The sequence below is a fragment of the Hibiscus syriacus genome, unplaced genomic scaffold, assembly GCF_006381635.1.
Source record: "Hibiscus syriacus cultivar Baekdansim isolate YM2019G1 unplaced genomic scaffold, ASM638163v2 tig00116951_pilon, whole genome shotgun sequence".
Taxonomy (NCBI): Eukaryota; Viridiplantae; Streptophyta; class Magnoliopsida; order Malvales; family Malvaceae; genus Hibiscus; species Hibiscus syriacus.
The window spans coordinates 581,787-653,875 of NW_024063482.1; the positions used below are offsets into that span (position 1 = coordinate 581,787).

Genomic DNA, 72,089 nt, shown 5'->3' on the forward strand with positions numbered 1-72,089 from the left:
TCGATCGACAGTTGATCAGTCACGGTTTCATAGGGGCATTAATCGTCGGGGTAGGTGAGGTCAGGTGGAGCTTCGTAGATGGTAAAGGGCGGTGACCGACATGGGTTTAGACATTGAAATGAAGGTTTTCAAAGTTTGGGGGCTATTTTGAAATCTTTGTGTGTTTTTTAAAAATATATAATTTTAATTTTTAAATTTAAATAAAGTTTTTAAAATTACCAGAATGTGATACGTGTCACTTAACAGAAAAAATTAATTACGCTTACGATTTGGATACCTAAAGTAATAATATTTATAATATTAGATACTGAGATCATTTAAAATATATTGTAATCACCTATTCATGAAAAATGTTATAGTTTTAGCACTTATTTTATAATTAAGCCAATATTTTTTTATATATTTAAATCAACTCGTTTAAATTTTTAGTTGAAACAAAAACTTATCTGATCCAAATAAAAATAAGTAGCTTTAATTAATATATTAAAAATATAGATTTATTTTTTTAAACAAAATCAATTCAGAATATATTTTTAAAATTTTTGAATTAAATTTATGTGTCCGAGGTTGAACAAAGTCGGATTTCAATAAAGAAGCAGCAGAAATGATTTTCTGCCATTGAAAAAAATAAAATAAAAATCCTAACCTTATGTTCTTGGGGACAATTAATTGCAATAAAATAAGGGGTGTTTGGATTGGGGAATGTGGGATTCCCATGGGAATGGAATCCACATTCCCCCGTTTGGTTAGCCCGGGAATCCTATTCCCGGTAATGTAAGATTACCAATAGTGGATTTTTTGGGGTATATTACCGGGAATGTCATTACCTCCCTTTCCTTAGGTATTGTTGGATTACCGGCGTTTGGACTAAAATGCCCTTAAATTTTTATTTTTTTCAAAATATTTATTCTGTCATCGAATAATAAAAATTTTACGAATGTTAAATTACAAATTTATCCTTAAATTATTTTAGATTACAAAAAAAAATCTATAATTAAAATTTTATATAAAGTTCAGGGGTGTTTGGATTGGGGAATGTGGGATTCCCATGGGAATGGAATCCACATTCCCCGTTGGTTAGCCCGGGAATCCTATTCCCGGAATGTAAGATTACCAATAGTGGATTTTTTGGGGTATATACCGGGAATGTCATTACCTCCCTTTCCTTAGGTATTGTTGGATTACCGGCGTTTTGGACTAAAATGCCCTTAAATTTTTTTTTTTCAAAATATATTTATTCTGTCATCGAATAATAAAAATTTTACGAATGTTAAATTACAAATTTATCCTTAAATTATTTTAGATTTACAAAAAAAAATCTATAATTAAAATTTTATATAAAGTTCAAGGGTTTAAATAAAATTTTACCCTTTCATTAAACTTTTTTTATTTTTAATTTTGTAAAAAATATATAAATATTATGAATTTAATTTTTTTAAAGAAAATATATAAATATTTTCCAACTTGTAATATTACACAAATATATAATTAAGACAATTTGGTCAAATATACATTCCAATAATCTTTTATTCATTTAACCAAACACGGTAATCTTACATTCCTGCTAAGCCAACCAAACACAAAATACAACATTCCCAGTAATGCTATTCCTTGGTAATCTTACATTCCCACTGGTAATCTTATATTCCGTGAACCAAACGCACAAGGGTTTAAATAAATTTTACCCTTTCATTAAACTTTTTTTTATTTTTAATTTTGTAAAAAATATATAAATTATGAATTTAATTTTTTTAAAGAAATATATAAATATTTTCCAACTTGTAATATTACACAAATATATTAAGACAATTTGGTCAATATACATTCCAATAATCTTTTATTCATTTAACCAAACACGGTAATCTTACATTCCTGCTAAGCCAACCAAACACAAAATACAACATTCCCAGTAATGCTATTCCTTGGTAATCTTACATTCCCACTGGTAATCTTATATTCCGTGAACCAAACGCACCCTAAGGGTAGACTAGTACTCATAAAGGACACTTTTGCTTCTCTCCAGGGAAATAGATTTGATCGGCTGAGTTGCCTATTTTTTTTTAATCTTTATTATTTTTTTGAGCATTGATAACTGGTAAAATTTTGGGTAAACTCAAGTTCAGTACTAAAATTATTACTTTTGTTTCTGTTTTAGTATCCAAATTTTATTTTGTTTCAAAATCATACCTAATTTTAACTTATGTTTCAGTTTGATACCCGTTGTTAAAAGTTTAACGGTGATGTTGACATATCACTATAAGATATTGTCACATCATTATTAAAAAAATAAATAATATCACGTTAGCAGTTCTAATAAATTTTTAACATTATTAAAAAAATAGTATCATGTTAGCAGTTCTGATAAATTTTTTAACAGTAGAGTACCAAATTAAAATATAAATTAAACGTTATGTATGATTTAAAAAAAATAAAATTTAGATATCAAAATAGAAAAAAAGTAATAGTTTAAATTCTAAACGTGTAATTTATTCCTAAAATTTTTAGATAACGTGTTAAAAAAATCGGTTATACAAAGTGATTAAAAAATTATATTCTCAAATAGAGTTTTTGTTGTAATACCCATTAGAAGCCGCCTCGTTTATATGTTGTTTTCTTTATGTTTCATGCATGCACAATAACATTGATAGCTAGTGATATTTTAAAAGTCATCGAGTAATTAGGACATCTTTTAAAATTTATCTTATAATCCATAAATAATATAATAAATACTTTATTTGAAAAAAAATAATTTTTTTTTATCGCTCAAATTTTTTCTCTCAACATATTATTAGAATAATTTTGCCTTTGATAACCTTTATCGAGTTAAAACATAAATTAATGTGTTAAGACGTGAAAATTCAGCATAAATATATATGAGAGGAGATTCATTGTAAAATTAAAATAAGTATACACATTTTATATAATATTATATAAATTAATATTTAAATAATTTAATTGCATATTTTATCTACATGTATTACGTTGAATATATATATATATATATATATATTTAAAAAGACGTTTGGTTCATAAAAGAATCATTATAAAATAATTTTTTTTTTCATATTACTACGTCTTGATACACTCTCATCTCCGATGCAACTCCAGGTTACACTCTCATCGGAAACATGTTAAAAATATAGTTTGACATAATATATAAATTGTTTACAATCCCTTATAATGAGGCTAAGACTTTTGAAGGTACCAATCGTATTAATATTCAATTGCTTGTATTTATATATTCTCAAATTTGATATATTTTTATATAAGTGTTTTTAAAGAAAATAATCGAATAGCTTATAAATGTGAAACTTTGATCGTTAGAAAAATGTTTTGGTGATCGTATTAACAGAGGAAGAGGGTGAGAGTGACGAGAAAGAAGATGATGATGATAATGTTGAAGAGGGAGATAACGTCGAACAACCAATTTAGGAGAACAAACAATTTGAAACAAGAACAATATAAATTTGAATATATCTCATCATTTTCTTGCCAGACTTATATATAATCAGCGTCGGTAAACTTGCATAATATGATATATAAATATAAAATCAAATTTTACAAAAAAAAATATATATATAAATATTTTTCTATGTTTTTGTTTTATAGTCAGCCAAAGCATGCAAATTGCGTTAATCAAACGCACCGCCCAGAACCACACTTCTTCTATGTTTTTGTTTTCTCTTCGTCTTTTCATTTTCAGAAGATTCCTTTGTCATTTTCATTTTTTTAATTATAATTTTAGTAACTTATATTTTATAGGTTTCTCCAAACAATATAAAGTTTTTTTTATTCTTCTTAATTTATTTAATAATATATTTATGAAATATCCATTTTATATAATGTTCTCTTAATTTTCAGTAGGTCTGATCAGATACAAAAATGTGCTCTTGTTCATAAATTATTAGAGTGGAGTGCGTTTAAAATGGCTTCTCAAAGCAACCAAAACCCTCAAACTAGAGTTCCACTAGGAATCGAGGCATCCTTTACTATCATTACAATACCACTCTTTATGAAATATCCATATGTTTCCTTTGAAGCTTCTTGCACATTGTCGTTGTTAATGATCTGAAATTGCACCCACCATTCATCTCTTTTCCCAACGAGATGGGTTTAATTAATGGAGTAGAAAAAAAAACAGTAAGCTTCACATCATCGCCAATTCGAGCATTCTTGTCAATAATGGTTCCTTTGATGTACGAATTCTTTCCTATACCAATTGGAACGCTCCCCTTTTCAGCTAGAAACTTTCTGTCAGTCTCAGTCTGCAGGAAGAAGAAGACAATGACGATATTAATACAGATTATCACCAATGAAAAATGTGCAACTAAAAAACTTTGAGGGTATACTATAGTACCTCGTAATAATCTGCTCCCATCAGTAAGGTATCCTCTATGCTTGTACCCTCTGAAATGCAAGATCGAAGACCAACAACAGAGTGGTGAATTCTGCAGTTTTGCCATCGATCAACCCAAGTATTCAAATTTCCATTTTAATACATTGGCCAATTGAAAAAACTAAGCAGATTATCCCCAAGGAACAAATCTTAACAACACAGCCAATAACATTGTTTGAAACATCAGCATCCAACAATTTGGATGGAGGCAAATAACGAGGCTGTGTGTAGATGGGAGATGAACAATCATAGGAATTGGGAACATTACAAGTATCTAAGTTTTTCTATCTGTTGCGGAAGACGGCTATCGGATAGAGAAAAATCGCAACTGATAATTTGAGAAAATAAAAATTAAGATAAAAGAGACACAAAATTTACGTGAAAAAACCCCTAAATAATATAGGGTAAAAACCACGGGCAACGGTAGAAGAATTTCACTATGAGAAAATAAGAATTACAACTTCTCTCGATCTACCAAGGAGAAAACAATGATAATTCTCTCTTGATAAAAAGGAGAAAACATCTCTCAAGAAACTCTCTAAATTCTCTCTAGTATGGGAAGAAAGCTATAATGCTTTGGGATGGTTTTGAAGCTAAATGAGCTAGGGTATTTATAGTTGAAGCTTAAAAAATAATCTTATAAATACCCTAAATTGCAATGACTAAATTTTGTAATTTACCCATTTAATTTTCAACCATTTTTCACCTAATTTTGACATCGAAAAATTCGGTGCCTACCTCCCTTTTTTTTGACTAAATTAATGCCCTTTTTTGGTGCATTTCAACAATCTCCCACTTGAAGATTTGATCGGAACAATCATATCTTCACACTATTTTTTCTACCTTGTACCATCATGTTGCTTACATTTCTGACAGGCCACATGAGGATCGACACCAAGTATATTTATCGGTATTGATAGCATTTTTCATGAAATCTGTTATGTTGTCTTTGGTATGGATTTTCTGCATATCTACCGTCCCTTCTTCCACCTTTTCACGAATGAAATGGTACTGAACTCGTATGTGCTTTGTCATTGAATGGAATGTTGGATTCCTTGCTAAATGCAAGGCGCTTTGACTGTCACAAAATAAAGAGACATACTCTTGATTGTGCCCAAGCTCCTCCAATAGCATCTTCAACCAGATTGTTTCTTTACTGGCTTGTGTAGCTGCTACATATTTTGTCTCTGTTGTGGATGTAGCCACAACTTATTGCAATTTTGAAACCCATCTTACAGCTCCACCAATAACTTTGAACACATATCCTGTAGTAGATTTGCTTTTATCCAAATCCCCTGCATAGTCAGAATCGACATATCCATTGATAAGTAAGTTTGATCCTCCATAACATAATGCAATATTTGAGGTCCCTTTGATATATCTCAGGATCCTCTTTATTGTATTTCAATGCTCTTTGCCTGGATTCGCCATGTACTAACTAACCACTCCCACTGCTTGTGCAATGTCTGGTCTTGTGCATATCATAGCGAACATTAAACTTTCCACTGTTGCTGCACACGGTACTCGAGACATCTTCATCCTCTCTTCTTCACTGTTAGGACTCATATTGGAGGATAATTTGAAGTTAATAGGAAGAGGGGTAGAAATTGGCTTACAATATTGCATGTTGAATCGTGACAATATCTTCTTCAAATAATTCTTTTGTGAAAGCCAAATCTTCCTATTACTTCTGTCTCGGTGAATTTGCATCCCTAGAATCTTGTTTGGTGATCCCAAGTCCTTCATTTCAAATTCCCTAGCCAGTTGTGCCTTCAATTCTTCAATATGATCTTTGTTGGGTCCTGCAAACAACATGTCATCCACATACAACAACAATATAACAAAATCGTTATCATCAGACCTCTTGAAATAAGCACAAGGGTCTGCATTAAGTCTGTTGTATCCAAGGCACATAATGAAAGAATCAAATCTCTTATACCAACACCTCGGCGCCTGCTTTAGACCGTACAAAGATTTGTTCAATCTGCAAACCAAGTTCTTATTTTCTTTTTCATCAAAACCTTCAGGCTGGAGCATATAAATCTCTTCTTCAAGATTTCCATGAAGAAAAGTTGTTTTAACATCTAGCTGCTCTAGATGTAAGTTCAATGTAGCACACATTGCCAAAACTACTCGAACTATTGTTAGTCGAACCTCATGAGAAATTATTTCATTGAAATCAATACCTTCTTTTTGAGCATGTCCTTTGACCACTAGTCTTGCACGATACCTCTCAACTTGATGATCACCATTTCGCTTGATTTTGAAAACCCATTTGTTACCAATTGGATTCCTTCCTTGTGGTAGTGGCACAAGGTCCCATGTATTATTTTTATGAAGGGCTTCGATTTCTCCTTGCATCACCATAATCCATAGTGAAGCATCTGAGCTGTTTATTACCTCCTGGTATGTTGATGACTCACCGTCCTCTGTTAAAAGACAATATGCAATATTACCTTCTATAACATAATCCGAGTGTCAATTGGGACATCTTCTCACACAATCTGATTGACGAGTTGTTGGAGCTTTAGAAGTCTCTGGTTCTTGTTCATCATGTGCTGGTTCTGCTTCAGAAGAATCTCCTAGTTCAACCTCCTTTTCAACATGTATCTGTGTAGTCTCTAACTTTTCAACGCTATCATCGTCTTCTTTTCTTTGTAGTTTATCTTCTACAAAGATAACATCCCTGCTAATGATCACTTTGTGGGCAGTGGGATCGCACAAGCGATACCCTTTTACTCCATCAACATATCCCAAGAATTTGCATTTACTGGATTTTGGATCCAGCTTTGAGATTTCTTGGGAGTTGTACATCACGTACACAATACTTTCAAATACATGGAGGTTTGAATAATCAGCTAGTTTACCAGTCCACATCTCCATTGGTGTCTTCAACTCTATTACAGTTGATGGAGCTCAATTAACCAAAAATAACAGGCGGTATTGACTGCTTCTGCCCAGAATAATTTTTCTAGGCATGCATCCCTCAACATTGCTCTTGTTCTTTCTAACAAGGTTCTCTTCATCCACTCTGCCACTCCATTTTGTTGAGGAGTGTTTGCCACTGTGAACTGTCTTTTGATGCATTCTTTCCTGCAAAAGTCATCAAATTCTTCACTTGTATATTCTCCTCCATTATCTGTTCTGAAACACTTAATCTTATTTCCAGAATCAAGTTCCACCCGCGTTTTGAAGTTTTTGGGAGTTGTACATCACATACACAATACTTCCAAATACATGGAGGTTTGAATAATCAGCTGGTTTACCAGTCCACATCTTCATTGGTGTCTTTATCTCTATTGCAGTTGATGGAGCTCGATTCACCAAATAACAGGCGGTATTGACTGCTTCTGCCCAGAATGATTTTTCTAGGCCTGCATCCCTCAACATTGCTCTTTTTCTTTCTAACAAGGTTCTGTTCATCCGCTCTGCCACTCCATTTTGTTGAGGAGTGTTTGCCACTGTGAACTGTCTTTTGATGTCTTCTTTCATGCAAAAGTCATCAAATTCTTCACTTGTATATTCTCCTTCTATTATCTATTCTGAAACACTTGATCTTATTTCCATAATCAAGTTCCACCCGCGCTTTGAAGTTTTTGAAAGTGGAAAACACATCTGACTTCTTCTTAATAGGGTACACCCAACATCTCTTGGAGTAGTCATAAATAAATGAGACAAAGTATTTTGCTTCGCCTAGGGATGTAACTGGTTCTTGCCATACGTTAGAACGAACCAATTCTAGAACACTTTTTCCTCTAGAATTTAACGTGTTAAATTTCAACTGGTGCAGCTTACTTGTTATGCAATGCTCACACAAAGTAAGTGATACATTTGTTAAGCCTAGAAGTAGCTTTTGCTCCACAAGGACTTTCATTCCTTGTTCTGAAATGTGTCCAAGTTTCTGATTCCATAACATTGCAGAATCTGAACTACATGAGGCAACAGAGGCTTTTGTTTCTGACAAAGTCTCTCCCTTCAGCATGTACAAGTTTGCAACGATCGTTTTGCCTTTCAGCACCACAAGTGCTCCATGTAACACCTTCATGATTCCTTTACGTGTTTCAATCTTGCTTGCATTATTATCCAATAATCCGTAGGATGATACATTTTTCTTCAAGCCTTTCACGTGTCGTACATCTCGAACAACTTTAATTGTTCCATCATACATCTTCAATTTGATGGCTCCTACACCAATGATCTCTAAGGCATGATCATCACAACTATACACAGATCCTCCTGAGACAGGTTCATAATGATGGAACCATTCTCTTCTTGAGGTCATGTGATATGTTTCTCCCGAATCAATGAGCCATATATATGCATATCTCTTTCTACCTTCCACGGTGATTGACGCTTCACAACATAGAGCATCTCCATCATCTGAAGTGTTTGCGGTATTGCCTTATGGATTGGAGTTTTTATTTAGACTCCAATAATCCTTCTTCAAGTGACCCTTCTTTCCACAGTTGTAACACTTTAAATTCTTCTTGCTCCTCTACTTCGATTTACAATGTTTGTGACTGCTACTTTGGCCACGCTCTGTTGATCTCCCTCTCATCGTTGTCAACGCTTCTGTTTGTTGCAGATTTACTTGTCTGTCTTCCTTGTTCTTGCGCCGATTTTCTTCTTGGAGAACAACAATTGCAACGTCATCGAAGACTAGACTGGTGACATTACTGTTTGTCAAGTTGATGATGAGTTGATCATACGAATCAGGTAGACTTTGAAGTAGAAGTTCAACACATTCTTGTTCTCCTATTGTATATCTTAAGGATGTAAGCTGAGAAAATAACGTGTTCAGTGTATTTAAGTGCTCCGTCACTGAACTAGATTATGGCATACAGAGAGTGTATAATTTTCTCTTAAGGAAAATTTTATTATGCAACGATGTGGCCTCGTACAGTTTGGTGAGATGATCTCATATCTCCTTAGCTGTCTTTTTCTCCTCGATGCTTGACAATACTTCATCTGCTAATTGATAGGGAAGCGGTGGCGGGTTGATGAACGTTGCTCTTGTTGAAGAATCAAACCTAGAAAAGATTTAGACTTGATGAAGAACAATAAGGGATGAATGGGGAAGGTGGTGGCAATAGATAAGGTTCTTTAGGGTTTCTCTTTGGTGATGGAAACAAGATAAAAAATAAGATTAAAACAAGATAAATGAATTGCAAATAAAATAAGATAACCAAGAAATCAAAATATCTCCCTTATGAAGGTGAATGATAAAGATAATTGATGACGTGGATGGATATGTGGAAAATCGATGGATAATGTCCTATCGAGCCCTCCTAGTCGCAATGAAAAGGCAAACACGATAATATGGCTCTAACCAACCCTCCTAGTCGCGATGAAAAGGCAAATTGGAGTGTGAAGATTAATCTCCCTCACAAGAACTTGAAAGATCTTAAGGAGAAGAAGCTTCGAAGGCACAAGGCAATCAACACTTGCAAAAACAAACTCTCGTTGTATTATTAATCAAAGAAATCTTGAATTACAAAGTTTAATGAAGCCTCCTTTATATAGGGGCTGAGTTCTAAAGGTCCTAAATAACTAATGAATAAAATAATAATAAACTAAACATATATTAACTCTAATTCCTAATAAAATAATAATAACTAAAGATAATATTTTTAACCCAACTTTAATTCCTAATAAAATAATAAATCTAATCCTAAAAGATAATGCATCATCCTATATTAAGTTATATTACAAATAATCAATAAAAATATTGAAAATTCGTAATATTTACAAAATCCCGTATTAATCCCGTATAGGACTTTCTGCATGCACCATCTTCAGTAAAATAGCCATATCTTGAGTTCCCGATATTGGATTGATGTGATTAAAGAACCGTTGGAAAGATAAGAGACAGACGGTCGTATATTCAGAAGATATATTGACTAAATAAGATCAGGATCCCATTTAAAAAGTCGTGGTAAGTATGCTTCTGTTCTGATCTTCTTTTCCAATGCTTAGACGAGTGGATCATTTGGAAGAGTTATTACTTCTTCCTTTGATGTGAGCCTTGTGATGCATGTATCATCATCCTCCCTTTCTTCAAAAAGATTCAACCTCGAATCTGAAACATTAAAGGGAGCAACATTAGAATTGTTTAATGATTCATTCACATTATACTTACTGAATAGATATGCTTTGAATCTTCGAGACTTTGTTCTTTTAATAGGTTCGAGTAGAAACATTAGTCCAAAGAAGCATGTATTATGGACTCTGGTGCATGTCTCATTCCCCCACTCCTCAAAAGGATTCGTCCTCGAATCTAAAAATCCAAAAGAAAGAGAATTAGATATGTTGAAAGAAAAACTTGTGAAACATTTACCAAGATCAATGTGATGTGTCTTTATGTGTTTTAGTCGAGGTTTCTTCTTTGTATGAAATGTTTTCTTGTAGTCTTGAAATCCTCTTTTGCATACAAGTCTCGTAATCTGATGTTTAGGTTGAAATTCAACATGGTGTCGACCACTGTTGGCTTTCTGCATGATTGCTTCAGATAATTTATCCATGGTTTTATTCTTGTATGGCGAGAATGAGTGTTTAAAAACCATGTCAACTGGTTTGTTAAAGTAATCACTTAAGTCTTCTAATTGTGGTTCATGAATTAAGAATTCTCTGGAGGAGATTTGTGGACTGTAAAACTTGTTTAGTTTGCAAGGAAACCCATATAAAAGATAAAGCTCATTAGAAACACTTTTAAAAGTATGGGTAGAAATATCAAAAATATCCGAGTTATTGTGATATACATCTTTGATATGTTCAATTCTCGGAATAGTAGTATGCGTTTGATAGGTAAGAGTATACCTTCCGTGGTAGTGCATTGTCTACTATATTTTGCTTACCTCGGTCTGTTACGCACTTAAAGGAGTTGTGTTTAGTATGGATGACAACATCGCGAGCCTTACCTTGTAAAAAGGAGAAGAAGTACGTTACATTGTCATTAAAATGAGTAATAAAATGCTTACCTTTGGACTCCCGTAAATCGTGACTCTTCATTGATATGGCATAGTGATTAGGGCTTTCAAGTGGTAACCCGTCAGGAGGATCACCTAATATTATTCGACAACTCTTGGCATGAACTATAAAGCCTGTAGAGTTGTTCAAATCATGTTTCGTCATTAAGATGGCGTCACGACTAAGGCTTTCCTGGATGTAGCCTTTTTGTAACAAATCCAACTCTTTGGTTTCTTCGAGATTGTATGTTTGATGAGGTATGATGGAACATTGAATTAGATTGGTTTGGCGTTGTTTTCCTCTTTTCAGTGGTAGTTCGTTAGGTAGATCACCTAACACTTCTTGAAAATCCTGTAAAAGAGATGAAAACACACCAGGCAAATCCTTGTTAATGTTAGAAATCGAAATAATTGATTCCCTAAAGCGAACAAGGATGCAAGGTTGTTTGTAAAGAAGGTTCTCTCTCAATTCTTTTATGCTCACACATAGATTTTGAGTCACTCTTTTCTTCTTACATTTAGGTTCACTCACCTCCCATGGGTCATTATTCTTTTGGCTTTATAACTAGTGACCTCTTTTGCTTTTGCCTCTTTCTCAACTTTTTCTTTTTTGCTTTCCTACCTCTTCACAAATTATCATTTGATTTAGGGACTGGAAGTGTGTCATTCTTGCTGGTCTTCTTCTCCTTGTCAGGTTTGTCATCTCTTGGCTTTTTAGAGAAGATAGAGTAGAAGATGAGGAAGGATTTGAAGGATTATTGGTAAGGATGAGTACCTTGGTAATGTTCACTGAATCGAGATCTCTTGGATTTGTGCTTCGATTTGTCATTGCTTTCTTAGTGCATCTTCAAGGTTTTCGTACCCTTGTAGATCAAGAAGATCAATGATGTTTGAGTTTAAGCCGATGATGAATCATGACACGGTGACCTCTTCTTTTTCGGTTATGTTAGCCCTATTGAGTAAGGATTGTATCTCCTTATAGTACTCTTCAACTGAACTTCTACCTTGTCAAAGTCGGTCTAGTCATAGTTTAACTTCTCGTGTATAATGTGTCGATAGGAATCGCTTCCTCATGGTTTGTTTGAGGTCGGTCCAAGAAGTGATTGTTGGAATTTGGAAGTTCTGGATCTTTTTCCTTGTTTGCATCCACCAAGTTCGAGCATATCCTTCGAATTCTGTGGTGATGAGGTGAACTTGTTTAGCTTGGGGGCAGTCATGGTATGCGACACATGATATCAACTTTTCCTTCCCATTCAATGTACATATCTGGATCATTGTCTCCTTTGAAAGACGGTATCGTGAACTTTTGGTTTGCAATGAGTTCGGGTGCTTGAAAACGTGGTTGTTCTCGCCCGGGTACCAAAAGTTCAGCATTATTTGGTCTTGGATTTTGGTTTGGTAGATCCAGTTGTGGTTTTTGTCATTCTCTCACGATTTCATCAAATCTTTCAACTTGAGTCGTGAGTCGGGTAAGTGTGGCTAAGATAACCGTAAGTGTCTTGTTGTTATTGTCGCCCATCCTGAAATCATAACACTCAAAAGAAAATTTTAAAGTAAAATAAAAATAAAAGGAAGAAAATTCAACAAAGCAAGAAACCTCACAAGTCACTCCAAGAAAGTAACACAATGAGAGGAAAGTAAGCCGATATCTTACTCTTTAAAACTCACTTTACCAAGTAGTCTTCCACAGTTCGTATCGGAGTTTGATTACTAGCACAGGCGATAAGAAAAAACTTAAAAGTTGTAAGAGGCCAAACAAGGGTTAGACTCCAAGAGAACGAGAATGCAAAGATGGAAGAAGTATGAAAACTCTTTAGTCCTACTAACACAAGAAATATAATGTGTTAGATAATGCACAAGAACAATAAAAAGAAAAAACAAAAGAACTTAAAGCACTAAGAGAAAGAAAAAAAAGAACCAACCCAGAAACCTAGAAAACTCTGGATCAACTTGAGCAACGCTTTTGAGGGGGTTACCGGTGTCCAAAAATTTTGGGAAAATTCTTGAATGTCTTTCGATAAGTCAAGAAACCACCTGTAAAATTTCAGAACCAAATACCTTCAGTAGTATCCAGTGGACTCTGTTGAACGGTGAGTCCTCAAACAATCTGTTTTTCTTGATCGCTTTGTTCGAAGGTGTTCTTGATCTCCAAATATTCTGATTTTTTTGTGTAAATGATCCTCAATATATGAAGTTTCAATCTGGAAATTTTCACCAGAAAATTCCTCCTGTAGAATTTTCAAGAAATTCGACAAGATCCTAGACCGAATCTGCCGATGAAACTTGAAGAACGTATTTGAAGGCTCTAATGAACTCTGATTTGGGTGAATTTCGGACTAGAGATTTATATTAGGATGAATATGATATCTGGAGAAAATCAACCCTAAATACCTTTTTTTGCAATTTTTTTTTTTGAAATTTTGGCTTTTTTGTTTTTTGTTTTTCCTTTTTTTTGGTTTTTTTGAAAAAAATAGCAAACTAACAAGAATGATTTGAATCTAAATTAAAATTAAATAAAAATAACCTGAAACGATGAATCTTTTCTGGACTAGCTTCGTTGGGATACCTTGACGGTTTTGTGTGCAAGAACAAGCAAGATTGCTTGCTTCTTTCCAAGAATCAGCCCAAATCTGATACCAATTGATATGGAAGCGGTGGCGGGTTGATGAACGTCACTCTTGTTGAAGAATCAAACCTAGAAAAGATCTAGACTTGATGAAGAACAATAAGAGATGAATGGGGAAGGTGGGGGCAATAGATAGGGTTCTTTAGGGTTTCTTTTTGGTGCTTGAAACAAGATAAAAAATAAGATTAAAACAAGATAAATGAATTACAAATAAAATAAGATAACCAAGAAATCAAAAGATCTCCCTTATGAAGGTGAACGGTAAAGATGATTGATGACGTGGATGGATATGTGGAAAATCGATGGATAATGTCCTATCGAGCCCTCCTAGTCGCAATGAAAAGGCAAACACGATAATATGACTCTAATCAACCCCCTAGTCGCGATGAAAAGGCAAATGGAGTGTGAAGATTAATCTCCCTCACAAGACTGAAAGATCTCAAGGAGAAGAAGCTTCGAAGGCACAAGGCAATCAGCACTTGCAAAAACAACTCTCGTTGTATTATTAATCAAAGAAATCTTGAATTACAAAGTTTAATGAAAGCCTCCTTTATATAGGGGCTGAGTTCTAAGGTCCTAAATAACTAATGAATAAAATAATAATAAACAAACATATATTAACTCGAATTCCTAATAAAATAATAATAACTAAAGATAATATTTTTAACCCAACCTTAATTCCTAATAAAATAATAAATCTAATCCTAAAAGATAATGCATCATCCTATACTAAGTTATAATACAAATAATCAATAAAAATATTGAAAATTCGTAATATTTACAAAATCCCGTATTAATCCCGTATAAGACTTTCTGCATGCACCGTCTTCAGTAAAATAGCCATATCTTGAGTTCCCGATATCGGATTGATGCGATTCAAGAACCGTTGGAAAGATAAGAGACAGACGGTCGTATCTTCAGAATAAATATTGACTAAATAAGATCAGGATCCCATTCAAAAAGTCGTGGCAGGTATGCTTCTGTTCTGATCTTCTTTTCCAATGCTTGGACGAGTGGATCATTTGGAAGAGTTATTACTTCTTCCTTTGATGTGAGCCTTGTGATGCATGTATCATCATTGATAGGGAAGCGGTGGCGGATTGATGAACGTTGCTCTTGTTGAAGAATCAAACCTAGAAAAAGATCTAGACTCGATGAAGAACAATAAGGGATGAATGGTGAAGGTGGCGGTAATAACTAAGGTTCTTTAGGGTTTTTTTTTTTGCTGGAAACAAGATAAAAAAATAAGATTAAAACAAGATAAATAAAAGTTAAAAGAATTGAAAATAAAAAAAATAACCAAGAAATCAAAAGGTCTCCCTTATGAAAGTGAACGGTAAAGATGATTGATGGCGTGGATGGATATGTGGAAAATCGATAGATAATGTCCTATTGAGCCCTCCTAGTCGCAATGAAAAGGCAAACACGATAATATGGCTTTAACCAACCCTCCTAGTCGCAATAAAAAGGCAAATTGGAGTGTGAAGATTAATCTCCCTCACAAGAACTTGAAAGAACTCCAGGAGAAGAAGATTCGAAGGCACAAGGCAATCAGCACTTGCAAAAACAAACTCTCGTTGTATTATTGATCAAAGAAATATGATTTACAAAGTTCAATGAAGCCTCCTTTATATAGGGGCTGAATCCTAAAGGTTCTAAATAATTAGAGAATAAAATAATAATAAACTAAACATGTTTTAACTCTAATTCCTATAAAATAATAATAAAATATTGTTTTAACCCAACCTTAATTCCTAATAAAATAATAAATCTGATCCTAAAAGATAATTGATCATCCTATATTAAATTATATTACAAATAATCAATATAAATATTGAAAATTCGTAATATTTACAAAATCACGTATTAATCTCGTATAGGATTTCCTGCATGCACCGCCTTCAGTAAAATGGACATATCTTGAGTTCCCGATATCGGATGTATGCGATTCAAGAACCGTTGGAAAGATAAGAGACAGAAGGTTGTATCTCCAGAATACATGTTGACCGGATAACAACTGGATCCCCTTCAAAATGTTGTTGAAAATATGCTGCTATTAGACCCTTACGGATGAATGCTTGAACTGCGATTTGAAGCTTGTCTTTAAGAAGTTTGGTCCGGCCTCGTGTGATAGGGCCAAGTGGTATAGTAAATTCATCATCCTTAGCTTTAGGGTGTGTGGTGCATGTATCATCTCCCCCTCCCTTAAAAGGATTCGTCCATGAATCTGAAATTTCAAAAGGAGATAAGTCAGAAACATTAAAGGATGCACTCACGTTATACTCACCGGGAAGATCAATGCGGTAGGCATTGTTATTGATTCTTGCAAGGACTTGGAATGGGCCATCGCCTCGAGGGTCTAGCTTGGATTTCCTTTATGTCGGGAACCTTTCTTTTCTCATGTGAACCCATACCCAATCTCCTGGTTCAAAGGTGACATGTCGTCGACCCTTGTTAACTCGGTTTGCAATTGCCTCGTAGGTTTTCTCCATCTTGAGTTTAGCTTTGGCGTGAATGTATTTGACAAGGGAAGCCTTCTTTTCACCATCTAAACTGGCAATCTGATCTAAAGGTAAGGGAATAAGATCCAAAGTAGTTAATGGGTTAAAACAATAAACTATTTCGAATGGAGAATAACCTGTTGTGGAGTGAATGGCTCGATTATAAGCAAACTCAACAAAAAGTAAACATTCTTCTCAATTACGAGTATTCTTACCTACCACCGTTCTTAGCAAAGATCCTAGAATCCGATTTATTACTTTGGTTTATCCATCGGTTTGAGGATGACAAGAAGTGGAATAGAGAAGTTTTATGCCAATCTTACCCCATAATACCTTCCAAAAGTGGCTTATGAACTTAGTGTCACGATCAGACACAATGGTGCGAGGAATACCATGAAGGTGGACTATTTCTCAAAAGAATAAATCAGCAATGTGTGTGGCATCGTCCGTTTTATGGCAAGGAATAAAGTGTGCCATCTTTGAGAATCTGTCCACAACCACAACCACAACCACAGCCAAGTATAAAATCCATTGATAAATCGATCCAAGGAGAAGAAGAAATCGGTAAAGGCGGGTACAAACCATTAGGATTTACCTTTGACTTTGCTTGTTTGCACGTGATGCATGATGCACAAATCTTTTCCACTGTTTTACGCATGTGTAGCCAAAAGAAGTGTTCCATGACCATATCGAGTGTTTTGTGAACACCGAAGTGTCCCATGAGTCCTCTGGCATGTGACTCATGAACTAAGAACTCTCGCAAAGAGCCTTGTGGTATACATAACCTGTTCATGCGAAAAAGAAAGCCATCTACAAGATAAAACTTGTTAAAAACACCTTTTACACATTGTTTATAAATCTCAAAAAAGTCTGGATCGTTAGGATAAAGTTCTTTGATATGTGCAAAACCAAGAACAATAGCATGCATTTGAGTGATAAGTGTGTATCGTCGAGATAATGCATCAGCTACGATGTTATCTTTCCCTTGTTTGTATTTGATGATGTAAGGAAAAGATTCAATAAACTCAACCCATCGAGCATGTCTTTTGTTTAACTTACCTTGTCCATTTAACCATTTGAGTGATTCATGGTCCGTGTGAATAACAAACTCTTTAGGGAGAAGATAGTGTTGCCACACTTCGAGTGCTCGAACGAGTGCAAGAAGTTCCTTGTCGTAGATAGAGTAGTTCAATTGTGCACCTTTTAACCTTTCACTAAAGTAAGCGATAGGTTGTATTTCTTGCATGAGGACGACACCAATACCTATGCCTGAAGCATCACATTCTAGCTCAAAGGTGTTAGAAAAATTGGGAAGATGAAGAATAGGGGCATAACATAACTTATCTTTAAGAAGTTCAAAAGCTTTTTGTTGTAGTGGTCCCCATTTGAATTCAACTGACTTTTTGATGATCTCGGTTAATGGTGCAACAATGGTTGAGAAATCGTTGACAAAGCGATGGTAGAAACTTGCTAAACCATGAAAAGATCTTACCTCAGTGATGGAAATAGGCGTGGGCCATTCTTGAATTGCCTTGACCTTCTCTTTATCTACATGGATACCCTGTACACTAACTATAAAGCCTAAAAGCATAAGCTTATCACTTGCAAAACACACACTTATCCATGTAGCATATAAATTTCTCGTCGAAGAACTTCGAGAACCATTCGAACGTGAATAACATTAGAATCAAGAGAAGATGAGTATATAAGAATGTCATCAAAGTAAACGACAACAAATTTACCTATAAACTCCTTAAGAACGTGATTCATTAATCTCATGAAGGTGCTTGGAGCGTTTGTGAGTCCAAAGGGCATAACAAGCCATTCATACAAGCCGAACTTTGTCTTGAATGCTGTTTTCCATTCGCCACCTTCTTTCATTCGAATTGATGGTAACCACTCTTCAAGTCAATTTTGGTGAAGATACTGCACCATGTAGTTCATCCAACATATCATCTAGGCGTGGAATATGATGCCTATACTTGATTGTTATTCGATTGATAGGTCGGTAATCTACACACATTCTGAATGTGCTATCTTTCTTTGGAACTAGGATGACGGGAACCACACAAGGACTAAGACTCTCACGAATGTGTCTTTTTTGTAACAAAGAATCTATTTGTCGTTCCAATTCATTCGTTTCCTCAGGATTGCATCGGTAAGCGGGGCGGTTTGGTATGGTTGATCCAGGGATGAAGTCGGTTTGATGTTCGATTCCCTCTTGTAGGTGGTAAACCATCCGGTGGGTTTCTTAAGACATCTTGAAACTCTTGCAATAGAGAAGAAAATACACTAGGCAAATCTGTGATGTTAGTGATAGTTGATAAAATGGAGTCCTTGAAACGGACTAGAATGCACGGCCTATTTTGAAAAAGGGTCTCTCTCAAGTCTTTTGCACTCGCATAAATGTTTTGAGACACTCTTTTATTTTCACATCAAGGGTCACTCACCACTCGTGGGTCATTTTTTTGGCTTTTATCGATTTTGACCTCTTTTGCCTTTTGTTTTAAGTTCCCTGTCTCCTTGAGAATTCGTTGTTGATCTATGATAATCTCTTTGGGGGTAGAGGGTTAAGTCAGAATGGTTTACCTTTTATTGGAATTGTGTAAGTGTTCTTCCGGCCATAATATGTGACGTCATTGTCGTATTTCCAAGGACGTCCTAGGAGGATGTGGGATGCTTGCATCAGAATTACATCACACCATACGTCGTCACAATACTTTCTCATCTTGATATTAACGAGACATTGTTTAACCACCTTTATCTCGGCACTCTAATTAAGCCATTGTAAGCAATAAGGTTTCGGATGTCATTGGCAAGGAAGTTTGAGTGATTCAACAACGTTGGAGCTAATGACGTTGACACAACTACCATTGTCAATGATGATGGAGAATGGTTGTTCCTTGATTAGGCAGCGTGTTTGGAAGATGTTGGAACGTTGTATGTCAGATTCGTCGGATGCTTGGATGTTTAAGGTATGATGAATCACTAATTATTGTGCCATTGTACTCATCGCTTCCATAATCATCACTATCTTCTTTAGCTTCAGCATGTGTTGGAATGTCGGGGATGTCGTCATCGGAGTCAGAATTGTAAGATCCATCACCTAGTATGGTTAGGGTCCTCGTGTTTGGGCAATTGCGGCTAATATGGCCTCTTTCTAAGCATTTAAAACACTTGATGTCTCTTGCTCGGGTATCGTCTTTAGAGGCTGGAAGTGTGTCATTTTTTATTGGTCGTTGTTTCTCCTTGTCAGGTTTGTTATCTCTAGACTTTTTTTGAGAAGATGTAGTAGAAGATGTGGAAGGAATTGAAGGATTACCTTGGTGAGATAATGAAGTACCTTGGTATTGTTCTCTGAATCGGAATCTTTTTTGGAGTTGTGCTTCGATTGTCATTGCTTTCTTTAGTGTATCTTCAAAGTTTTCATACCCATAGAGATCAAGAAGATCAGTGATGTTTGGGTTTAAGCCGACAACGAATCTTGACATGGTGTCCTCTTCTTCTTCAGTTATGTTAGCCCTATTTAGTAAGGATTGCATCTCCTTGTAGTAATCTTCAACTGAACTTCTACCTTGTCGAAGTCGGTGTAGTCGTTGTTTAACTTCTCGTGTATAATGTGTCGGTAGGAATCGGTTCCTCATGACATGTTTGAGTTCAGTCCAAGAAGTGATTGGTTGAATTTGGAAGTTTTCAATCTTTTTCCTTGTTTGCATCCACCAAGTGTGAGCATATCCTTCGAATTCCAAAGTAATGAGGGGAACTTGTTCAGTTTGGGGGCAATCATGGTATGCGAACATGAGATCAACTTTTCCTTCCCAATCGTTGTACTTGTCCGGATTGTAGTCTCCTTTAAAAGACAGGATCGTGAACTTTGGTTTTGTAAAGAGTTCGGGTGTTTGAAAACGTGGTTGTGCTCGCCTGGGGGCCAAAAGTTCAGCATTGTTTGGCCTTGGATTCTGGTTTGGTAGATCCAGTTGTAGTTCTTGTCATTCTCTCAAGGCATTATTAAGTTGATCAAATTGAGTTGTGAGTCGTTCAAGTACGGCTAAGATAGCCGTAAGTGTCTCATTGTTATTGTCACCCATCCTGCAATTATAACACTGAAAAGAAGATTTTAAAGTAAAATAAAAATAAAAGGAAGTAAATTCAACAAAGCAAGAAACCTCACAAGTCACTCCAAGAAAGTAACACAACGAGAGGCAAGTAAGCCGATCTTGTACTCTTTAAAACTCACTTTACCAAGTAGTCTTCCACAGTTCGTATCGGAGTTTGATTACTAGCAAAGGCGATAAGAAATAACTTAAAAGTTCTAAGAGGCTAAACAAGGGTTAGACTCCAAGAGAACGAGAATGCAAAGAAGGAAGAAGTATGCAAACTCTTTAGTCCTACTAATACAAGAAAGATAATGTGTTAGATAATGCACAAGAACAATAAAAAGAAAAAACAAAAGAACTTAAAGCACTAAGAGTCAAAGAAAAAAAAGAACCAACCCAGAAACCTGGAAAACTCTGGATCAACTTGAGCAACGTTTTTGAGGGGGTTACCGGTGTCCAAAAATTTTGGGAAAATTCTTGAATGTCTTTCGATGCGTTAAGAAACCACCTGTAAAATTTCAGAACCAAATACCTTCAGTAGTATCCAGTGGACTCTGTTGAACGGTGAGTCCTCAAACAATCTATTTTTCTTGATCACTTTGTTCGAAGGTGTTCTTGATCTCCAAATATTCTGATTTTTTTGTGTAAATGATCTTCAATATATGAAGTTTCAATCTGGAAATTTTCACCACAAAATTCCTCCTGTAGAATTTTCAAGAAATTCGACAAGATCCTAGACCGAATCTGCCGATGAAACTTGAAGAACGTATTTGAAGGCTCTAATGAACTCTGATTTGGGTGAATTTTGGACTGGATATTTATATTATGATGAATATTATATCTGGAGAAAATAAGCCATAAATACCTTTGTTTGCAATTTTGGCCTTTTTTTTTGGTTTTTTTTTTGTTTTTTGTTTTTAAAAAAATAGCAAACTAACAAGAAGGATTTGAATCTAAATTAAAATTAAATAAAAAGAACCTGAAACGATGAATCTTCTCTGGACTAGCTCTGTTGGGGTACCTTGACGGTTTTGTGTGCAAGAACAAGCAAGATTGCTTGCTTATTTCCAAGAATCGGCCCAACTCTGATACCAATTGATAGGAAAGCGGTGGCGGATTGATGAACGTTGCTCTTGTTGAAGAATCAAACCTAGAAAAAGATCTAGTCTCGATGAAGAATAATGAGGGATGAATGGTGAAGGTGGCAGTAATAACTAAGGTTCTTTAGGGTTTTTTTTTGTGTGCTGGAAACAAGATAAAAAAAAATAAGATTAAAACAAGATAAATAAAAGATAAAAGAATTGAAAATAAAAAAAAAAACCAAGAAATCAAAAGATCTCCCTTATGAAAGTGAACGGTAAAGATGAATGATAGCGTGGATGGATATGTGGAAAATCGATGGATAATGTCCTATCGAGCCCTCCTAGTCGCAATGAAAAGACAAACACGATAATATGACTCTAACCAACCCTCATAGTCGCAATGAAAAGGCAAATTGGAGTGTGAAGATTAATCTCCCTCACAAGAACCTCCTTTATATAGGGGCTGAATCCTAAAGGTTCTAAATAACTAGAGATAAAATAATAATAAACTAAACATGTTTTAACTCTAATTCCTAATAAAATAATAATAAAAATATGTTTTAACCCAAATTAATTCCTAAAAATAAATCTGATCCTAAAAGATAATTGATCATCCTATATTAAATTATATTACAAATAATCAATATAAATATTGAAAATTCGTAATATTTACAAAATCACGTATTAATCCCGTATAGGATTTCCTGCATGCACCGCCTTCAGTAAAATGGCCATATCTTGAGTTCCCGATATCGAATTGATGCGATTCAATAACCGTTGGAAAGATAAGAGACAGACGGTTGTATCTCCAGAATACATGTTGACCGGATAACAATTGGATCCCCTTCAAAATGTTGTTGAAAATATGCTACTATTAGACCCTTACGGATGAATGCTTGAACTGCGATTTGAAGCTTGTCTTTAAGAAGTTTGGTCCAGCCTCGTGTGATAGGGCCAAGTGGTATAGTAAATTCATCATCCTTAGCTTTAGGGTGTGTGGTGCATGATATTTACAAAATCCCGTTTTAATCCTGTATAGGACTTTCTGCATGCACCATCTTCAGTAAAATAGCCATATCTTGAGTTCCCGATATCGGATTGATGCGATTCAAGAACCGTTAGAAAGATAAGAGACAGACGGTCGTATATTCAGAAGACATCTTGACTAAATAAGATCAGGATCCCATTCAAAAAGTCGTCGTAAGTCTTCTTCTGTTCTGATCTTCTTTTCCAATGCTTGGACGAGTGGATCATTTGGAAGAGTTATTACTTCTTCCTTTGATGTGAGCCTTGTGATGCATGTATCATCCTCCCTTTCTTCAAAAAGATTCGACCTCGAATCTGAAACATTAAAGGGAGCAACATTAGAATCGTTTAATGATTCATTCACATTATACTTACCAAATAAATATGCTTTGAATCTTCGAGACTTTGTTCTTTTAATAGGTTCGAGTAGAAACATTAGTCCAAAGAAGCATGTATTATGGACTCTGGTGCATGTATCACTAATGCTAGATGAAAGTTTACCATAACATTCCCGTCCATTTCAATCCATTTGTTGTCATCTGTGAAATCTGCTGGCTTTTAAATGATAGCTGCTAGACAACCGTTTTTCCTCAGGATGGTCTTCATCTTCAATTTCTACAATGAGAAATTTCTCCCATTAAATTTTTCAATATCAAATTTCGTAGTCATAGCTTCTATTACAGATAGCTCCCACTATTTCACTATCGTGAATAGTTCTATGGAACCTTAAAAAGAATGGGTAATACCTTCTTACTTTCTTATGTTAGAGGATCCACCTTTTGGTGGCAACCACAAAGACAATAAGCAGATATTACACACTCAAATCTGGCTCGGATACCAATTGTTGCGGAAGACGGCTATCGGATAGAGCAAAATCGCAGCTGATAATTTGAGAAAATTAAAATTAAGATAAAAGAGACACAAAATTTACGTGAAAAAACCCCTAAATAATATAGGGTAAAAACCACGGGCAACGGTAAAAGAATTTCACTATGAGAAAATAGGAATTATAACTTCTCTTGATCTACCAAGGAGAAAACAATGACAATTCTCTCTTGATAAAAAGGAGAAAACAACTCTCAAGAAACTCTCTAAATTCTCTCTAGCATTGGAAGAAAGCTAGAATGCTTTGGGATGGTTTTGAAGCTAAATGAGCTAGGGTATTTATAGTTGCAGCTTAAGGACTAATCTTATAAATACCCTAAATTGCAATGACTAAATTTTGTAATTTACCCATTTAATTTTCAACCATTTTCACCTAATTTTGACATTGCAAAATTCGGTGCCTACCTCCCTTTTTTGACTAAATTAATGCCCTTTTTCGGTGCATTTCAACACTATCATCTATCCGGAATGCAGCCACAGTAATGTCAGCACTAGTCTTGTGCCAGAATAAACCTTTCATAATCCATTCTATATAAATGGTCCCTAGCAATAACCAAGAATTCCATAATATTATGCTCTTCAAACAATCACAAATACTGTCTTACAATATGCGTTGTCTAATGTACACTCGTTTTAAAAATTAAAAATTATATAATTCATAAACAATAGAATCCATTTTAGTAGTAGCTAACCTGGAATCAATTTGGATTTTCTTGTATTGATAACTCAAACTAATTCTAAGTTAGCTACTACTAAAATGGATTCTATTGGTCGTGAATTATATATGTATATATTTTACTTTTTATTTTTAAATGAGTGTACAGGGCACATCAGATGTTGTGAGACAATATTTGTGGTTGTTTGAAGAGCATAATATTATGGAATTCTCTGTTCTTGTCGGAGACCATTTATTTAGAATGGATTATGAAAAGTTTATTCTAACACGTAGAGAGACTAGTGCTGATATTACTGTAGCTGCATTTCTTATGGATGAGAAATGGGCTACTGCATTTAATTTGATGAAGATTGATGAAGAAGGGCGTATAATTGAGTTCTCTGAGAAACTAAAAGAAGTCTAGCAAAGGAGAAAAAGAAAACAGTGAGAAAGGAGGCAATGAAGAAGGGCCCAAACAAGAGGCAGAAGCAGGGGAAGAGATTTATCAAATAGAGAGGTGACGCTTATATTAATAAATAATCTACACGGAAATAGAATGAAATGGTAGGTTCACAACAAAGATGACATGCATTATTATTATGAATATATCCACTACTTATTAAAAAGTAAGTGGAAAATCTCCAAAAATTATAATTAATGCAATTTGCATGCGAATCTCCAAAAAGAAAAAAAAGGAAGAAAGCAATATTAATTTATTTTACCCATCAAACCAAACCAAACCAAACCAAATAGGGAAATCTCTGCCGTCCATTAAAGCATTCACCATTCATTAATCTCCTTCTACTACGTCTGCTATTCGCCGCGTATACCTATTTTATTATTGAAAGAAAAGGAATACTATTGCCGTGCAAACTCGACCGAATGATTCATTTCTTCCAAGTCCATAGAACTTTACATTATGGGCCGATATTTCGCATTACAATGGTTGTTCTTTATAAATTTATTAGATCAATTGGATATTAATTCAGTTGATATTATTTTTTATAATAATTTAAAATTTTAAATTCAAATATATCTAAATATATGTTTTCTTTCAATTTTAGAATTTTAAAAAGGGAACTCCATATCATATATCGCTCAGCTTTATACGAAGTATAGTTTATACTGATAAACTTTCGGTTGTTTTAAATATAATATTAAACTTTGATTTTGACTTCAATTATATTATTGGGCCGTTAACCGTTAAAATCCAAAAAATGTGATGACATGTACAAAATAACATCGCTTTAGTGTAGTTATTGATGCCCAAAACGATATCGGTTTAAACACTGACCTTTAAGAGTGTATCGATTATTCCACTACACTTTAAAACATATTACTTTTTGGCACTACACCTTTCTGACCTCCGTTGATAGTCAATCATCATCCATCATTGATCCTCTTTCACGACAAGACTCATATCAAAATGTTTAAATTTCAAATCCTCTCTTTTCTCATTTTCCACGGAACTCACTTAAAATTGACGAAATTAAACAAAAAAAAATCCACCACTTTCTAGGGGTATGGGGGCTTTCTCATATTTGAAAGGTTTAAAGTGTTTGTTCGAAAATCCAATAGCGAGAGACATTATTTCAAGAAGACGAATAATATGTCTCAAAATTAGTCTCATTGAATGGTCATAAGAGAAGATCAGAGTATTAGCACATCGAATCTTTAGATGAATTTTGGTAACTTTTTTTAGTGAGTTTCGCGAAAAATCAATCATATGAGAAGAAATATGAGAAATGTGAACGTTTTGATACCAATCTTACTACAAAAAGACAATCAGTGACATGAGATGATTGGCTGCAAACGACAATCGAAAAAGACTAGTGACTAGACATTTTTAAAGTTTAATGATAAAATCAATATGCCCCTAAAGTTTTATTTTGAATAGATACTCCCCTAAAGTTCAATGTATAAAACAAAGTCGTTTGGACATCAATAGTCGCGGCAAAATGACACTATTTTATCTGTGTCATCACAGTGACTGAAAGATTCATCCATATCATTGTGACGTTAAAATTTAATGGTTATATAATTAAAGTTAGAACCAAAATTTTGTGCAATAATTCAAACAATTAAAATTTTAATGGTAAAAACATTATAACGCCTCAAATTTAATGATATCGGACGTAGTTTTTCCTCTAAAAAATTATGTGAAGTCATGGATAAATGGGTTAGCTTACAGTTGCGTGAGATGCAGCTGAGTGCCATGGCCAGTGTGAGAATGAAGACCATGAATGTCGCTTTCATTTATGTCCGGCTGCTTAACATCTCAACTTCAATTCTTTTGTTTATATTATTTTGTGAATTTAACGAGCTGTAATGCCCAAAAGTCAGAGCCTTACACCTTAATATATGTTGGTCGGTGAGAATGTACAACTCAATTCCAAACATCCTTCATACAAAACATCAACTCAACACATTGATTGGTCGACTTGTTTAAGATTTTGTTCAGGACCTTACAAGTACTATATACTTGTCTTCTTAATCCAAATATTATATATATATTATTCTAAAACTTGATTATATATTTATATATCATATTATGCAAGCTTAGCCACGTTGACTATATATTACTCTGGCAAGAAAATGATCTGATAATAAAGGTTGGTCATTCCCCTTTTAGGCAAGACCCAATAGTCAAATGCACATTATCTCCCTCTTCGCTTCCACTACAGCAAAACAGTTCTACAACGGCATTTTTAGTGGCGTTTTGGGAGTAAACATCACTAGCTTTAAACATATAGCGGCGTTTAAACCCCAAACGCCACAAAATGGTAACTTTAGTGGCATTTTTTTTATAAAAACGCCGCGACAAAGTAGTACTTTAGTGGCGTTTTTATACAAACGCCGCAATAGGTTCATCAATAATGGCGTTTTTAAAAAAACGCCGTAATAGAGTTGTACTTTAGCGCCGTTTTTATAAAAATACCGCAACAGGGTCATGTATAGTGGCATTTTTTGACAAATGCCGCTAAAAAGTAGTACTGTAGCAGTATTTTTATAAAACCGTCGCAATAGGGTCATGTGTAATGGCGTTTTTTTGACAAACTCCGCTATAGAATAGTACTGTATGGCATTTTTATACAAATGTCACTATAGACTTGTATTTTAGTGGCGTTTTTATACAAATGCCGCTATAGACTCATACTTTTGTGGCGTTTTTATTTACAAACGCCGCAAGTGTATAGTTTTTAAGTCTCACTCCCTTTTAACCTTTTTCATTTTTCCCCTTAACCTTTAGTTGCAGCAACTTCTCGTTTGGGCATTCGATGGAGAAAGTTGTTCGAGTTACCAGTAAATACCGTCGTTAAATCAAGCCCATCTGCCTCCGACGCAGCTGTCAACGACAAAGAGTCAGCCGTTGATCCATTCCTGGTCGAGGCTCTTCAAAATCCTCGTCATCGTCTTACCAGTAATTTTTCTTTTCCTTTTCTATTGGATCTCTTTATAACTACGTTGATGAACATGTTTTCCCCTTTTATGCGACTTAAATTTCTGGTGTCTTCGTCCTAGGGCTAAATTTCAAAATATCAGTCAGTAAACCACCAGTGTCATTTATGGATTCAAGCTTTAGGGTTCGATTGGATTTTAGGTCGTGGCAGTAATTTGACATTTACATACGATGAAGGGAATAACCTCCGCGACTCCTGCTTTGATTCTTCCTTTCGAAAGGTAATTCTCTTCCATTTTCCTTTTCTAAACTGCCCATTACGTGTTTCCTTTCAATTTTTTCCACTGCTTCTGTTGAAAATGTGAATATGGGTATGTTTAAACCAACCCATCTGGAGACATTGGTCTAGATAAGTGCAGGGTCGGCCCCAATACCTATGCCACCTGGGCCTTAGCCTAGGGCAACAATATTTGAGGGGCATCAGTTTTGCACATATATTTGGCCATATTCTTGGCTCCACAAAGGAGCCTTGTCTTGCAGCACTGAACTCTGTAAAGGATTACCCACCTCCAGGTTTCCTTCACTCTTTTTAGCTTTATTTTTAAAAAAAAAACATAATCGTTGGGTTTTCGTTGGAGTTTTTGGACAAAATGAGTTAATGGGTATTCTTTGGATGATGTTACTAGCCTAAAAAAAAGTTGCATTCTTTTTCTTTGGGTGAAAAGTATTGAGATTACACCAATCTGGGTCATTTGGGTTATGGGTTTTTCTATTTGAATATTCAAAAGCATGCCTCTTTTGTTTTCTTTATTTACATCAATGGCTTTTTATTTCTATTTGCATTTCTTTATTCAAGGAAGTTAAGGTAAAATAGAAATGGGTTTTCTGCAATGTAGTTTTAGTTGTAGAAAAAACGTAAAACTTAGGCATAAAATGTATTAAGTTCCCATTTCATCTAGAAACAAAGCTTTATGAGTTTAGTTCACTTTGTTTAACAAATCTAGTGCTTATAGTTTGATTGTTTGAATTTTGATTGTGTAGTGGCAAACTTAGTTTGATGGAAAAAAAACAGTGGCTAAATATTTCCGTTAAAGACATTTTTTAGAGTGATTCCTTCTGATTATTTTGATTTCATCATTAATTTTCCAGATCAGTTGATTGTGAGAAAGAACAAGTCAACAACATAAACTTCGGTCAACGGTCAGGTTGTATATTTCCTTGCTAATATATCTGTTTTATTATTTACTTGCTACTATATTTGTTTTATTGATTACTTTTAAATATGTTACCTCAAAAACAACCATTGGGTGCCCAAAATAGAAAACGAAAAAAAAACAAGAACAAGAAATACAATACAAGTATAGGGGCATAAAATTATTATCTCTCACAGGGCATTAAAATTCATTGGACCGGCCCTAGATAAGTGTAAATCGAGATCCTTTGAGCTTGATGAAGCTATGAGTTTTTTCAATTTCATGATTTTAATGAGAAACTTGCCCTCAATTGTGTCTTTCAACCATCTGCTCGGAACAGTCTCCAAGATGAAACAATATGATATCGTTATTTCCCCTTCTGATTCTTTTTTTCCCCACTATTTTGTTCCTCTAGGTCCCTCTAAATTGGTTTGTATTGTAATTTAAACATATCGATAGAAACAAAGCCATATCACTCTTGAAGTACCTGATGGAGTTTGTAAATTAATAGTTTTGTGTGCATAGGTGTGTGGCATGTTTTGGACCTAATTAATTAGCATGCTGATTGACGGGTGGGATCAATCTGTGCAGGAGAGACTTGCATTTGAGCTAATTGATTGAATATGATGAGGGTTAGTTGAAATGAATTGCATTTTATAGGCAGATTATTTGCATTCATGATGTAGTGTATGTGAGGATGTTTAGGCAGGTTGTGTGCATGATTGTCATCATACATATTTTGATGGTACTGATAATTCTTTTGGGTAATGATAATTCTAATTAAGTCTTTTATATCTTGATTTTTTCCTAATTGTGCTCGAGCAAAATTTTGGGTGGTAAGAGTAATCAATTGAGTCAAGTTTGTTTTTCATTAACGGTTGAATCGAGCAACTCGTGAGTCTAACGTGGATTTTGGATTTTTATTATTTTATTTGATATGGATTTCTACATATGATTTGGTTCATCATTGTCATAGATGGACAATCCTATCTAGAGTCAAATTGTCACAATAGCCATTGTTTAAACTAAATCTGAACTCTTTATATAGAAGAAAATCCTATCTTGATTCTTGAAGAATAAAAGATGCAGGTAGTCCCTACAAGTAATTTAGATATCAGATAATTCATTTAATAATGTATGATTCTCAACTACTGCCACGATGCTATGTCTAGTGTTATTTTTCTCTCAAGACTACTTTCTAAGCAGTGGTTAACATATCGTTTACTGTAAGGTAAGTTACCAGTAAACAAAAATTACCTAAGTGTTTATTTATTATCAACTCGTTAGAACAACTTTGCACTTACTTGAATATATTGTATTTGTAAAGACTCTAATAAATTTATATGTTTGCTCATTTTTATAATTCGTTACTGATTTTGATTCTAATTCTCTCTCAAAATAAATAGTTGTTTGTCCTTGAAAGAAAATGTCTTAGCCGAAAATATGGTGTCTTAGCTATTCTAGTGGCCATTTTACCTCTTTAATAATATACAGTAATAAAACTCATTTTGATTCTAATTCTCTCTCAAATCCATGTGCATCCAAAGATTGGGACAAGAATTTCTCTTTCCCATAGATTCTTTAACTCGGATAAAATTTTATCAGATTGAGAATGAATATGGCAATGTGGAGGGTTCATATGGCCAGAAGGGGAAAGAGTATGTCAAGTGGGCTGCTAACATGGCTTTGGGACTTGGTGCTGGGGTTCCATGGGTGATGTGCAAGCAAAATGATGCTCCGGGTGATATAGTAAGGTACTTACCTTTAATTCTTTGGTTTTCTTTGTAATGCTTGTGCATATCCAATCATGGAAGATGCTTGCTTTCTTGTTTTTAAATTTCTATTTTGTTTACAACCTTGATATCTGAAACAACAAATTTGTGTTTTTCTTTAATTATACTTTACCTTCTTTTGTTTGTCTTCCTTTGTTCTCTCTTGCAGATTGATACCTGACCAAATTCCCCTAACAAACCAACGATTTGGACTGAAAATTGGGATGGATGGTAAGATCACGCCTAATGTTTTTATTTCTTTCCTTGTATTCCCTATATAGTTCCTTTCTTCCTTCATTGTGTTCTTTTCTTTCTTCTCCCTTTTGGAAGGGAGGAGCATTGTGGAGGAGGCGTAGGAAATTTTGTCAAGCTCCTATGAAGGATGTGTTTTTTTGTTTGCCCAAAAATAGAGGGAATCTTGTTCTTGTTCAATATTTTTGCTTCCAAAATTTTCAGTCTGATTTTTTCCCCTTTGTTGCAGCAAAAATGATATGCATCCAAAAACTAGGAACATCTTGTACAGGCTGAGATTGAGGAAAGTTTTCAGTGGTGTCTTTGTGATGGAGATGCTGCAGAAGGTGGAGCCGTATGTCACATACGGGTATGGAGGCAACTTTTCTTTCTTTCAAGTTGCCCTTTTTCTTTTTACCGGTAACTGTATAGAGGTGAATCTAATTTTGTAAGAACTTGTATAAATTTTAATGGGCTTCTCTATGTCAAACTAAGCTCGGGATGCAATGTCAAACTACATTACATTTAATTTTAAAATTTATAAATTTTAATTTATTTTGTTGTTAAGTATTTTTCTGCATAACTGTGTCTTAATTAAAATGTATGGTTGCTATTAGTTAGATAAAGCTACATGATATTAAATTTAGGTGATGTAGAGCAGAAATGAAATATGCAAAATCAATTAATCTTAGCTAAAGAAAGATAATTAGCGGCGTTTGTATCCAAAAACGCCGCTATAGATATTACCTTTTGCGACGTTTTTATCAACAAAACGACACTATAGATCTGACTTTTTGCGGAACGCCACTATAGATCTGACATTTTGCGACGTTTGTTACAAAAATGTCACTATAGATCTGACCTTTTGCGGCGTTTGTATCCAAAAATGCCGCTATAGATCTGACTTTTTGCGGCTTTTGTTCCAAAAAAGTCGTAGATATCAACCTTTTGCGACATTTGTTCCAAAATTGCCGCTATAGATATCGACCTTTTAGGCATTTGTTCCAAAAACGCCGCTATAGATCTTGACCTATTGCGGCGTTTTTTGTTCTCAAACGCCGTTAACTTTAGCGGCACTGGTATGGCAGGCGCTTCTTGCGGCGTTTTTCCTATCGCCGCAAGTGCTTTTAGCGGCGCTTAAAAACGTTGCTATATGACTAAAAAATGCCGCTAAAACTCTATTTTGCTGTAGTGTTCCCTCTTAAACATGATCATCGTCATCTTTCTCGTCACCTTCACCTTCTTCCTTTGTTAACACAACCACCAAAACACTTTTTTGACGATAAAGCTTCACATTCATACTCCATCAGATTTTTTTTCAAAACATTCATATAAAAATATAAATATAAACAATTGAATATTAACATTATTAGTATCTTTAAGCAGGGATGAACACAAGATTTTTTGTTAGAGGAGGCGAACTTCTAAAATTTTAGGAGAGGTGGACTTATAAAATTCTATAGGACAAAAATATATTATCAATAGAAAAATACAAAGAAAAAAAACTAAGATATATAAATAATTTATATATTATATCAAACTATATTTTTAACATGTTATCGATGTAAGTGTAACATGGATTTGCATCAGAGATGAAAACCTTACTAAGATAAAAATCTCGTGAGAAAAAAATTAATTAAAGAAAAAGAGTACACATATCTTTAATACACATAACATGTTGCCTCATTAAAAAAAATCTTACCAAGAAAGTTTAGTGTGACAAAACCTTGATTAAGGAAAAAAGAGTACAACGCATATTTACTCCCCTCAAGACAATATCACATAAGATTTTTTAGTATTACAATTCAACCTTGAATACAATCTTCAAATATTCAAGTAAATAATACACTGGTGAATAGATCTTTTAAAATATCACTTGAACGGATTAGTCGAATATTTATATTAATATTCTTGTGAAGATCATGAATGAGAAAACTTTAGAAAAATGTGTTTCCTTTAATGTATCATCTTTTCAGTTGAGTTATACATTTTACATTGTCTTTGTACAAGATAATTGACATCTTATCATGTGGAACCGAATCACATATCTTCTGGATATGCTAGGTCTACCTACTTTCTCGGCTTATCTCGTGTATAATAATTATTTCTACATTATTTGTATAATATTTTTTTTTACAAAAAGTCATATTTAAAAACCCAATCTACAGGTCGAAACAAAAACTTGGTTTCAAGTTTTTTTTATCTCAAATATTCTGAAAACAATTATGATGCGCTTGCATCATATTTTCGAAAATAATGTTTGAAAATCTCATGCATAATAATTATTTCCACAAACCATTTATACACTTGTATTACACCTTTAGGTGTTTAGACTACTTGTACATATTTTCGAAATTGATTTAACTTCACTTAAATAACGTCTTTCCATTTTAGCCAATTATTTTCACATCAATACTCCTAGATAGATTTCAAATTAAGAACCTCATTTTATTTTTTTACTTCTATATAAATATTGTTTGTAAAATCATTATCACAACTTTTATATTTAGGTTACATTATTTTTCTCGTAGTAGCATAACTTATGGAGATCTCTTCATTATTTTTATTTTTATTTTTCATGTATCTAAAACTCTTCTTGAGTTGTATTATTAGTTATGTCTTGAGTCTCTTCAGGAACACTCATTTTCGTTGTATGACCATCTTATATTACTTTTCATTTACGAGAATTTTAACAGTTGAAACCAATTCAACTATCATGCTTTGGGCATGATTTACATTCATTTGAGGAATGATCAAAATGGAATGATATTGATAGTTTGTAGTCTGATATAGAATGTTCTAAAATTTAAAAATCAATTAAGAATAAGAATATAATTTGAGGAATGATATAAAATATTTCAAAATTTAGGGATCAATTTAAGATAGCATCATAGTTTAAGAATATGTTCTACAATTAACTCTACTAGAAATATAAGTAAAAAATATGATTGATTCACAATAAATAATATTTATTTCTTCACTTTATTCAAACTAAACTATATGACAAATTAAAAATTGAAAAAATAAATTAATTTATGCATTAAAATATAAATAATAAATACTACATCTACCAAATTACCATAAGGTTGAAACTTTTGTTATCCTAAACCCTTGATAATTAGCAATTTGCAGTAGGTCCGATCAGATACAAAATGTTCTATTTGTCATCTCTTGTTCATAAATGATTGGAGTGGAGTGCGTTTAAAATGGCTTCTCTAAGCAACCAAAACCCTCAAATTAGAGTTCCACTAGGAATCAAGGCATCCTTTACTATCGTTATAATACCACTCTTTATGAAGTATCCATCCGTTTCCTTTTCAGCTTCTAGCACATTATCGCTGTTAATGATCTGAAATTGCAACCACCATTCATCTCTTTTCCCAAGGAGATGGGTTGAATTAATGGAGTAGAAAGGAAAAATAAATAAACACAAACCTTTACGTCGTCGCCAATTCGAGCATTCTTGTCGATAATAGCTCTCTTGATGTGCGAATTCTTCCCTATAATAATTGGAACGCTCCCCTTTTCAGCTAAAAACTTTCTGTCAGCCTCAGTCTGCAGGAAGGAAATAATGACGACATTAATACTGATTATTACCAATGAAAAATGTTCAACTAAAAAACTGAGGGTATACTATAGTACCTCGTAATAATCTGCTCCCATCAGTAAGGTATCCTCTACGATTGCACCCTTTGAAATACAAGATCGAAGACCAACAACAGAATGGTGAATTCTGCAGTTCTGTCGTCAGCCCAGTACGTAGTCAAATTTCCATTTTAAACCATAGGCCAATTGAAAAAACGAAGCAGATTATTCTCAAGGAACAAACCTTAATAACACAGCCCTCGCCGATAACACTGTCTGTAACATCAGCATCCAGCATTTTGGATGGAGGCAAATAATGAGGCTGTGTGTAGATTGGAGATGAACGGTCATAGAAACTGGGAACAATACAAGTATCTAAGTTATTCCACCAAGCTGGTAAAATGATAATGTAGTGAGGAATCCGTTAAAATACCTAAAATCTGGCACTGGCTTTTTGGTGATTCCCAGATTTGCATTGTAAAATGCCTCTATCGTACCGATGTCCTTCCAGTAGCCCTCATACAAGTAAGCTTGTACCTACATGTATTCACAAATTATTTCAAAGGTCAGCTCTTCAATTCCATAATACAAGGAGTAATTCAGAATGATAAAGGTAACAGCCATGCATGCATGCATGAAGTGAATGCTTACCCTCATCCCAATGGAAGTAGCACCTGGAATGACTTCACTTCCAAAATCATTGGCGCCTGGAAACTTATTTGAAAGAAGATCCAACATCACGTTTTTACTCACAACATATATGCCCATACTAGCAATGAAAGGCATTTCTTTTGCTTTCTTATCATCAAGTCCTAAAATTGTCGTGTCAACCTAAACACACACCATCAAAAATTAAAACCAGAAGCAAAGATCATAATAACCCTGGATACTGATCATGTGAAAATCTCATCATTCTACCTGCATCGCTTTCAGCTGGTCCCCTTTAGGTTTCTCAGAGAACTCAATTACACGCCCTTCTTCATCAATCTTCATCAAACCAAACGCAGTGGCCCGTTTCTCATCCATCGGAAACGCGGCCACAATAATATCCGCACTAGTCTCTCTATGTGCCAGAATGAACCTTTCATAATCCATTCTATATAAGTGGTACCCAGCAAGAACCAAGAATTCCATAATATTATGCTCCTCAAACAGCCACAAATATTGTCTCACAGCATCTGCTATCCCCTGTACACTCTTTTTTTTTATATAAATATATAATTCATAAACAATAGAATCAATTCTAGTAATAGCTAACCTGGAACCAGTTTGGGTTTTCAGGACTCTGCTGAGCAGCAAGAACTTCAACAAACCCTTCCTTCTTGTAACCGCCCATGTTGCTCGCGTATGCCCAGGAAAGATGCCGTTTAGGGAAGCTAAATTGAACTGAGTTAAAACGTAGATTTTGGATATGTTACTGTTCAAGCAGTTGCTAACAGGAATATCAATTAGCCTATAATTTGCTCCTAACGGAACGGCTGGCTTTGCTCTCTTCTTTGTCAATGGGTAAAGCCTTGTCCCTGCTCCGCCTCCTAATATAATCCCCAAAACACTCTGCCAAACAATCAGAATTTTCCAAACTTTCATAAAACAACAATAATAAACAGAAAAACGTCAATCGGCATATCAGAAAAACAAACGGAAAGTTACTCGACTAGTGTCCGGTTCAAGGCATGCATGGGAGTTCCTGGAATCCGAAACGGCTTTTGGCGAGATGGTAAACGGAGTCCGTTTTGTTTGGTAGGAAGCTGTGACGTTTCTGAAATCAAACTTGTCACCGAAAAGAGCGGAAGTCGAGAACGACAAGTTATTCGGAGCAGTGGATGTAGGGTGGCTCCATGAAACGTAAGAACCGTTGATCGGTGTCGTAGCGGACATTGCAGCCATGGACGCCATTTGTGGATTAGCGGTTTTACTCTAAAATGAGTGTAGTGGAGTGGCAGCTTTATGAATGTGAAGTTTTGACGAAATATATTTCATTTTAGGGCATATTTAAAGGGATTTATGTGCCAAAATTAGTAATTGATTAACTTATGGATGTTGTTTCAGTCATACTGTCACCTGCTTAAAATTCGTAACAAACCCTATTAAATGGATTTTAATTATTTATTTATGATTTAATCAAAAACTATATTTAGTTTTCGAAATTAAAAGTATGATTCTTTTGTTCCTTCTTCTTGAGCCAGATTCAGGTCATACACTCCGAGATATTGAATCTGACCAGTGAAACGGCGGCGGGAATGGCAACCACGTAGAACACAAAATGCATTTGGCTATTGGGTCTTGCCTAAAAGGGGAATGGCCAACCTTGATTACCGCATCATTTTCTTGCCAGATTTATATATAGTCAACGTCGGTAAACTTGCATAATATGACATTTTAGAACAAAAATGGGTAAAATATATAAATGGTCCCGATTATAGTGTGTTATTTTGTTGAGTCCATTGACTATTAAAAGTTATAAGATGATCCCTTGATTATGGGATGTTGTTTTGTTAAGCATCTCAGTTATTAAAAGTTACAAAATGGTTACCCAATTATTCATATGTTTCAATCTAGTTATATTCTATTGAAAAATTGATTGTCTTCCGAGTACTGAACATTAACATGTTGATTGGGATATGATAAAATTATATTTTAATAATGTCTGATGGAATCATTGTTGCTTTTAAGCACTAGCTCGACAGCATAATGTTTCAAACATTGACTCAATGACATAATATTAATAGAGAGTTAATTCACAAAATACAACTCAAACAATTCTAGATCCGATTTTATCATATCTCAGTCAACTTGTTAACATCCAATTCAGACAACTAATCTTTTAATGGAAAAGAACGAGTTTAGAACATATAAATAGTCGATTGACCATTATGTAACTTTTAATAGTTGAGAGACTCAACAAAGCATCACTCTATAATTGAGAGACTATTTTATAACTTTTAATAAACATGAGACTCAACAAAACAACACCCTAAAGTTGGAGATCATTTATATGCTTTATCCAATAAAATATATATAATATTTTTTCTGAACAAAGTGCCAGCTGGCATATTATTATGCGGAGTAATATTACAAAAGGGGAAAAAAAGACTAACGGGAAACATACCAAACTCTCAAAAATCATTATGGGAAGCGATAGGAAATCGAGAGACGATGTAGAGCCAAGCTAGGAGGGGAACAAAACGAAAAGGGTCCGGTCAATAACAGCATAAACAGGAAGACCAACCCTTCGAACAAGACAATGCCGACAGCTGCCAAAACTACGGTGGATAGATCCATCTTCTGTCTTCGGCAACCGGAGATTCCACTCCATGTGGTGCTTTTTCAACCCAAATATAATCCCCGGTAAGAAGCAACCTTTCCTTCGCTAAAGCATGGGCCACTACATTTCATTTCTAGGGACATAGTGGAAAGAGCAATCCGTGAATTTGGAACCTAAATCTTTTGCATCCCAAATGTTGACACTAATCACTCAACTGTCATCTTGAGTTGATTTGAGCTTTGAAATAATTGATAGTGAATCTCCCTTCAACATAACCCGATGAAGACAACTATATATAATATTTGAATGAGTAAGATGAGTACACAGTGTTAACTCTGTACCGAAAGTGTGCATAATAAATACAACTTTCGGTGCTGCTTGAAAAAAAAGAGGGCAGCAGTTATTGCTGAATTTTGGAAATGGTAGAACCTCAATTTTAGCCATTATAATTTAGGATATTTACAAATTAGTCCTTAAAGCTTCAACTATAAATACCCTAACTTATTTAGCTTCAAAACCATCCCAAAGCATTCTAGCTTTCTTCCAATACTAGAGAGATTTTAGAAAGTTTCTTGAGAGTTGTTTTCTCCTTTTTATCTAGAGAGAATTATCATTGTTTTCTCCTTGGTAGATCGAGAGAGGTTGTAATTTCTATTTTCTCATAGTGAAATTCTTCTACCGTTGCCTGTGGTTTTTTACCCTATATTATTCAGGGGTTTCCCACGTAAATTTTGTGTCTCTTTTATCTTCATTTTTATTTTCTCAAATTATCAGTTGCGATTTTGCTCTATCTGATAGCCGTCTTCCACAACAATTGGTATCAGAGCCAGATTTAAGTGTGTAATATCTGCTTATTGTCTTTGTGGTTGCCACCAAAAGGTGGATCCTCCAACATAAGATAATAAGAAGGTATTACCAATTCTTTGAGGTTCTAGAGAACTATTCACGATAGTGAAATAGTGGGAGCTATCAATAATAGAAGCTATGGCAACAAAATTTGATATTGAAAAAATCAATGGGAGAAATTTCTCACTGTGGAAATTGAAGATGAAGGCCATCCTGAGGAAAGACGGGTGTCTAGCGGCTATCAATGAAAGGCCGATGGATTTCGCAGATGACAATAAATGGAACGAGATGGACGGAAATGCTATGGCAAACTTTCATCTAGCATTAGCAGATGAAGTATTGTCAAGCATCGAGGAGAAGAAAACAGCTAAGGAGATATGAGATCATCTCACCAAATTGTATGAGGCCACATCGTTGCACAATAAAATTTTCCTTAAGAGGAAATTGTACACTCTTCGGATGTCAGAATCTACTTCAGTGATAGAGCAATTAAACACACTGAACACTTTATTTTCTCAGCTTACATCCTTAAGCTGTAAAATAGTAGAACAAGAACGTGCTGAACTTCTACTACAAAGTCTACCGGATTCGTATGATCAACTCATCATCAACTTGACAAACAATAATGTCACCAGTCTAGTCTTCAATGACGTTGCAGCTGTTGTTCTACAAGAAGAAAATCGGCGCAAGAACAAGGAAGACAGACAAGTAAATCTGCAACAAGCAGAAGCGTTGACAACGACGAGAGGGAGATCAACAAAACGTGGCCAAAGCAGCAGTCACAAACATGGTAGATCAAAGTCGAGGAGCAACAAGAATTTAAAGTGCTACAACTGTGGAAAGAATGGTCACTTGAAGAAGGATTGTTGGAGTCTAAATAAAAACTCCAATCCATAAGGCAATACCGCAAACACTTCAGATGATGGAGATGCATTATGCTGTGAAGCGTCAACCACCGTGGAAGGAAGAAAAAGATTTGCAGATATATGGCTCATTGATTCAGAAGCAACATATCACATGACCTCAAGAAGAGAATGGTTTCATCAGTATGAACATGTCTTAGGAGGATCTGTGTATAGTTGCAATGATCATGCCTTATAAATCATTGGCGTGAGAACCATCAAATTGAAGATGTATGATGGAACAATTAAAGTTGTTCGAGATGTGCGGCACGTGAAAGGCCTAAAGAAAAATTTATTATCCTACGGATTGTTGGATAATAATGCAAGCAAGATTGAAACACGGAAAGGAATCATGAAGGTGTTCCGTGGAGCGCTTGTGGTGCTGAAAGGCGAAAAGATAGCAGCAAACTTATACATGCTGAAGGGAGAGACTTTGCTAGAAGCAGAAGCCTCTGTTGCCTCATGTAGTTCAGATTCTGCAATGCTATGGCATCAAAAACTTGGACACATGTCAGAACAAGGAATGAAAGTCCTTGTGGAGCAAAAGCTACTTCCCGGCTTAACAAAGATATCACTTTCTTTGTGTGAGCATTGTATAACAAGTAAGCAGCATCGGTTGAAATTCAACACGTCAAATTCTAGAGGCAAAAATGTTCTAGAATTGGTACATTCTGACGTATGTCAAGCACCAGTTACATCCCTAGGTGGAGCAAAATACTTTGTCTCATTTATTGATGACTACTCTAGGAGATGTTGGGTGTATCCTATTAAGAAGAAGTCATATGTGTTTTCAACTTTCAAAATCTTCAAAGCGCGGGTGGAACTTGATTCTGGAAATAAGATCAAGTGTTTCAGAACAGATAATGGAGGAGAATACACAAGCGGAGAATTTGATGACTTTTGCAGGAAAGAAGGCATCAAAAGACAGTTCACAGTGGCAAACACTCCTCAACAAAATGGAGTGGCAGAGCGGATGAACAGAACCTTGTTAGAAAGAACAAGAGCAATGTTGAGGGATACAGGCCTAGAAAAATCATTCTGGGCAGAAGCAGTCAATACCGCTTGTTATTTGGTGAATCGAGCTCCATCAACTGCAATAGAGCTGAAGACACCAATGGAGATGTGGACTGGTAAACCAGCTGATTATTCAAACCTCCATATATTTGGAAGTATTGTGTACGTGATGTACAACTCCCAAGAAATCTCAAAGCTGGATCCAAAATCCAGGAAATGCAAATTCTTGGGGTATGCTGATGGAGTCAAGGGGTATCGCTTGTGGGATCCCACTGCCCGCAAAGTGATCATCAGCAGGGATGTTATCTTTGTAGAAGATAAGATACAAAGAAAAGAAGAAGATGGTAGCGCTGAAAAGTCAGAGACTACGCAGATACATGTGGAAAAAGAGTTTGAACAAGGAGATTCTTCTGAAGCAGAACCAATACATGATGAACATGAACTAGAGAGTTTTGAAGCTCCAACAACTCGTCAATCAGATTGTGTGAGAAGACGTCCCAATTGGCACTCAGATTATGTTATAGAAGGTAATATTGCATACAGCCTTTTAACAGAGGACGGTGAGCCATCAACATACCAGGAGGCAATAAAAAGCTCAGATGCTTCACTGTGGATGATGGCAATGCAAGAAGAAATTGAAGCCCTTCATAAAAATAATACATGGGACCTTGTGCCACTACCACAAGGAATGAAGCCAATTGGTAACAAATGGGTCTTCAAAATCAAGCAAAATGGTGACGATCAAGTTGAGAGGTATCGTGCAAGACTGGTGGTCAAATGATATGCTCAAAAGGAATGTATTGATTTCAATGAAATATTTTCTCATGTGGTTCAACTAACAACAGTTCGAGTAGTTTTAGCAATGTGTGCTACATTGAACTTACATCTAGAGCAACTAGATGTTAAAACAACTTTTCTTCATGGAAATCTTGAAGAAGAGATTTATATGCTCCAGCCTGAAGGTTTTTAAGAAGACGAAAAGAAGAACTTGGTTTGCAGGTTGAACAAATATATGTACTGTCTAAAGCAGACGCCGAGGTGTTGGTATAAGAGATTTGATTCCTTCATTATGTGCCTTAGATACAATAGACTTAATGCTGACCCTTGTGCTTATTTCAAGAGGTCTGGTGATAACGATTTTGTTATATTGCTGTTGTATGTGGATGACATGTTGGTTCCAGGACCCAACAAAGATCATATTGAAGAATTGAAGGCACAACTGGCTAGGGAATTTGAAATGAAGGACTTGGGATCAGCAAACAAGATTCTAGGGATGCAAATTCACTGAGACGGAAGTAATAGGAAGATTTGGCTTTCACAAAAGAATTACTTGAAGAAAATCTTGTCACGATTTAGCATGCAAGATTGTAAGCCAATTTCTACCCCTCTTCCTATTAACTTCAAATTATCCTCCAGTATGAGTCCTAGCAGTGAAGAAGAGAGGATGGAGATGTCTCGAGTACCGTATGCATCAGCAGTGGGAAATTTAATGTTCGCTATGATATGCACAAGACCAGACATTGCACAAGCAGTGGGAGTGGTTAGTCGGTACATGGAGAATCCAGACAAAGAGCATTGGAATATTGTAAAGAGGATCCTAACATACATCAAAGGGACCTCAAATGTTGCATTATGTTACAGAGGATCAAACTTACTTATAAATGGGTATGTCGATTCTGACTATGTAGGGGATTTGGATAAAAGTAAATCTACTATAGGATATGTGTTCAAAGTTGCTGGTGGAGCTGTAAGCTGGGTTTCAAAATTGCAGTCAGTTGTGGCTACATCCACAACAGAGGCAGAATATGTAGCAGCTACACAAGCCAGTAAAGAAGCAATTTGGTTGAAGATGCTATTGGAGGAGCTTGGGCACAATCAAGAGTTTGTCTCTCTGTTTTGTGACAGTCAAAGCGCCTTGCATCTAGCAAGGAATCCATCATTTCATTCAAGGACAAAACACATACGAGTTCAATACCATTTCATTCGTGAAAAGGTGGAAGAAGGGAAGGTAGATATACAGAAGATCCATATCAAAGACAACATAGCAGATTTCATGACGAAGGCGATCAATACCGATAAATTTACTTGGTGTCGATCCTCTTGTGGCCTGTCAGAGACGTAAGTAACATGATGGTACAAGGTAGAAAGAATGGTGTGAAGATATGATTGTTTCAATCAAATCTTCAAGTGGGAGATTGTTGACTATGCACCGAAAGTGTGCATAATAAATGCAGCTTTCGGTGCTGCTTGAAAAAAAAAGGGGCAGCAGCTATTGCTGAATTTTGGAAATGGTAGAACCTTAATTTTAGCCATTGTAATTTAGGATATTTACAAATTAGTCCTTAAAGCTTCAACTATAAATACCCTAGCTTATTTAGCTTCAAAACCATCCCAAAGCATTCTAGCTTTCTTCCAATACTAGAGAGATTTTAGAGAGTTTCTTGAGAGTTGTTTTCTCCTTTTTATCTAGAGAGAATTATCATTGTTTTCTCCTTGGTAGATCGAGAGAGGTTGTAATTCCTATTTTCTCATAGTGAAATTCTTCTACCGTTGCCCGTGGTTTTTTACCCTATATTATTCAGGGGTTTTCCACGTAAATTTTGTGTCTCTTTTATCTTTATTTTTTATTTTCTCAAATTATCAGTTGTGATTTTGCTCTATCCGATAGCCGTCTTCCGCAACACACAGAACATGTAACGTCATGAACAAAATCTTAAACAAGTCGATCAATCAATGTGTTGAGTTGATGTTTGTATAAGGATGGTTTGAATTGTGTTGTTCATTCTCATCTACCAACATATATTAAGGTGTAAGACTTTAACTTTTGGGCATTGCAGCTCAAAAGCACTTGGAGCAGTAACATTGACACTGCAGAAACTGGGAATATATAAACAAAAGAAATTGAAGTGGAGATACTAAGCAGTTGAGACATTCATGGTCTTCATTTTCACACTGGCTATGGCCCTCAGCTGCATCTCAAACAAGTGCTATCGACCCATAATGTAGTGGTTCTACATGGACCGGACTTGGCAGAACCGAATCATTGGGTCGAGTTTGCATGGAATTAGTATTTTTCACTTTCAATTATAAAATTGTGTAAACTACATAAATGATCACTAATGTTTGAGTAATTTTTCTTTAAATCATTGAAGTTTCAAAATTAATATATTAGCCACTAACACTATTGATTTGTAATAAAATAGTCTCTCGTCTTTAGCAGCCATGGTTATATTGCATTTCTTGTTGCCATCGTGCTCTCATGTTTCTTCCATATGTTATTCGTTCAGTTTCATAAAAGACCTTGTCTCTTGATAATGATAATGAAATTCAAAGACAGAAAAGGGAGCGTCGGTAAACTTGCATAATATGATATATAAATATAAAATCAAGTTTTACAATGTCGTTGTTAATGATCTGAAATTGCACTAGGAATCAAGGCATCCTTTACTATCATTACAATACCACTCTGTATGAAATATCCATTCGTTTCCTTTGCAGCTTCTTGCACATTGTCGTTGTTAATGATCTGAAATTGCACCCACCATTCATCTCTTTTCCCAACGAGATGGGTTTAATTAATGGAGTAAAAAAACAGTAACCTTCACATCGTCACCAATTCGAGCATTATTGTCAATAATGGCTTTCTTGATGTACGAATTCTTTCTTATACCAATTGGAACACTCCCCTTTTCAGCTAGAAACTTTCTGTCAGCCTCAGTCTGCAGGAAGAAGAAGACAATGACGAGATTAATACAGATTATTACCAATGAAAAATGTGCAACTAAAAAACTTTGAGGGTATTCTATAGTACCTCGTAATAATCTGCTCCCATCAGTAAGGTATCCTCTATGATTGCACCCTGTGAAATGAAAGACCGAAGACCAACAACAGAGTGGTGAATTCTACAGTTTTGCCATCGATCAACCCAAGTATTCAAATTTCCATTTTAATCCATTGGCCAATTGACAAAACTAAGCAGATTATCCCCAAAGAACAAATCTTAACAATACCGCCAATAACACCGCCACAGTAATATCAGCACTAGTCTTGTGCCGGAATAAACCTTTCATAATCCATTCTATATAAATGGTCCCTAGCAAGAACCAAGAATTCTAGAATATTATGCTCTCCAAACAATCACAAATACTGTCTTACAATATCTGTTGTCTAATGTACACTCGTTTTAAAAATTAAATATTATATAATTCATAAACAATAGAATCCATTTTAGTAGTAGCTAACTTGGAATCAGTTTGGATTTTCTTGTATTGATAACTCAAACTAATTCTAAGTTAGCTACTACTAAAATGGATTCTATTGGTCATGAATTATATATATATTTTTTACTTTTTATTTTTAAACGAGTGTACAGGGGACAACAGATGCTGTGAGACAGTATTTATAGTTGTTTGAGAAGCATAATATTATGGAATTCTCTGTTCTTGTTGGAGACCATTTATATAGAATGGATTATGAAAAGTTTAGTATAACACATAGAGAGACTAATGCTGACATTACTGTAACTGCATTTCTGATGGATGAGAAATGGGCTACTACATTTAATTTGATGAAGAAGGGCGTATAATTGAGTTCTCTGAGAAACTCAAAGAAGTCCGGAAAAGGAGAAAAAGAAATCAGTAAGAAAGGAGGCAATGAAGAAGAGCCCAAGCAAGAGGCAGAAGCAGGGGCGGAGATTTATCAAATAGAGAGGTGGTGCTTATATTAATAAATAATCTACACGGAAATAGAATGAAATGGTAGGTTCACAACAAAGATGACATGCATTGTTATTATTATTATTATGAATATATCCACTACTTATAATTAATGCAATTTGCATGCGAATCTCCAAAAAGAAAAAAAAAGAAAGAAAGCAATCTTCATTTATTTTACTTATCAAACCAAACCAAATAGGGAAATCTCTGCCGTCCATTAAAGCATCCACCATTCATTAATCTCCTTTTACTACGTCTGCTATTCGCCGCGTATACCTATTTTATTATTGAAAGAAAAGAAATACTATTTCCGTGCAAACTCGACCCAATGATTCATGTCTGCCAAGTCCAAAGAACTTTACATTATTGGCCGATATTTCGCTTCACAATGGTTGTTCTTTACAAATTTATTAGATCAATTGGATACTAATTCAGTTGATATTATTTTTTATAATAATTTAAAAATTTAAATTCAAATATATATATATATAAATATATTATTTCTTTCAATTTTAGAATTTTAAAAAGGGAACTCTATATCATATATCGCTCAGCTTTATACGAAGTATAGATAAACTTTCGGTTGTTTCAAATATAATATTAAACTTTGATTTTGACTTTAATTATATTATTAGGCCGTTAACCGTTAAAATTCAAAAAATGTGATGACATGGACAAAACAATATTGCTTTGGTACATCTATTGATGCCCAAAACGATATCGGTTTAGACATTGAACTTTAAGGGTGTATCGATTATTCAACTACACTTTAAAACATATCACTTTTTGGCACTACACCTTTCCAACCGCCGTTGATAGTCAATCATCATCCATCATTGATCGCCTTTCACGACAAGACGCGTATCAAAACGTTTAAATTTCAAATCCCATGTCTTCTCATAGATCGATTTTCCACGAAGCTCGCTTAAAAATTGACGAAATTAAACAAAAAATCCACCACTTTTTGGGGGTTCGGGGGCTTTCTCATATTTGAAAGGTTTAAGGTGTTTGCCCGAAAATCCAACAGTGAGAGGCGATATTTCAAGAAGACGAACAATATATCCCAAAATTAGTCTCATTGAATGGTCATAAGAGAATATCAGAGTATTAGCACATCAAATCTTTTGATGAATTTCGGCAATTTTTTAGTGAGTTTCACGAAAAACCAATCATATGAGAAGAAATATGAGTGAAATGTGAACATTTTGATACCAATCTTATTGCAAAAAGACAATCAGTGACATGAGATGATTGACTACAAACGGCAGTTGAAAAAGACTAGTGCCTAGACATTTTTAAAGTTTAATGACAAAATCGATAAGCCCCTAAAGTTTTTTTATTAGATACTCCCCTAAAGTTCAATATATAAAACGAAGTCGTTTGGGCATCAATAGTTGCGGCAAAAGGACACCATTTTGTCCGTGTCATCACAGTGACTAAAAGATTCATCAATATCTTTGGGACGTTAAAATTTAATGGTTATATAATTAAAGTTAGAACCAAAATTTAGTGCAATAATTCAAACATTTAAAATTTTAATGGTAAAAACATTATAAAGCCTCAAATTTAATGATATCGGACGTAGTTTATCCTCTAAAAAAATATGTGAAGTCATGGATAAATGGGTTAGCTTAGCAGTTGCGTGAGATGCAGCTGAGTGCCATGGCCAGTGTGAGAATGAAGACCATGAATGTCGCTTTCATTTATGTCCGGCTGCTTAACATCTCCACTTCAATTCTTTTGTTTATATTATTTTGTGAATTTAATGAGCTGTAATGCCCAAACGTCAGAGCCTTACATCTTAATATATGTTGGTCGCTGAGAATGTACAACTCAATTCCAAACATCCTTCATACAAACATCAACTCAACACATTGATTGGTCGACTTGTTTAAGATTTTGTTCAGGACCTTACAAGTACTATATACTTGTCTTCTTCATCCAAATAATATAAATATATTATTCTAAAACTTGATTATATATTTATATATCATATTTTGCAAGCTTAGCCACGTTGACTATATATAACTCTGGCAAGAAAATGATCTGATAATCAAGGTTGGTCATTCCCCTTTTAGGCAAGACCCAATAGTCAAATGCATTTTGACATTATCTCCCTCTTCGCTTCCCTCTTCAACATGATCATCGTCATCTTTCTCGTCACCTTTACCTTCTTCCTTTGTCAACACAACCACCAAAACACTTTTTTGACGATAAAGCTTCACATTCATACTCCATCAGATTTTTTTTTCAAAGCATTCATATAAAAATATAAATATAAACAATTGAATATTAACATGATTAGTATCTTTAAGCATGGATGAACACAAGACTTTTTTGTTAGAGGAGGCGAACTTCTAAAATTTTATGAGAGGTGGACTTATAAAATTCTATGGGACAAAAATATATTATCAATAGAAAATACAAAGAAAAAAAATCTAAGATATATAAATAATTTATATATTATATCAAACTATATTTTTAACATGTTATCGATATAAGTGTAACATGGAGTTGCATCGGAGATGAAAACCTTACTAAGATAAAAATCTCGTGAGAAAAAAAATTAATTAAGGAAAAAGAGTACACACATCTTTAATACACATAACATGTTGCCTCATTAAAAAAAATCTTACCAAGAATGCTTAGTGTGACAAAACCTTGATTAAGGAAAAAATAGTACAACGCGTATTTACTTCCCCTCATGACAATATCACATAAGATTTTTTAGTATTACAATTCAACCTTGAATACAATCTTCAAATCTTCAAGTAAACAATACACTGATGAATAGATCTTTTAAAAAATCACTTGAACGGATTAGTCGAATATTTATATTATTATTCTTGTGATGATCATGAAGGAGAAAACTTTAGAAAAATATGTTTCCTTTATAGTATCACCTTTTCAGTTGAGTACATTTTGCATTGTCTTTGTACAAGATAGTTGACATCTTATCATGTGAAACCGAATCACATATCTTCTGGATATGCTAGGTCTAAATACTTTCTCGGCTTATCTCGTGTATAATAATTATTTCCACATTATTTGTATAGACATCAAATAATGTTTGAAAATCTCATGTATAATAATTATTTCCATATTATTTTTATAATAATTTTTTTCACAAAAAGTCATATTTAAGTACCCAATCTACGGGTCGAAACAAAATATGATGCACTTGCATCATATTTTCAAAAATAGTGTTTGAAAATCTCATGCATAATAATTATTTCCCCAAATCATTTATACACTTGTATTACATCTTTAGGTGTTTAGACTACTTATACATATTTTCGAAATTGATTTAACTTCACTTAAATAATGTCTTTCCAATAATGTCTTTCCATTTTAGCCAATTATTTTCACATCAATACTCCTAGATAGATTTCAAATTAAGATCCTCATTTTATTTTTTTACTTCCATAGAAATATTGTTTGTAAATCATTATCGACAATTTTTATATTTTGGTTACATTATTTTCTCGTAGTGGCATAACTTATGGAGATCTCTTCATTATATTCATTTTCATTTTTCATGTATCTAAAACTCTTCTAGAGTTGTATTATTAGTTATGTCTTGAGTCTCTTTAGGAACATTCATTTTTATTGTATGACCATCTTATATTTTTTTTGAAAGATGAGTACTTTGTATTAATAAATATACAAGTTACACCACCCCATGGACCTCATTAAAAAACCTCCCTAAACCTATTCTGAGGAAAAAGAGTGAACCATGAGGTGGAAAGAACAGGAAGCCAGAGACAAGCTCCTGAGAAAGCAAACACTGCCTGAGATACAAGCTACTACAAAGACACATCTAACCTGCTGCTATAAACACGGCTGCAAACAGAGATGGGAACCAACGGAAAAGACCACAAAATAGAGCAACAAAACAACTTAGCACATAACCTCCTGAGGAGAAGCATCAAAGCAGAATATCAACAACCAACTGAAACAAAGAACGACCTCAAACTTCAAACTAAAACCTAAAATTCAAGGGTACTACACAGGCCACGAATAGAAAGACCAAAGCTCCAAAATGCTATCCCAAACATCCCCGAAACGAACAACAATCGATCCAAACCCCTTTAGCCAAACAAACAAAACTAAGAAGATCTCCAAGATCGAAAACATTTGCCTAAACAACCCCAACAATACTCTAAATAACATCAACGCGAGTCTAAAGACAAAAGCTTCTAAAGAACCACCATTCCAGGACTACCGACCATAAGTCCGAGTTGCCTATCTACAGACAATGCCTCTTGCGCTTCAATAAAAGCTTCAACCCACCTTTGCTTTAAAACAGAATCTGAAATAGATGTACCCGATAAATCAGATAAAAGATCTGATTGATTCAAATTTAATTTCTTCAGCGCTCGATCTCGCCTTCTTTTCACAGCTTTAGAAAGAACTTTGCCCTGAATTTCCAACATTGAACCAAATTTCTTCAACTTTAATTTTTTGGTAAAGGACCGACACGGCAATATCAACGACTCCTCATAACCACGCCCAACAGGAGACTTAGATAAAGTCCCCTCATCTTCATTTCGGGAAGAAATTAGGTCTACATTCGATCCAACGACAATACCCTTGTTTGACGAGCTGACCAAAGGCGTAAAAGAACCCTCGAAAGCATTTTCAACGTGAGCAACGTCCAATGCCACTACTGAACCGTCATGCATGATCTTAGGTTCCTCCACCACTTTTGTATTGCCCTTAAAAACCGTCTTGTCGCAAGGTGAGTAATGTCCCTCGAAAGCATTGACCACGTGATTCTCCAATAATATTTTACTAATGGAAAGATCGACATCTCTAAAATAATCCAAGCTCCTAATACTATTATCAAAAACCTTGAGATAACTCACATCAAGAGGTGTGTTCGGCCCAACATGCATTTGCACGATACCATCATTAGCAACACACACTGCCACCTCAGACCCACCATGCGCCCCATTTCTAACTTCCAGGTCATTGGAAAATCCGCTCCTCAAACAACCTGAATCAAGCCCAGCTGTCCCACTAGACAAAGACGGGAAAATAGAATTAAAACAAAATTCATTTGCCCATAACTTTTCAATTCTGGGAACAGCGCTTATATTCTCCTCGCCTGGAGACCTGTTATCACCTTTATCGATCAAATTAACAAATAAATTGGACGAGACTTCATGCACATTCCCATTAGTTTCGAGAGTATCACATAATTCCACCATAGACCCATCTTATATTACTTTTCATTTACGAGAATTTTAACAGTTGAAACCAATTCAACTATCATGCTTTGGGGCATGATTTACATTCATTTGAGGAATGATCAAAATAAAATGATATTGATAATTTGAAGTCAGATATAGGATGTTTTAAAAATTAAAAAACAATTAAGAATAAGAATATAATTTGAGGAATGATATAAAATATTTTAAAATTTAAGGATCAATTTAAGATAGGATCATAGTTTAAGAATATGTTCTACAATTAACTCTACTAGAAATATAAGTACAAAAATATGATTGATTCACAATAAATAATATTTATTTCTTCACTTTATTCAAACTAAAACATACGACAAATTAAAAATTACAAAAATAAATTAATTCATGCATTAAAATATAAATAATAAATAATACATCTACCAAATTAGCATAAGGTTGAAACTTTTGTTATCCTAAACCCTTGATAATCCGCAATTTACAGTAGGTCTGATCAGATACAGAATGTTCAATTTGTCATCTCTTGTTCATAAATGATTGGAGTGGAGTGTGTTTAAAATGGCTTTTCTAAGCAACAAAAACCCTCAAATTAGAGTTCCACTAGGAATCAAGGCATCCTTTACTATCGTTACAATACCACTCTTTATGAAGTATCCATCCGTTTCCTTTGCAGCTTCTAGCACATTATCGCTGTTAATGATTTGAAATTGCACCCACCATTCATCTCTTTTCCCAACGAGATGGGTTTAATTAATGGAGTAGAAAGGAAAAATAAATAAACACAAACCTTTACATCGTCTCCAATTCGAGCATTCTTGTCGATAATAGCTCTCTTGATGTGTGAATTCTTCCCTATACCAATTGGAACGCTCCCCTATTCAGCTAAAAACTTTCTATCAGCCTCAGTCTGCAGGAAGAAGACACTGACGAGATTAATACAGATTATTACCAATGAAAAATGTAAAACTAAAAAACTGAGGGTATACTATAGTACCTCGTAATAATCTGCTCCCATCAGTAAGGTATCCTCTATGATTGCACCCTCTGAAATACAAGATCGAAGACCAACAACAGAATGGTGAATTCTGCAGTTCTGTCATCAACCAAGTACGTAGTCAAATTTCCATTTTAAACCATATGCCAAGTGAAAAAACTAAGCAGATTATCCTCAAGGAACAAACCTTAATAACACAGCCCTCACCGATAACACTGTCTGTAACATCAGCATCCAGCATTTTGGATGGAGGCAAATAACGAGGCTGTGTGTAGATTGGAGATGAACGGTCATAGAAACTGGGAACAATACAAGTATCTAAGTTATTCCGCCAAGCTGGTAAAATGATAATGTAGTGAGGAATCCATTAAAATACCTAAAATCTGGCACTGGCTTTTTGGTGATTCCCAGATTTGCATTGTAAAATGCCTCTATCGTACCGATGTCCTCCCAGTAGCCCTCATACAAGTAAGATTGTACCTACATGTATTCACAAATGATTTCAAAGGTCAGCTCCTCAATTACATAATACAAGGAGTAATTCAGAATGATAAAGGAAACAGCCATGCATGCATGCATGAAGTGAATGCTTACCCTCATCCCAATGGAAGTAGCACCTGGAATGACTTCACTTCCAAAATCATTGGCGCCTGGAAACTTATTTGATAGAAGATCCAACATCACGTTTTTACTCACAACATATATGCCCATACTAGCAATGAAAGGCATTTCTTTTGCTTTCTTATCATCAAGTCCTAAAATTGTCGTGTCAACCTAAACACACACCATCAAAAATTAAAACCAGAAGCAAAGATCATAATAACCCTGGATACTGATCATGTGAAAATCTCATCATTCTACCTGCATCGCTTTCAGCTGGTCCCCTTTAGGTTTCTCAGAGAACTCAATTACACGCCCTTCTTCATCAATCTTCATCAAACCAAACGCAGTGGCCCGTTTCTCATCCATTGGAAACGCGGCCACAGTAATATCCGCACTAGTCTCTCTATGTGCCAGAATGAACCTTTCATAATCCATTCTATATAAGTGGTCCCCAGCAAGAACCAAGAATTCCATAATATTATGCTCCTCAAACAGCCACAAATATTGTCTCACAGCATCTGCTGTCCCCTGTACACTCGTTTTTTTATATAAATATATAATTCATAAACAATAGAATCAATTCTAGTAATAGCTAACCTGGAACCAGTTTGGGTTTTCAGGACTCTGCTGAGCAGCAAGAACTTCAACAAACCCTTCCTTCTTGTAACCGCCCATGTTGCTCGCGTATGCCCGGGAAAGATGCCCGTTTAGGGAAGCTGAATTGAACTGAGTTAAAACGTAGATTTTGGATATGTTACTGTTCAAGCAGTTGCTAACAGGAATATCAATTAGCCTTTAATTTGCTCCTAACGGAACGGCTGGCTTTGCTCTCTTCTTTGTCATTGGGTAAAGCCTTGTCCCTGCTCCGCCTCCTAATATAATCCCCAAAACACTCTGCCAAACAATCAGAATTTTCCAAACTTTCATAAAAACACAATAATAAACAGAAAAACGTCAATCGGCAGATCAGAAAACAAACGGAAGGTTACTCGACTAGTGTCCGGTTCAAGGCATGCATGGGAGTTCCTGGAATCCGAAACGGCTTTTGGCGAGATGGTAAACGGAGTCCGTTTTGTTTGGTAGGAAGCTGTGACGTTTCTGAAATCAAACTTGTCACCGAAAAGAGCGGAAGTCGAGAACGACAAGTTATTCGGAGCAGTGGATGTAGGGTGGCTCCATGAAACGGAAGAACCGTTGATCGGTATCGTAGCGGACATTGCAGCCATGGACGCCATTTGTGGATTAGCGGTTTTTGTAATAATCCGAATATTCACAAAATAGTATTTAATTGAAATTTGAGGTTAATTATGAAAATTGGCAAAAATTTAGGGACTAAATTGAAAGATTTTAAAACTTGGAGCTTATTTTAGAGTTAAAGAAAATTCAGGGACTAAGTCTTGAATTTACCCAAAAAAAAAATTAGGTAAGTTTGGGGTTATATGTTATATACGTGTGGTTTTTGTTTCAAAAACAGAAAACCACACTCCCAAATTCCGTTCCCCCTACGCCGGTTTCCGACTTAGATCTCGACGCCGTCCGAATTCCGATCGTCGTTTTGAAATCACCATCGTGTTCATTATCGAGTCAGGAACAAATCCTTCAATTTAATTGAAGCGAAACGCTGCCAAACGTCGGGAATTTACAGTCAAAGTCTCGACGTTTTTGTTAGCTCTATCGCCGGGAAAATCTTAAATTCACCACCGATCGTTGCTCTGTTTACGACACCTCCTGCACCATCATGTTCCTTGTGTCGTTGCGAGTCCGCCGATGTCAACCTTGTTCACCGTCGACGGCGGCGCGTGAGGAGGTGGAGCAGTCAAAGATTCGACCGAGTTGAAATCGAGCTCTCCGCCGTTCAAAAATTTGAACCGATCTTTGTAAGTATCTCGAAATCGCTCAAAATAATTTTTAGAAATTTTTCCGTAATTTTTAGACCCCCGGAGGAGGCCTCACGCGCCGCCGCAGGGAGAGTGAGCGGCTGAAAACCGGTTTGACCGGTTTTGAACCGGTTTGATCGGTTTTGACCTGCTCGAACCGGTCTGACCGGTCTGAATCGGTTTGACCGGTATGACCCGACCCGACCGTTGACCGTTAACCGTGACCGTTGACCTCCTTTGACCAAAACTTAAAATGGCTTTGACCGACTATTAAACGACCGTTAATCTTTTCCAAGTATACCTATTCTGATAGTTTTCGACGTCCCAAATCCGTTTCCGAAGTTCGTTTCGTCAAATTCGAACCCGAAGGCCTCCAAATCGATGGTCAAAGTGGTTGACTTTGACTTTGACCAAGAATTTAAATTTTTGAAAAGTCATACTTTATGTTTTTCGACGTCCTGATTCAGATTCCGCAATTCGTTTGGCCAAATTCAAACCCGAAATCCTCCAAATTGATAGTCAAACCCTAAAAATGCTTATATATTTAAGAATTTTAGCTTTGAACAATTAAGTAGGATTTTGGCGCTGATAAATTATTATTGTTTGAAGGTACAAGAGACTCTCCAGATCGTTCGACAGCTCGTCCCAACTCTTCTAGATCAGTTAAACCACGTATGCCAGTATTCACCCGTCAGACCCGTAAATTTTATGATTTTAAAGATTTATTTATGTTACCCATTAGTAATATAGTGTTATTATAAATTAGGTTCGAAAACTGTAGCAGAGCGTGGTGAAACCAGCAATCAGTATATCTACTATTTGAACCTATTATCGAGGTGTGTTCCCTAATTATTACTGAACTGTTTTATTGGTTTTAATATGAGGTACACTGAGTTCTTTGGTTACTGTTTTATTGATGCACCAATTTAATGTGATGATTTATGGAATTTGTGTCACGGTGCAATTGAACTTTTAGATTGAATTACAATAGTATAGCTCTGATCAAGCTAATAAACAGAATGGGCCTAATGTGACTCTTGGGGCCCCAAGATACATTAGGTTGGCTTCCCTTGCTGTGTGCTTAGGGTAAGCTATATGGACTTGGACTTACGGGCTTAAGGATACAAGCTCTAAAGCTTATCCTTAGGTTGGCTTTCTTTTTGCTGTGTGCTTAGAGTAAGCTATATGAAAAATAGTTTTGGAAATTACTGATGGTGTACAAGAAAAGAGTTTAAACTATGATTTTCAAAAGTTAAACTCTTTTATGAATTTATGAGATTTACTGGACTATGATTTGTTAAGTGTACCTATTGTGATTTTAAGGTAATATTGGGACACACTGAGACTAGCTCACCTTTCGAAAATGTTTTTCCCCCTTTCAGATACTGTTGGTTAGATACATCGGTTCGAGCACTTGGAGGATCAACATATCTCTTGAAGTATATCTGATTGTAATGTTTTATCTTGCTAGTTGACTTTATTTTGGTGGCATGGACCTTATTTTAAAGTATCGTATTTTAGGATGATGACACTTTTGCTATTACTGTTCGGTTTATTGTGATTTTGATTTTGAAGACCTATTTTAAATTAATTTATTACTTATTGGTATTATATTTACAAGTTGGGTTTTGATGGTATAATTTATTTCATGACATTTATAATGTGATTTTACATTGATTGAATAACGATTTCAGAAAATGTCTTTAAGAATCATAATGTGATCCACTAGACTTAGTCGAAACGCATAGGCCGGGTCTAGGGGGTTACATTTATTGGTATCATAGCTTTTGGTTTTTAACCCTCGGACTGTGTATGAGTCCACATTGAAAATACGGTTTTGAAATATTTTACAAAACAAGTTACGAAGGCCATGTCACAAGTTATTAAGATTTTAACTGTGTTCGAGACTCCAAGTGTTTGTCTAACCCTAAGTTTTATCTCCTGTAGTAAACTCGAGATCTACCAAAAAAAATGAGTGCTAGACGTGGTCGTCGAACTAGCCGTGGACGAGGTCGAGTGGCTAGATTTGCAAATCCAATCGATGAGATACGGGTAGATCCCCCACCTCCGATAGGTGATCATGCTCCTACGAACCCAACGAATATGCCTCCTGCCGCTGGTATTGGCATGACTACACCGATCATAGGAGCGACGAATATTGAGTCCGAGTCTACCAGAGTTGCATTGGATGAGAATTTTGGTAGACAGTTTCTGCAATTAATACAGGGAGCAGTCAGAGCTACTGGTGTTGTATCTGAGGTTTCTATTTCACAGACTTTGATTGCCAATGGAGTTAGAACTTTTGGGGGACAAATTGGTGGAGCTCCTACTGAAGCTGAGGATTGGCTACAGGATACAGAGAGACGCATGGATCAGTTGGGTTTAGACTCAACTAAGATATATCAGGGTGTTGTGGCGATGTTAGATGGCAATGCCTACACTTGGTGGGAGTCAGTGACCAGTAGTGTTCCTACCGATCGTTTGACCTGGAATTTCTTTAAGGATCGCTTTCGAAGTCCTTTTCTGGGAGAACGCTACTTAGCTCAGAGACGTCAGCAGTTTCAAGACCTGGTTCAGGGAGACATGACTGTTTCTGAGTATGAGATCAAGTTCTTGAAGTTCCTAAAGTATGGATTCAGTATGGTACCTACTGAGAGAGATCGATGTCGTAAATTTGCCCTTGGACTCAGATACGAGCTGCGTAGGCAAGTTGTAACCCATCAGGATGAGATATTTGATGTGCTGGTGGGCAGAGCCAAAGATGCTGAAGAGGTGGAGGTTTTAGCTTCTGGTAGAGAGCGTGTTGAACAGGAACGATCTAAGAAATTTTCAGGCCCGATGGAGTTATCAGCACAGTCCGGGAAAATGACTCGTACTTCAGTCCCTCAGAGAAGCCTTCAGATTCTGATTGAGAACACTGAAACTAATGTTACGATTACTGGACAATGGCTCACTGGACAATGGCTCCACTCACTCTTATGTATCGAGCTCGGTATCTCGAAACCTTCAGATTCTGATTGAGAACACTGAAAATAATGTTACGGTTACGAGTCCAGTAGGACAAGCGATATTAGTGAATAAAGTATTTCGGCGTTGTCCTCTCGAGGTTCAGGGAGAAATTTTTCTCGCTGATCTTATGGAGCTTCCTTTAGAGAAGTTCGATCTAATTCTTGGGATGGATTGGTTGAATAAACACAAGGTAAATCTGGATTGCGAATACAAGCAGGCTACTCTAAAGACTTCAGATGGTCGGACTGTTATGTTAATTGGTGAACGGCGTGGCTATCTCTCCAATATAGTTTCAGCGATGGAAATTGATTGTATGATCCGAAAGGGATATGAGACTTTCATTGCTTGTATTTTGAACACTAAAGGTTCATTGTCCACGATCGAAGAAATCCGTACAGTTAGAGAGTTTCCTGATGTCTTTCCAGAGGAGTTTCCTGGTTTACCTCCTGATAGAGAGGTAGTGTTCGAGATAGAGACTTATCCGGGATCTGCACCTATTTCTATGGCACCTTATCGCATGGCTCCAAAAGAACTTAAGGAGTTGAAGGTCCAATTGCAAGAATTATTCGATCGATGATTTATTCGGCATAGTACTTCACCATGGGGAGCTCCAGTTCTGTTCGTGAAAAAGAAGGATGGGTCGCTAAGATTATGTATTGACTATCGGAAGTTGAACCAGATGACGGTTAAGAATAAATATCCACTACCCAGGATTGATGACTTATTTGATCAGTTGCGAGGAGCTACTGTATTCTCTAAGATTGATCTTCGTTCGGGGTATTATCAATTGAAAGTTAAAGGATCTGATGTTGCAAAGACGGCCATTCGCACTAGATATGGTCATTATGAATTCTTAGTGATGCCTTTTGGTTTGATGAATGCTCCTGCAGCTTTCATGGATTTGATGAATCGGGTGTTCCGACCATATTTGGATCAATTTATGGTGGTCTTTATTGATGATATTCTGATCTATTCTCGTACTGAGGCAGAGCATGACTAGCATTTGAAGATTGTTCTGCGGACTTTGAGTGAGCATCGTCTATATGCCAAACTAATCAAGTGTGAGTTTTGGCTTCAAGAAGTGTCGTTTCTGGGGCATATTATTTCTGCGCGAGGTATTCAGGTCGATCCAAGCAAGATTGAAGCTATTTTGAATTGGAAACAACCCAAGAATATCTCTAAGATTCGTAATTTCTTGGGCTTGGCTGGTTATTATCGACGTTTTGTTGAGAGCTTTTCGATCATTGCTTCTCCTTTGACAAAGTTGCTAAGGAAGAATGTACCGTTTGATTGGGGTGAGGCACAACAGGAGAGCTTTGAGAAATTAAAGGCGGTATTGACTCAAGCACCAGTATTGATTCAACCAGAGTCCGGGAAGGATTTTACAGTGTATAGTGATGCGTCACACTCAGGACTCGGTTGTGTTCTAATACAGGAAAGTAAGGTGGTGGCTTATGCATCCCGTCAACTGCGACCGCATGAGTGTAATTATCCTACTCATGATTTGGAGTTAGCAGCAGTGATTTTTGCCTTGAAGATTTGGAGACACTATCTTTATGGAGAGAAGTGTTACATTTTCACGGATCATAAGAGTTTAAAGTATCTTCTGACCCAGAAGGAGCTTAATTTGAGACAGCGACGCTGGCTAGAGCTTCTAAAGGATTATGATTGTGTGATTGATTATCACCCTGGTAAAGCTAATATTGTAGCAGATGCTTTGAGTCAAAATGCGGTAACAGAGTTGAGATCTTTAATGGCCATGATGAATTTATATGACGATGGCACTCTGTTAGCAGAATTACAAGTTAAGCCGACCTTGGTTGATGAGATCAAAGCTAAGCAGCCCCTTGATAGCTCCTTGCTTTCCATCTTTGAGCAAGTAGAGCAATGGACAAGTTCAGATTATGCCCTTGATCAGGATGAAGTTTTATGCTTCAAAGGTCGGTATTGTGTGCCGGATGATGCTGAGTTGAGGTAGACTATCCTTATGGAGGCTCATAGTAGTCCATATGCTATGCACCCCGGTGGAGATAAGATGTATCGGAATTTGAGAGAGAGGTATCATTGGGTCGACATGAAGAAGGACATCTCGAATTTTGTGGCAAGGTGTTTGACTTGTCAGCAAGTTAAGGCGGAACATCAACATCCATCAGGTTTGTTACAACCTATCAAGATTCCTGAATGGAAATGGGAGCGTATTACTATGGATTTTGTTAATGGTTTACCTATGACTCCTTCGAAAAAGGACTCAATTTGGGTGATTGTTGACAGACTTACAAAGTCAGCTCACTTCATTCCTATACAGGTAAATTATACGTTGGACAAGTTGGCGAGGTTGTATATTTCAGAGATTGTTAGATTGCATGGTGTTCCGTTATCTATCATTTCAGATCGAGATCCGAGATTTACTTTGAGATTTTGGAAGGCGCTACATACGACTTTGGGTACGAGATTGTATTATAGTACCTCCTTCCACCCATAAACTGATGGTCAATCTGAGAGAGTAATTCAGATTCTGGAGGATATGTTACGGGGTTATGTAATTGATTTTCATGGTAGCTGGGAGAACTTTTTGCCTTTGGCTGAATTCGCTTATAATAACAGTTACCAGACCAGCATTCGTATAGCACCCTATGAAGCACTCTATGGGCGTAGGTGTCGCACCATGATTTGTTGGACTGAGTTGCATGATAGAAAGACTTTGGGACCTGAGTTAGTGCGGGAGACAGAGGACACAGTCAGATTGATCCGTGACCGTCTGAAAGAGGCATTTGATAGGCAGAAATCTTATGCAGATCAAAGGAGGAAGGATATATAGTTTGACGTTCAAGATCAGGTTTTTCTCAAGGTATCTCCATGGAAGAAAGTATTGAGATTTAGACGTAAGGGTAAACTGAGTCTGCGATTTATTAGGCCGTATCCTATTATGAAGAAAGTTGGACCTGTTGCTTATCAGCTTGAGTTGCCTTCCCATCTTAGTCGTATTCATGATGTTTTTCATGTGTCTATGTTAAGGCGATACCGTCCAGATCCAGATCACATCATTCAAGTTGATGAGGTAGAGCTGAGACCTGATTTGTCATATGAGGAGGAGCCCATCCAGATCTTAGAAAGAGATGAGCGAGTTCTTCGGAATAGGTGTATTCCAATGGTCAAAGTTCAATGGAGTAACCGAGGTCCCTCAGAAGCTACTTGGGAGACATTGGAGTCAATGGAGGATCAGTTTCCTCAACTATTCTCATAAGGTAAATTTGGAGGACGAAATTTATTGCAGAGGGGGAGAATTGTAACAACCTGAATATTTATAAAATAGTATTTAATTGAAATTCGAGGTTAAATGTGAAAATTGGCAAAAAATTGGGGACTAAATTGAAAGATTTTAAAACTTGGAGCTTGTTTTACAGTTAAAGAAAATTTAGGGAATAAGCCCTGAATTTACCCAAAAAAGTTAGGTACGTTTGGGGTTATATGTTATATACGTGTGGTTTCTGTTTCAAAAACAGAAAATCACACTCCCAAATTCCCTTCCCCCTACGCCGATTTCCGACTTAGATCCCGACGCCGTCCGAATTCCGATCGTCGTTTTGAAATAACCATCGTATTCGTTATCGAGTCAGGAACAAATCTTTCAATTTAATTGAAGCGAAACGCTGCCAAACGTCGGGAATTTACAGTCAAAGTCTCGACGTTTTTGTAAGCTCTATCGCCGGGAAAATCTTAAATTCACCGCCGATCGTTGCTCCGTTTATGACACCTCCTGCACCATCGTGTTCCTTGTGTCGTTACGAATCCGCCGGTATCAACCTTGTTCACCGTCGACGGCGGCGCGTGAGGAGGTGGAGCAGTCAAAGATTCGGCCGAGTTGAAATTCAGCTCTCCGCCGTTCAAAAATTTGAACCGATCTTTGTAAGTATCTCGAAATCGCTCAAAATAATTTTTAGAAATTTTTTCGTAATTTTTAGACCCCCGGAGGAGGCCTCACGCGCCACACGCGCCGCCGCAGGGAGAGTGAGTAGCTGAAAACCGGTTTGACCGGTTTTGAACCGGGTTTGATCGGTTCGAACCGGTCTGACCGGTCTGAACCGGTTTGACCGGTCTGACCCGACCCGACCCGACCGTTGACCGTGGCTGTTGACCTCTTTTGACCAAAACTTAAAATGGCTTTGACCGACCATTAAACGACCGTTAATCTTCTCCGAGTATACCTATTCTGATAGTTTCCGACGTCCCGAATCCGTTTCCGGAGTCCGTTTTTTCAAATTCAAACCCTAAGACCTCCAAATCGACGGTCAAAGTGGTTGACTTTGACTTTGACCAAGAATTTAAATTTTTGAAAAGTCATACTTTATGTTTTTTGACGTCCTGATTCCGATTCCGCAATCCGTTTGGCCAAATTCAAACCCGAAATCCTCCAAATTGATAGTCAAACCCTAAAAATGCTTATATACTTAAGAATTTTAGCTTTGAACAATTAAGTAGGATTTTGGGGCTGATAAATTATTATTGTTTGAAGGTACAAGAGACTCTCTGGATCGTTCAACAGCTCGACCCAGCTCTTCTAGATCAGTTAAACCATGTATGCCAGTATTCACCCGTAAGACCCGTAAATTTTATGATTTTAAAGATTTATTTATGTTACCCATTAGTAATATAGTGTTATTATAAATTAGGTTCGAAAACTGTAGCAGAGCGTGGTGAAACCAGCAATCAGTAGATCTACTATTTGAACCTATTATCGAGGTGTGTTCCCTAATTATTACTGAACTATTTTATTGGTTTTAATATGAGGTACACTGAGTTCTTTGGTTACTGTTTTATTGATGCACCAATTTAATGTGATGATTTATGGAGTTTGTGTCACGGTGCAATTGAACTTTTAGATTGAATTACTTTAGTATAGCTCTGATCAAGCTAATAAACAGAATGTGTCTAATGTGACTCTTGGGGCCCCAAGATACATTAGGTTGGCTTCCCTTGCTGTGTGCTTAGGGTAAGCTATATGGACTTGAACTTACAGGCTTAAGGATACAAGCTCTAAAGCTTATCCTTAGGTTGGCTTTCTTTTTGCTGTGTGCTTAGAGTAAGCTATATGGAAAATAGTTTTGGAAATTACTAATGGTGTACAAGAAAAGAGTTTAAACTATGATTTTCAAAAGTTAAACTCTTTTATGAATTTATGAGATTTACTGGACTATGATTTGTTAAGTGTACCTATTGTGATTTTAAGGTAATATTGGGACACACTGAGCCTAGCTCACCTTTCGAAAATGTTTTCCCCCTTTCAGATACTGTTGGTTAGATACATCGGTTCGAGCACTTGGAGGATCAACATATCTCTTGAAGTATATCTGATTGTAATGTTTTATCTTGCTAGTTGACTTTATTTTGGTGACATGGACCTTATTTTAAAGTATCGTATTTTAGGATGATGACACTTTTGCTATTACTGTTCGGTTTATTGTGATTTTGATTTTGAAGACCTGTTTTAAATTAATTTATTACTTATTGGTATTATATTTACAAGTTGGGTTTTGATGGTATAATTTATTTCATGACATTTATAATGTGATTTTACATTGATTGAATAACGGTTTCAGAAAATGTCTTTAAGAATCATAATGTGATCCACTAAACTTAGTCGAAACGCATAGGCCGAGTATAGGGGTTACAGTTTTACTCTAAAATGAGTGTAGTGGAGTGGCAGCTTTATGAATGTGAAGTTTTGACGAAATATATTTCATTTTAGGACATATTTAAAGGGATTTATGTGCCAAAATTAGTAATTGATTAACTTATGGATGTTGTTTCAGTCATACTGTCAGCTGCTTAAAATTCGTAACAAACCCTATTAAATGGATTTTAATTATTTATTTATGATTTAATCAAAAACTATATTTAGTTTTTGAAATTAAAAGTATGATTCTTTTGTTCCTTCTTCTTGAGCCAGATTCAGGTCATACACTCCGAGATATTGAATCTGACCAGTGAAACGGCGGCGGGAATGGCAACCACGTAGAACACAAAATGCATTTGGCTATTGGGTCTTGCCTAAAAGGGGAATGGCCAACCTTGATTACCCCATCATTTTCTTGCCAGATTTATATATAGTCAACGTCGGTAAACTTGCATAATATGATATTTTAGAACAAAAATGGGTAAAATATATAAATGGTCCCGATTATAGTGTGTTATTTTGTTGAGTCTATTGACTATTAAAAGTTATAAGATGATCCCTTGATTATGAGATGTTGTTTTGTTAAGCCTCTCAATTATTAAAAGTTACAAAATTGTTACCCAATTATTCATATGTTTCAATCTAGTTATTTACTATTAAAAAATTGATTGTCTTCCGAGTACTGAACATTAACATGTTGATTGGGATATGATAAAATTATATTTTAATGATGTCTAATGGAATAATTGTTGCTTTTAAGCACTAGCTCGACAGCATAATGTTTCAAACATTGACTAAATGACATAATATAAATAGAGAGTTAATTCACAAAATACAACTCAAACAATTCTAGATCCGATTTTATCATATCTCAGTCAACTTGTTAACATTCAATTCAGACAACTAATCTTTTAATGGAAAAGAACGAGTTTAGAACATATATATAGTCGATTGACCATTATGTAACTTTTAATAGTTGGGAGACTCAACAAAGCATCACTCTATAATTGAGAGACTATTTTATAACTTTTAATAATCATGAGACTCAACAAAATAACACCCTAAAGTCGGAGATCATTTATATACTTTATCCAATAAAATAAAAATATATATAATATTTTTTTCTGAACAAAGTGCCAGCTGGCATATTATTATGCGGAGTAATATTACAAAAGGGGAAAAAAGACTAACGGGAAACATACAAACTCTTAAAAATCATTATGGGAAGTGATAGGAAATCGAGAGACGATGTAGAGCCAAGCTAGGAGGGGAACAAAACGAAAAGGGTCCGGTCAATAACAGCAGAAACAGGAAGACCAACCCTTCGAACAAGACAATGCCGACGGCGGCCAGAACTACGGTGGATAGATCCATCTTCTGTCTTCGGCAACCGAAGATTCCACTCCATATGGTGCTTTTTCAACCCAAATATAATCCCCGGTAAGAAGCAACCTTTCCTTCGCTAGAGCATGGGCCACTACATTTCATTTCTAGGGACATAGTGGAAAGAGCAATCCGTGATTTTGGAACCTAAATCTTTTGCATCCCAAATGTTGACACTAATCACTCAACTGTCCACGCAAGGAGTGAACCGGAGCTAGGGGATTTTTTACTTACTTTTCCACGAAGGAGCGATGAAGACTAAATTCTAGTAAACAATATTTTTTTTAATTGAAAGTGAAAGAAAGTAGACTAAATTCTAAAGAACAATGTTAAACTACATTACATTTAATTTTAATGTTTATAAATTTTATTTTATTTTGTTGTTAAGTATTTTTCTGCATAACTCGTGTCTTTATTAAAATGTATGATTGTTGTTAATGAGATAAAGTTAGATGATATTAAATTTAGGTGATGTAGAGCAAAAATGAAATATACAAAATCATCTTAGCTAAAGAAAAGGTAATTAGCGGCGTTTGTATAAAAAAAACGCCGTTATAGATTTGACCTTTTGCGGCGTTTGTATCAAAAAACGCCGCTATAGATTTGACCTTTTGCGGCGTTTGTTCCAAAACGTCGTTATAGATCTTGATCTTTTGCGGCGTTTGTTCTAAAAACGCTGCGATAGATCTGACCTTTTGCGGGGTTTGTTTCAAAAACGCCACTATAGATCTGACCTTCTACGGCGTTTGTTCCAAAAACGCCACTGTAGATGTCAACCTTTTGTGGCGTTTGTTCTCAAAACGTCACTATAGATGTCAACCTTTTGCGGCGTTTGTTCCAAAAACGCCGCTATAGATCTCGACCTTTTGCGGCATTTTTTGTTCTCAAACGCCGCTAACTTTAGCGACGCTGGTATGGCCGACGCTTCTTGCGGCATTTTTCCTATCGCCACAAGTGCTTTTAGCGGCGCTTAAAAACGCCGTTGTATGACTAAAAAACTACCGCTAAAACGTGCAATTAGCCTATAATTTGCTCCTAACGGAACGACTGCCTTTGCTCTCTTCTTTGTCAATGGGTAAAGCCTTGTCCCTGCTCCGCCTCCTAATATAATTCCCAAAACACTCTGCCAAACAATCAAATTTCGAAAAACGTCAATCGGCATATCAGAAAAACAAATGGAAAGTTACTCGACTAGTTTCCGGTTCAAGACATGCATGGGAGTTCCTGGAATCCGAAACGGTTTTTGGCGAGATGGAAAACGGAGTCCGTTTTGTTTGGTAGGAAGCTGTGACGTTTCTGAAATCAAACTTGTCACCGAAAAGAGCGGAAGTCGAGAACGACAAGTTATTCGGAGCGGTGGATGTAGGGTGACTCCATGAAACGGAAGAACCGTTGATCGGTATCGTAGCGGACATTGCAGCCATGGACGCCATTTGTGGATTAGCGGTTTTACTCTAAAATGAGTGTAGTGGAGTGGCAGCTTTATGAATGTGAAGTTTTGACGAAATATATTTCATTTTAGAACATATAAATAGTCGATTAACCATTATGTAACTTTTAATAGTTGAGAGACTCAACAAAGCATCACTCTATAATTGAAAGACTATTTTATAACTTTTAATAATCATGAAACTCAACAAAACAACACCCTAAAGTCGGAGATCATTTATATACTTTATCCAATAAAATATATATAATATTTTTTTCTGAACAAAGTGCCAGCTGGCATATTATTATGCGGAGTAATATTACAAAAGGGAAAAAAAAGACTAACGGGAAACATACAAACTCTCAAAAATCATTATGGGAAGTGATAGGAAATTGAGAGACGATATAGAGCCAAGCTAGGAGGGGAACAAAACGAAAAGGGTCCGGTCAATAACAGCAGAAACAGGAAGACCAACCCTTCGAACAAGACAATGCCGACAGCTGCCAGAACTACGATGGATAGATCCATCTTCTGTCTTCGGCAACCGGAGATTCCACTCCATGTGGTGCTTTTTCAACCCAAATATAATCCCCGGTAAGAAGCAACCTTTCCTTCGCTAGAGCATGGGCCACTACATTTCATTTCTAGGGACATAGTGGAAAGAGCAATCCGTGAATTTGGAACCTAAATCTTTTGCATCACAAATGTTGACACTAATCACTCAACTGTCATCTTGAGTTGATTTGAGCTTTGAAATAATTGATAGTGAATCTCCCTCTAACATAACCCGATGAAGACAACTATATATAATATTTGAATGAGTAAGACGAGTACATAGTACATGTAACGTCATGAACAAAATCTTAAACAAGTCTATCAATCAATGTGTTGAGTTGATGTTTGTACGAAGGATGTTTTGAATTGTGTTGTTCATTCTCATCTACCAACATATATTAAGGTGTAAGACTTAACTTTTGGGCATTGCAGCTCAAAAGCACTTGGAGCAGTAACATTGACACTGCAGAAACTGGGAATATATAAACAAAAGAAATTGAAGTGGAGATACTAAGCAGCTGAGACATTCATGGTCTTCATTTTCACACTGGCTATGGCGTTCGAATGGAATTTTTATGGTCGATCAGTATTGCACGTAAATCGATGTAATACTTTACTACCTCTTTATGCTTTATGGAACATGTTAATATTTGTAAATGCATGAATAAGATAATATTGGTCACTTTTGTGGAGTTGGTTAATTTATACACTCGATATGAATGTGGTAGAAATTTGGTAACTGAATATGGATCGAATGACTAATATAAGAGATTGAAAGATTGTTAGAATTAAATTACAAGTTTGTTATTAGTGATAAAGAAATCAGACATGGATTTGTAAATTATATTTTATATCATCAAAGGTTAAATGTTAAAAGTACTTGGATGGGAAATTATGAGAATATTCTGGTGGGGTAAAATTACGAAAATACCCTTATATTGTAGGATGACAAGAATTGTCCCTGGAAGTTGGTTAATAACTCTGAAAAGACATGTTGATCTGATATAACTACTGATGTGCATAAGAAATGTTAGTTTTATTTGGAAATTATGGATAACCGGTTTTAATCCTAGGAGAGTTTGTGAATGAATCATTTCGAGATCAAAGAATGTTCGGGAAAGCAATTAATCATTGGATCTCTAAAGTATAATTATTTTCGTTAAGAGTTAATACCAAAATTATCTGATTAAGAAATTACGAAAATGCCCTTGAGAGGTAAAAATAGTCCAAGTTGACTCTAAATGAGGAAGTAAAATGAGAATTTGTTTTTAAACCGATAAATTACTAATTTGATTGTTGATATCCTATTTTTGTATGGAATCCGTTAGTAACATCTGAGAAGGCATTTAACTTGGAAATCTCCGACTTGAGTAAGTACGTGAAGAATAATAACTTATCGATGGTGATATTTTGTCAGAATAGTTCAAAGGGACTGACATAAATGATAAGTTTGAATTAAATAATAAGACCGAACGGAAGGAAATGATTAAAATATTCTAGATTTGTAAATTGACCAAAATACCCTTGGAATGGAAATGACTCAAGAATGTCACAATGCTCATGAATGAATATATATACTCAAGCTTTGAAATGAATAGAAAAATATTGAGCACTAAAATGACCAAAATACCTTATTGGCCTAGAATAAGTAAATGTCTTGGATTAATTAAGGAATCCAAATAAACATGGATGTTTTACTGCTCTTAAAAGTTATGGAACGTAGCTTAAGTGATCAACCAACGTTAGTGCTATATCATTACCTGAATGATATAAGTACCACTTGAATGTTTGTTCATCTTCTCAAATTTGGATCGATGATAATTCTAGAAGTACTTGGCTCAGCTCAACTCTAGAGCGCATACAGTACTAATAAGTGGGTATTCGTGAGTCAAATCAACCACGAATACCATAATGACTTTATTATATGAATAAATTGAACTGAAATGAAGTACAACGTGTATTTGAAATTCAGAAACGTCTGAATTATTCCGGAAAATTTTAAAGTAATCGGGATATACTTGCTTACTAAACGAACTAAGTAACATCAATGACTGAGGATTAAATAGGTGATTGGATGAGTTTGGAAACACTATTGAACTTACATGATGAATTGTCCTTATGGGTTATGAGACATGGATCAAGTACGTCAGTATTTCCTGATATTGTTGAAACGTGGAAATGAAATAAAGACCGTTGGATGATTTATTCAGTGATGATTATGGGGATGATCTATGGATCTGCATTATGGTATTAAAGAGTGAATACACTGGAAGGATAATGAATTGACTTGTTGACATGCATCAGTTTGGGAGTTGTGTAACTCGAGTTGTTTGATAATATGATCGATAGTCGTAGATTGTAAATGACTTGAATCTTCGATTCTATATTTCATCTAAAATCACTTCGGTCATGTTTGAAAAAGCAAGTAACGCAGAAGGAAAAGATTCTGAATACCTCATTTGGTTCAATTGGGCTGAAAATCCTATGAATTCAAAGTATATTCCTGAATACCCCCTGATTGTTTGGGTAATGGAATCACTCGCAGTAAATCTGAATTTAGAATTATTATGTATAAAGGTTCCTGAACGTTTTCCTAATGCACACGAAAATATAGTGGGATTCTAATATATCAACCTTAAATGTCTGGCTAGATCAGTTAGTAATCGATTCTCCTCAATAGGACCTTGTTCCTGAAATTCGATCAAATTTCATAAGTTTCATGTTATCTATAATGATAACTACAATGGCCTCTGAAAATACTTGGATTCTCTAGTGTGTTCCCTATTTATTACTAAACTATTTTATTTATTTTAAAATGTGGTACACTGAATTCTATGGCTCCTGTTTTATTGATGCACCAATTTATTGTGATGTTTTATGGATTAAGACGACTATCTAATTTTTGGTTTGAACTGGTATTTGATTACCATATATATGGATTTATGGAATTTATGTCACGGTGCAATTGTATTTTTGATACGGATTTATAAAGTACAGCTCTGATCAAGCTGGAAAACTTTGACGGACTTAATGTGACTCTTGGGTAGGCTCACGGGCCCCAAGATGTTCCATTAGGTTGGCTCCCTTTTGCTGTGTGCTTAGGGTAAGCCCTATGGACTTACGGACTTAAGGATACAGGCCCCAAAGCCTATCCTTAGGTTGGCTTCCTTTTCGCTGTGTGCTTAAGGTAAGCCCTATGGACGCAGTTCTAGGAACTGCGAATGGTGTACAAGAGAATGGTTTAAACTACAAGTTTCAAAAGTTAAATTTCATTATGATTTTATGAGATTTACTGAACTATCATTTGATAAGTGTACCTATTATGATTTTATTATACTGTTGGAACACACTAGACATCCTATTCGATCTCATGAAAATGTCATACTTTGAAAGGTTTCTTATGAACTGAGATTCATGGCTTCTACTCGATGAACTTCTAAGGGAACCCCAAATTATTCCGCAAACTGGTATACGTATGATTCAATAAGGAAATTATATGGCTTTCCATTTATCTACATGTCAAGTAGCATCATCTGGTAGTTCTGTATTACTGAGCTTTCCGAAGCCCACTCTATTACTCAACAATGCAGGTTAAAAGAATTGTACCAGTGCAGCTATCGACATCAGTAAGGGAGTTCTTCCGGCGTTGTTTTCAGAGTATGATACATGTGATTAGGGGGCATGTAATTGTATTTTGTTTTATATAGGAGTCTGAAAATCTGTTTTATTTTTGAATACTAATAAATGATTTTATACGTTACATGTTTTAAGAAAAGTTTTAAATTTTTCGCTATTTTTACAGTGGGTCGCTCCGGTGGCCCTAATGTGACACTCCAGATTGGATCGGGTTACCCGCATCGGTCTGAGGGGATTACAGTTTGCCCGAAAATCCAAACAGTGAGAGGCGATATTTCAAGAAGATGAACAATATATCCCAAAATTAGTCTCATTGAATGGTCATAAGAGAATATCAGAGTATTAGCACATCGAATCTTTTGATGAATTTCGGTAATTTTTTAGTGAGTTTCGCGAAAAACCAATCATATGAGAAGAAATATGAGTGAAATGTGAAAATTTTGATACCAATCTTATTGCAAAAAGACAATCAGTGACATGAGATGATTGACTGCAAACGGCAGTTGAAAAAGACTAGTGCCTAGACATTTTTAAAGTTTAATGACAAAATCGATACGCCCCTAAAGTTTTTTTCTAAAGTTTTTTTTTATTAGATACTCCCCTAAAGTTCAATGTAGAAAACGAAGTCGTTTGGGCATCAATAGTTGCGGCAAAATGACACCATTTTGTTTGTGTCATCATAGTGACTAAAAGATTCATCAATATCATTGTGACGTTAAAATTTAATGGTTATATAATTAAAGTTAGAACCAAAATTTAGTGCAATAATTCAAACAATAAAAATTTTAATGGTAAAAACATTATAAAGCCTCAAATTTAAAGATATCGGATGTAGTTTATCCTCTAAAAAAATATGTGAAGTCATGGATAAATGGGTTAGCTTAGCAGTTGCGTGAGATGCAGCTGAGTGCCATGGCCAGTGTGAGAATGAAGACCATGAATGTCGCTTTCATTTATGTCCGGCTGCTTAACATCTCCACTTCAATTCTTTTGTTTATATTATTTTGTGAATTTAATGAGCTGTAATGCCCAAACGTCAGAGCCTTACACCTTAATATATGTTGGTCGCTGAGAATGTACAACTCAATTCCAAACATCCTTCATACAGACATCAACTCAACACATTGATTGGTCGACTTGTTTAAGATTTTGTTCAGGACCTTACAAGTACTATATACTTGTCTTCTTCATCCAAATAATATATATATATATATTATTCTAAAACTTGATTATATATTTATATATCAAATTATGCAAGCTTAGCCACGTTGACTATATATAACTCTGGCAAGAAAATGATCTGATAATCAAGGTTGGTCATTCCCCTTTTAGGCAAGACCCAATAGTCAAATGCATTTTGACATTATCTCCCTCTTCGCTTCCCTCTTTAACATGATCATCGTCATCTTTCTCGTCACCTTCACCTTCTTCCTTTGTCAACACAACCACCAAAACACTTTTTTGACGATAAAGCTTCACATTCATACTCCATCAGATTTTTTTTTCAAAACATTCATATAAAAATATAAATATAAACAATTGAATATTAACATGATTAGTATCTTTAAGCATGGATGAACACAAGATTTTTTTTGTTAGAGGAGGCGAACTTCTAAAATTTTATGAGAGGTGGACTTATAAAATTCTATGGGACAAAAATATATTATCAATATAAAATACAAAGAAAAAAAATCTAAGATATATAAATAATTTATATATTATATCAAACTATATTTTTAACATGCTATCAATGTAAGTGTAACATGGAGTTGCAACGGAGATGAAAACCTTACTATGATAAAAATCTCGTGAGAAAAAAATTAATTAAGGAAAAAGAGTACACACATCTTTAATACACATAACATGTTGCCTCATTAAAAAAAATCTTACCAAGAATGCTTAGTGTGACAAAACCTTGATTAAGGAAAAAATAGTACAACGCGTATTTACTTCCCCTCATGACAATATCGCATAAGATTTTTTAGTATTACAATTCAACCTTGAATACAATCTTCAAATCTTCAAGTAAACAATACACTGATGAATAGATCTTTTAAAAAATCACTTGAACGGATTAGTCGAATATTTATATTATTATTCTTGTGATGATCATGAAGGAGAAAACTTTAGAAAAATATGTTTCCTTTAATGTATCATCTTTTCAGTTGAGCACATTTTGCATTGTCTTTGTACAAGATAGTTGACATCTTATCATGTGGAACCGAATCACATATCTTCTGGATATGCTAGGTCTAAATACTTTCTCGGCTTATCTCGTGTATAATAATTATTTCCACAATATTTGTATAGACATCAAATAATGTTTGAAAATATCATATATAATAATTATTTCCACATTATTTTTATAATAATTTTTTTCACAAAAATTCATATTTAAGTACCCAATCTATAGCTAGAAACAAAATATGATGCACTTGCATCATATTTTTAAAAATAGTGTTTGAAAATCTCATGCATAATAATTATTTCCCCAAATCATTTATACACTTGTATTACATCTTTAGGTGTTTAGACTACTTATACATATTTTCGAAATTGATTT

General features: G+C 35.4%; 2 protein-coding genes and 2 pseudogenes across 2 annotated transcripts; all 4 read right to left on the reverse strand.

The window, feature by feature from the left end:
• Nucleotides 1–3,951: 3,951 nt before the first annotated feature.
• LOC120188946 (glucose-1-phosphate adenylyltransferase small subunit 2, chloroplastic-like) lies at nt 3,952–27,951 on the reverse strand. The gene is made up of 6 exons (XM_039192315.1): nt 27,864–27,951; nt 27,478–27,579; nt 4,548–4,670; nt 4,358–4,458; nt 4,140–4,265; nt 3,952–4,068 (listed from the first exon to the last, which is right to left on the reverse strand). The coding sequence occupies exons 1-6, from the start codon at nt 27,949–27,951 to the stop codon at nt 3,952–3,954; spliced, it is 657 nt and encodes a 218-aa protein (XP_039048246.1).
• Nucleotides 27,952–34,061: 6,110 nt separating this feature from the next.
• Nucleotides 34,062–36,310, reverse strand: LOC120189180 (annotated as a pseudogene).
• A 7,537-nt stretch (nt 36,311–43,847) lies between these two features.
• On the reverse strand, nt 43,848–44,511 carry LOC120188947 (glucose-1-phosphate adenylyltransferase small subunit-like). Its single transcript, XM_039192316.1, has 4 exons — nt 44,452–44,511; nt 44,253–44,369; nt 44,041–44,160; nt 43,848–43,967 (listed from the first exon to the last, which is right to left on the reverse strand). Exons 1-4 carry the CDS (start codon nt 44,509–44,511, stop codon nt 43,848–43,850), a joined length of 417 nt encoding a protein of 138 aa, XP_039048247.1.
• A 6,439-nt stretch (nt 44,512–50,950) lies between these two features.
• LOC120188564 lies at nt 50,951–53,198 on the reverse strand (annotated as a pseudogene).
• Between the last annotated feature and the right edge of the window lie 18,891 nt (nt 53,199–72,089).

What these genes read in the sequence shown, in the direction of transcription:
- LOC120188946 (XM_039192315.1), bottom strand. Translation starts at nt 27,951, where the DNA reads ATGGGCAGTTTAGAAAAGGAAAATGGAAGAGAATTACCTTTCGAAAGG. An exon ending in TGGGAGCAGATTATTACGAG is followed by an intron (nt 4,266 to 4,357) that starts GTACTATAGTAT and finishes TTCTTCCTGCAG; the next exon opens with ACTGAGACTGACAGAAAGTT. An exon ending in GCGATGATGTGAAGCTTACT is followed by an intron (nt 4,069 to 4,139) that starts GTTTTTTTTTCT and finishes GTGCAATTTCAG; the next exon opens with ATCATTAACAACGACAATGT.
- LOC120188947 (XM_039192316.1), bottom strand. Translation starts at nt 44,511, where the DNA reads ATGAAAGGTTTATTCCGGCACAAGACTAGTGCTGATATTACTGTGGCG. An exon ending in CTGTGGCGGTGTTATTGGCG is followed by an intron (nt 44,370 to 44,451) that starts GTATTGTTAAGA and finishes AATTTGAATACT; the next exon opens with TGGGTTGATCGATGGCAAAA. An exon ending in GAATTGGTGACGATGTGAAG is followed by an intron (nt 43,968 to 44,040) that starts GTTACTGTTTTT and finishes GTGCAATTTCAG; the next exon opens with ATCATTAACAACGACAATGT.